The sequence below is a fragment of the Simochromis diagramma genome, unplaced genomic scaffold, assembly GCF_900408965.1.
Source record: "Simochromis diagramma unplaced genomic scaffold, fSimDia1.1 OVJJ01000661.1, whole genome shotgun sequence".
Taxonomy (NCBI): domain Eukaryota; kingdom Metazoa; phylum Chordata; class Actinopteri; order Cichliformes; family Cichlidae; genus Simochromis; species Simochromis diagramma.
In genome coordinates, this window is record NW_024387100.1 from 1 (window position 1) to 65,677 (window position 65,677).

The following is a 65,677-nucleotide window of genomic DNA, read 5'->3' on the forward strand; positions in this document are numbered from 1 at the left end:
CTTTTTGGCTCAGCAGGACTAAACATATATCCTGCTGCTTTTACACACGCACTCACATAAGCTCAGCGATTCTCTGCGCGATCAACCTCTGACTGGTTAAACTTGCTGCGGGAGATTTCACTTGTCATGTTTGCATAGTAAGCTAACGATTGATAAGACGATGTCAGAGGAATTGGTGCGCAAATTATCATCACTCACCAATCAGTACTGTCGCTCTCTATACACAGTTCGCGCGATTGCAAAGTAAAAGCAAAAAACAAGCGCAAATTTCCATTCATTCAAACGCGATTTCCATTCATTCAAATGCGCGATTTCAATATGTCACATATTGACAGTGGCTCACCGATGCCAAAGACATAATTACCCAGCTACATTTCCAAAAGAATGTAAAAGCATTGACATTATTTTTCCTTCCTATGATAGCCCGACGGGCAGGGCAGAGAGAGATTTTGGTAGCCCGACTGGAAAAATCGCTAGCCCCGGGACGTCGGGCTAGCGATTTTGCGAGCCCTGCTAGTTTTAAACCTGAAGGTGGAGTGTGGCACCAAACACCTTAAAGGTCCCCTATCCCCACCTACTGGTAGTAGTACACATTACATCCAACCTGGTGTTAAAGATAATTAATCATTGTTCAAACACTCTAAAATCATTCCCATCCCTCCTACTTGTACACAAATATTAATGCTAACACTCAGAATAGTAATAAATGTTGTGGCAGGTAATTTCAAATGCAGCGATTCTATCAGCCCAACAAACATCAGTAAACACACAAACTGTTTGTGTGTAGTTTGTCTCACAATGTGATTTAAAGACTGCAGTAAAATCCTCTGCAGGTTAGTGCAGGATAAGCAGGCAAGTTTACTGTAATGTGATGGATTTAAAGTAAAGAACAGTGTGTGACTGGTGCACAGTGACTGTGGTGCTCATGGCAGAGTTAGATTACATCAAGTGTAGCAGAGATTAACTTAAACTTAAGCTCATGATGCTGACATTCATTCACTGAGCTCCACCCACATACCAACAGTTTAGTGTATAATATAAAGACAGTGTACTGTCAGTGAGAGAAAGGAAATCAGCCAGGACCAACTCGTGAAACATTCTGCTGACATCTGGTTGAATTCACAGAGAGCAGCAGGTCAGCTGATCACAGCCTGTACATTAAAAAATCTACTGGAGCTCTCAATAGAAATGATTGTGAGCTGTGACCCTTTTCCCCACACTGAGCCACTACAGCTGATTTTAGGGGTGAATCCTGCTGAATCCCACTTTAACATCTTCCTGCTCATTTTGATGTTTAGAGGCAACGTCACCGTATAAGATGTAGGCATTGTATACATTATTTCTACATTACATTAATATTGCACAAGGTTCTCTTAGTTTAGCATAAAATATGTATCAGTACTTCAGCTTTTAACGGAGTATTTCTTAACACTAGTATCTGTCACCTTCTGTGTTGAGCTCATTGTTTTTCTCTGCAATTGCTGAGCTGAGTCCAAGTAGCTGAAATTTCCTCTGCATGCTCCGTCAGACTTTTCTCTCCTGCTGATCAGTGGGACAGAAAAACAGAACTTTTTTAGGCTCCACACTGCACTGAAGAGTCAAAGTGTCTCATATGTTCATCTGAGAACACACAGAAACAAAATTTTTAGCTTCCTTGGCGTGGACAACTTGTTTGAAACAAACACAAAAGTTTTGAGCACCGATACCAAGCAGTATGGCACACCAGTACCAGGAGAGCAATTGACTATCGTGCACGTTAGCATACGCTACTTCCGGTGCGGAAACTCCTGTGGGGAGCTTTGTTTCCGGTTGTCCTATTCGCGCCTTGTTTACGGTCCAAAACAAGTTAAACAAATGAATGAAATCAAGTGGCGATTTACATTTCTATAGATGTCTTGGGCATTTACCCAATATATCTGTAAATGATGTTCATCAACTTGTCGATATTTTTCCCCCGCGCCTCAGAGCAAACAGAGAGAAAAGGGATTCAAATGTTATATTTCTCAGCTGTCCCTCGTTTATTGCGGGTGTTATGTTCTAAAAATAACCAGCAATAGGTGAAATCAAGTAGCCAATTTTATTTTTTGACGGTTGCAAACGTTTGGTGGACATCGTGGACATACAGTACTGCACTTCAGAGTCACACTGCTAGCGATCGATGCAGCGATTCTGTACTGTACAGGAGAGACGTCACGGAGGAGATCGTCTGCAGCGATCAGGACGCAGGACACAATGTGACGTAAAAAAAAAAGCATGCAAACTTGCACTAAAAAATCCGTGAAACAGCGAGGTGAGAAGGTGAACCGCGTTATAGCGAGGGACCGCTTGTAATTTTTAAGGTAAGTCACAACATACCCTTCGTAAATACTAATGTATAGAAACCCTTACCAGCAATCATTCATTTTTGTGTGGCTTTTTTCACGGTTTGTTAACATGCTGTGTAGGTGTGTACTTGACTAGCTGATATCGACATAACGGGGGAAACATCTGGTTTGACTATTCTTCACCTGTAGTTTGAATGCTGAACATTTGCCTGTTTAAATCATAAGACCAGTCACTATACAGAGATGTGCTTCTGAATGTGGACGATGTGTCTTCTGCTGCAGCAATGCAGTTCTGCTTGTGTTGAGTGATGTAAACAACTGATCGATCTAAACGCTTTAAACGTCAAAATTGATCATTAGATTTTTTTTATGACACAACAGCGGTGAGTGTTCCCACCTTCTGCTCTTTGTAACTTAACGCAATCTTTCCGTTTTCGAGTTTTGGACATGATTTTGGAGTATATCTTCGCAGTAGCGATTGACAGCAAAGTAAAGCTACCGGAAATGCACAACCCCACATCCGGTCTCAAACCAGGAAGTTAGCATTGTCTCGTGCACATAGTCAATTTCTCTTTGAAAAAGGCCCTGGCAAAGAACGAAAACAGAACAATCAATGGGTACAGTGTTTCCCAACCACTGTGCCGCGGCATATACGTGTGCCGTGAGAAATGATCAGGTGTGCCGTGGAAGATTATCCTATCTGGTCAGCAAAGAGGCACAGAAAAGAAGATCAGACACCAGCGAGGGAGGATAAGAAAGACAGACGCAATAACATTGTCATCCCCTATGTAGCCGGTGTATCAGAAAAACTTCAAGCAACTTAAAGAAGTCCAGACGCTTTTCTTTGCAAGCTCCTTTGACAACATGTTGGGACTTTTGGAGCCGGAAGTGACCTTATATGGATGAACGGTGGCGCTAGCTAGCTTGGTTAGCAAGCTGCATTCATAAACTGTGCAGGTGCCACAGAGATGCTAAGTAGCCTTAATAACAGACTAATAAAATAACAGAAACTCTGATTACAATGAGCTCATATAAAAGCTTTCTTCTAATAAAATTATTTTTTCTCTGTTTCACAAATTTTTTGCTGATATCTTTCTGTGAACTAGTTTATAGCAGCTTGATTTAATTTAGTCAGATTTTTTTCAACTGGTTCACAAAAACTTGAGAACAGACACCGAGGAGAGCAACAGAAAGACTCATTCAGGAGCTAAACTCAAGATTAACTAAACTCGGATTAACATTAGCTCGGTGCTTACCTTTAAATCAGTCTTGATAATAATCTGAGAGAAAAACGCCATAAAGCGGGAACTCGGCTTCTTCTTCTTCTGCTCTTGTATTTTTTGGCGGTTAAAGCTTTAAGGCGCATTACCGCCACCTGCTGGACTGGACTTTTCATATCCTAAACATCATCAATTGGCCACAAATTTGTTGGAGTTTCTGTTAATAGAAAAGATGGAATTCAAGGGTCTTGTGATTTGGTTTCTTTGTTTTCACCATTTACTCTACAATTTTCTGCCAGTGTATAGCAAACCCCACAGCTCAAATCAATGAAGAATATAGTATTTTTAAAATATTGCTTAAGCTGGAACCAGCAGCTATATAGGCCTAATGTATATTCCAAACATGTGATAGAGGTTTACCACCAGGAGAAGCAGACTGTAAATAAAAGACTGTGCTACTGAAAACCGTTAGTCTGACTTTGGATTGTAAATATGTTTCCATTTGTCACTTTTGTATTTGTATATGCAGTAGCGTTTTTTGATACGGGCGACACGGGCGGTTTGCCCGGGGCGGCATAGTGGTGGGGGGCGGCATCACGGGCATCGGCAAAAAAATAAATAAAATAAAAAATAGCTCGTAGCTGAGAACTCCCGTGGCAGACAGTAGGGGCGGCATTTCAACATTAAAAACTCCAAAGAAATCCAGTGTCTTTCGTGTGTTGAAAATCCCTCACTCTGTTAAAAAATTGACAGATTGTGCATCCAAGTTGTGTGCTAAGAAAACACATACAGATCATTCAGTTGGCTCTTACTTGCAAGACAGTTTGGACATCATTCATTTGCTATCTGATCCTCTGCTGGACGACACGAGAGGCTGAGTCCACTGAAGACTGTCATCAGAACTGTCTAAATTATCTGAATGGAAAGAAAAAGGTTTGAAAAGGGTTTATTTGTACCATCAACTACTTACAGACTAACAAAGAGCATCAGGGGAAGAAAACATGGAGTAATAACATGAGCAGCAACCAGCAGAGGGTGCACTATCCTTCAGGTGAGCTGCTGAGCAAGGTGAGCTGTAACGTCCTGTAAATATTTGAGCAGAAATGCTGCAGCATTCACAGGTTTCCTTCTTGAAGACATGTGATCTGACAGGCTGAAAGTTTCCTTGGTCCAAAAGAAGAAAAATCTGATTGAAAGTTTTAACCCTCTCAAGGCAGGCGTTGCAGATTTGCAACAGTTAAAAGCTAACAACCTGATTACCCCACATACATATTTTATGAGTTTTTTTTTACTCAGAAGTACCACTGCACTTATTCTTTTGTGCATTAGCAACAAAAACTTAATTTGAGCCTGAGAGGCTTAACAGGGAGAACAGCTGGACAACATATGGAAACACAAAGAAATGAGAGGTTAGGGATTAGCCAGCAATGGAAGGTAAAGGTGATTGCGAGAACTGTTTGAAAAAGGCTTCGGAGACACAGGTGAGAATGAAACGGTTTCAGGTGACAGAGAGGCAGGATTTCAGGGGCCACATAGAAACTGTTGAACCTGTTACCCCATAAGTCTTTGTCTGTGGAGGTTCTCAGTCATCCAGGTCATGGTAGGCTAAGGAGCTTGGAAAGAAAAGAGACTGGACTTCTTTAAGTTCCTTGAAGATGTTTCAAACCCCCTTCTGAGAAGCTTCTTCAGTTTTAAAACCCAATGGTGGAGAGTCCCAGGTATTAATCAGAATTTTCTTCAAACACGACCTCCCGGTCCACTTCAGACCCAGCCACACACTCGGACACAAACTACTTGATCCCAACAACAAAACTCCCAAACACAAACTAAACAATATAGTGTTTGGTGTGCAGTACAGCGAGGAGTGCTCAGACCTATACATGGGAGAAACCAAACAGCCATATAATTTGGTCCAAGAACGATTTCAGCTGTCAAATATTTGTCATTTTTTCTCACATTTTTAAAACATTTTTTTCCCTTTCCAATTTTCAAAAATACACAATGGCAGTAAAACAATATCAACATCCATTGTGTGTGTGTGTGTGTGTGTGTGTGTGTGTGTGTGTGTGTGTGTGTGTGTGTGTGTGTGTGTGTGTTTTCTTGCCTTGTCTCCTCACCATATAGAGTTGTGACAGACTTCCTGTTTCTGGCTTTAATCCCTCCACATAGCTACATTGCATTTTGCACACCCACTGCTGACTTTACCATCTTCATTACTTCAAACTGAAATCAATCTTCTTCTTTGTGCTTTGTCCAGGCTGCTTTTTTCCTCTGGCTGAGTTGTGTCTTTTGTCACCGCACACCTTCCCATTGCTTCAGCGATCGGGGTTTACAGTTGGGGATGACCTTCCAGCCGATTTCTCAAATGTGTTGCTACGAGCTCCTTTGAGAGCTCAGTAAGAAAGAGCCATCATGCACTGCTGATGTAAAAATGGCCATTCTTGAATTCAAGGTGCTGAGCAGTTGAAAAGGTGTAGTGTGGCAATGTAAACTTGTACCACAGCACCATGGGCCACCTCTACAGCAGCCACTCCTTTCTTGTTGACATAGCTGACTATGGTAAGGCTGCCATTGAATCCAAACTCTGTGCTGTAAACCTCGCAGGACTCAGAAGCCTTCATCAGAGGAAGGATGTCTGCCTTGTTCTATTGTAGAGTCCCCACAATAGTGTCTTCAGGGAACACCGTGGAAGAGGCACATTGGAAAAACGTAATCTGTGGTGATGTTGGTCTTGTGTTTCTGAGTCTACTACACAACGTGAATAACACAACATGTGTGATCTCAGGCTCAAAGAATGAGCAGCATAGTTTTTCCAACCTGTTTCTCCATCTTCTACAACACCTGATTCATCTTCTCAGTCATGTGACCTGGCTCCGTCATCCAAAGGTTCCCCTGAGTGGGTCCTGCAGGTTCAGGGATGGACTGGAAGGAGACAGCATGGGGAGGGCCTGAGAGAAGTCCACGCACAAGCAGCAGTGTAATGCTGTGATTTTACTATTGGTTCTTACAGCTGCGTTATTGAACATGGAGTTTCCTCTCAGTGTGTCATGTTTTTATTAGACCTGAAACTCATTCGGAATATTTGGCCTCGTGGATATCATCTTGCTCTCTACATAATTTGGACTGTTTGAAGCTCGAGCAGCTCATAAAATTGAAGGTTTTTAATTTGATTAAGAGTGAGTCAGAAGCTTCATTGAAGCCAGTGTTATTAATGATTTTTATTGCTCTTTGTTGTAATATATATATTGGTTAGAAATGCTCTTCATTAAGGACACCACCTGCCACTGGTTTAATATCATGCAGTTCCTCACTGTGACCACCTGAGGGCAGTAACATGTCATCAGTCAGTAAATTTCTGCTGACCGTGTCAGTGATTCTATCAGTTTAATAATATCTGTGTTCACATATAAAGCATCATTATCACACTAATGAACATTAGTGCTGAAACACTGCAGTGAATGTGTCCTAATGCCAGTATTATTGTATGTGAAGAGTAGTGGTCACTGACAGTGACCACTGGAGGGCAGTGATCCTGATAGTTTCTCTGAAACAGTCCAGAAGCCTGTCAGTGAAGCAGGATTGGACGCTCAGCCACGTAACTTCAGCTATAACTGTGTGTTTTCACTGTGATGAAGGTGCTTCATTACCATGGAAACCTCACATTCACTAAATACTCTTTATACAAGTTATACACTCTTAGTTTAATACTAGATAGATTCAGACATTTCCCCCAATTCAATCAAATGTTTTTACAGCTTTTCTGTTTCTTATCGTGGCTTTTATTGTGAAACATCAGCAGCAAGAAGTGTGTTTTTTCTCTGTGAAGACAAACGAAGTGTAAATTTGTGTGTTGGTGAGCTCACAATCACTGATTGTGCTTCTCTTTTCTTTCCAAGGCCTCAGAAATGCTCACGCTGTTTGTACATCACTTATTGTCAGCAACAGAGCTCATTCTGCTTTGTGGACATAAACACATCTGTCATCACTTCCTCTTTGTTTTTCATGCAGCATTTTATCAAAGTTAAAAACAAAAAAGCAATAAATCGAATGTCTGTCAGAAAATTTCAGCAGATATTTCACCAGGACTCTTTGTGATAGTTTTCATATTTCATACAAACTAAAGTGATACACAACATATGCAGTGCGATACACACATATTTACATATTTCATGTGTTTGATAACCAAGCTGGTACCAACATCCTGCACCATGTTCTTGTTCAACATTGGAAAAACACAAGACTACTTTCAAATCAGGATTGAAGCCTTTGCTGTTTATTAGATAAGCCATATGCATTATGATCTCTCAAAACAATCATATTCTGGTTTATAACTGCATTTAAAACTATTGGGCCAATATTTTCAGCTTATATGGCTGAAACATTTTCAAATTATGAGCTTCCAACAATGAGTGAAACAGTAAGAGCATGTGGAGACTTTGGAAAAAATCCCATTAAGAAAGAGAAATCAAACATTTGGATTCATTTTAATGAGCTCAGGCTTGATGAAAATGCAGAGGAGCTGGTTGTGAACTGAGCTTCAGGCCTGAAGATGAAGAAATTTACAAGGAATCAGTCACATCATCAATCAACAGTTTAAAACATCAACTGAATCCATGAATCTGAAAACATGTTTCTGAGTGAAAGAGACAGACATGTACAGACTGAACTATCTGTTCAACAGTCAGTGTTTCTCTAACAGGAGGACACTCTTTACACTCAACTCAGCACAGACACACTGAGGCACCCATAAAGACTTTTAATCCAGGATAAAGAGGTTCAGTGAATGTGGTGTTGAAGGTGTGGAGATGGATCAGAGTGTCAGAGGAGACTCTGTAGAAGGACAGAGTGCCAGCAGGAAAGTCCACGTACACTGCAATTCTGTTAGAGACGGAGGAGGAGGAGGTGGTGGTGGATACGAATTTGGTATTCGTGACAAACATAAATAGGACCAGCATCAGAGCAATACAACCTCCAGGAATGATCATTCTCTCCAAAATAACAGTCACTGCTGACACCTTTCCTTCTTATTCTTCTGTAACTCACTGTCATCCAAACCTCTCCTTTCCACTCGACCTCCCAGTAACAACGACCAGTCAGACCATCTCTACACAGCAGCTGATGAACATCAAATCTGTGTGGATGATCAGGATACAACTGAACCTCATGCACATGTGTCACCTTCCTGTTGTTGTCAGACAGTTTGAGGTTTCTGTGTACTGTGTTTGTGTCAATTGTGGGTTGACAGGAATCTGGTGGAGAGAACAAATACAATCCAGCTGCAGTTATTGATCCATCATCTGTTCATTGATTGACACTTTGATGCCTCCTGACATCAGAGATGTGAATGAGTGATGTGACAGTTTGAAGATGGTTGAATGTGTGCTGCTTTGTTTTCATGCATCACATTAAAAACACACTTACACTTCCTCAGACCTGGTCTCAACCATTGTTCTCCAGCAGGCTCCACCCTGAAAGGAGGAGGGGAGTCAGACCAGCACAGTCTCTTTCAGCATGCACACATGGACATTACATGGCTGTCATACACATAATGTTAGACACTAATAATGGAACAGTCCAACAGTTTTCACAAATACACTTCAGTCCCAACAGGTTCTCCCTCCCGAAGCATAACATTTTACGCTAGGTGAAAAATTGTCAATATGTTAGGTTTCCGGGCACCCAACACGTCCCCATGTTAGGAGATCGGAAAAATGAGGAAACATGAGAGCTGTTTGGAATTAATCTACAGATAAGGTATTGGTAAATACCGGAATTGATGGCAGCAGCCAAGTCTCTGTGAGTAGTACAATGCTGCTGTCCTGTACATACTTGTTGACTGCAGTTTGTAATCTCAGTTTGTCATTTTGTTGGTTATGGACCTGACGTTGAAGAGGAAGATACTCGGAAGCTGTGGCTTAAATGGTTGTTTCTTTAGCTTTGCTAGTGCAGCCACGCTTTTGCCTCCTTTGTTTATGTTTCCTCTTTGGCTTACCGCTGGGAAGAACCAACCATGGAGACCCTGGAGTTCTTATTATGTCCTCCGGAATGCCATGGAAGTGGTGATAGTCTGACATAATGTTCTTTGCACAGTGTAAACTCAAAAGATCGACTGTAAGTGGACTCCACTTGATGTATAGTAATAGAAAACGCATACACCCACACATATACACATGGAAAAAGTAAAAAACAAAGCACCGAACGTGAGGAGAAGTGAGCCGCTGCGTCTGTGTGTGTCAGCATCTTTAAATTTTCTGTTAAGTAGACTGAACTCAGTTTTTATCAACTTGTTATTAGAACTCAGTTTAAGTAGGTTACCAGTACTTTTCATCCAAAAAGTCGATCAACCCAGTTTATTTGAGTTGTCTTAAATTAGAAAAACTAAGTAAGATGGAAATTTTGCTTCTCGGTTTGAATATGGTTTGAATATGGTTTGAAAATTCCATGTCACTGCTTTCCTCCTCTCTGGCATAGATCAGTTCACATATTCATGGTGCACAGGTTTTTTTTTCTGAAATATGAACTTTTATAACGTTACATATTCTTAAACTCCGTATTTCTTTTAAGGCTTTTTTTGTTGCTTTTGAACATCTGTAGCATCTCTTAATGTCAAATCTAGCCTTTCTTTAACAACATAAGCAAACTGCTTTTATATTTAAAGAACATTTCTGTTTAATTACATGTTAAATAACAGTAATAATAATAATATCAATAGTATTTTTTTTATTAAAACAATGTGTTTAGATACATGTTTGGTTGTGAAAGTGCAAAGCCATAAACTAGATTAGTGGCCTGTTAAATAGTTAAAATGTAGGTTGGCCTTAAAGTTGAAAATAAAGTAATTTAGCCTGTCCTTCTAAAGAATTCAGTTAAATCCCACAGTTGAATCATAAGAAAGATTTTAAGGTTGCCTATGTTACATATAAACACTGCCATATGTTTCATCTGGTTATTGTGCTTATGGAAGTTAGCTTTTAACAAGCATGTAATGTATACATTTAAATTAGGTGGTCTTTTTTTTAAAACTCATATCTCTTTAGGCCTAAATTGGCAGTGCCAATACCACACATTCAGACACAGTAATAGATGGTGTTATTTGTACTATACAGGGAGTGCGGAATTATTAGGCAAATGAGTATTTTGTCCACATCATCCTCTTCATGCATGTTGTCTTACTCCAAGCTGTATAGGCTCGAAAGCCTACTACCAATTAAGCATATTAGGTGATGTGCATCTCTGTAATGAGAAGGGGTGTGGTCTAATGACATCAACACCCTATATCAGGTGTGCATAATTATTAGGCAACTTCCTTTCCTTTGGCAAAACGGGTCAAAAGAAGGACTTGACAGGCTCAGAAAAGTCAAAAATAGTGAGATATTTTGCAGAGGGATGCAGCAGTCTCAAAATTGCAAAGCTTCTGAAGCGTGATCATCGAACAATCAAGCGTTTCATTCAAAATAGTCAACAGGGTCGCAAGAAGCGTGTGGAAAAACCAAGGCACAAAATAACTGCCCATGAACTGAGAAAAGTCAAGCGTGCAGCTGCCAAGATGCCACTTGCCACCAGTTTGGCCATATTTCAGAGCTGCAACATCACTGGAGTGCCCAAAAGCACAAGGTGTGCAATACTCAGAGACATGGCCAAGGTAAGAAAGGCTGAAAGACGACCACCACTGAACAAGACACACAAGCTGAAACGTCAAGACTGGGCCAAGAAATATCTCAAGACTGGCTTTTCTAAGGTTTTATGGACTGATGAAATGAGAGTGAGTCTTGATGGGCCAGATGGATGGGCCCGTGGCTGGATTGGTAAAGGGCAGAGAGCTCCAGTCCGACTCAGACGCCAGCAAGGTGGAGGTGGAGTACTGGTTTGGGTTGGTATCATCAAAGATGAGCTTGTGGGGCCTTTTCGGGTTGAGGATGGAGTCAAGCTCAACTCCCAGTCCTACTGCCAGTTTCTGGAAGACACCTTCTTCAAGCAGTGGTACAGGAAGAAGTCTGCATCCTTCAAGAAAAACATGATTTTCATGCAGGACAATGCTCCATCACACACGTCCAAGTACTCCACAGCGTGGCTGGCAAGAAAGGGTATAAAAGAAGAAAAACTAATGACATGGCCTCCTTGTTCACCTGATCTGAACCCCATTGAGAACCTGTGGTCCATCATCAAATGTGAGATTTACAAGGAGGGAAAACAGTACACCTCTCTGAACAGTGTCTGGGAGGCTGTGGTTGCTGCTGCACGCAATGTTGATGGTGAACAGATCAAAACACTGACAGAATCCATGGATGGCAGGCTTTTGAGTGTCCTTGCAAAGAAAGGTGGCTATATTGGTCGCTGATTTGTTTTTGTTTTGTTTTTGAATGTCAGAAATGTATATTTGTGAATGTGGAGATGTTATATTGGTTTCACTGGTAAAAATAAATAATTGAAATGGGTATATATTTGTTTTTTGTTAAGTTGCCTAATAATTATGCACAGTAATAGTCACCTGCACACACAGATATCCCCCTAAAATAGCTAAAACTAAAAACCAACTAAAAACTACTTCCAAAAACATTCAGCTTTGATATTAATGAGTTTTTTGGGTTCATTGAGAACATGGTTGTTGTTCAATAATAAAATTATTCTTCAAAAATACAACTTGCCTAATAATTCTGCACTCCCTGTAGGTGCTAGTCTAATTTGCTAGTATGAGGTCTACATTGACCTTGTGTGTTGTAAGTTATAACGACTGACACAGTCATTAAGGATCAAAACAGCTTCCCGTCTTCTGTTATTAGACTTGAGATATGACTGCTGTCTGCTGTTTTTGATGACTCCAGTAAATTGTACAGACATGCTGTGTAAGTGAATACAAACAGCTGCAGTTTGGTCTGCATTTTTGAAAGATCTTATCCCACAAACTTAGTTTAGAGCAGTGGTTCCTAAACCTTTTCCAGCCACGTAGCCCCTGAGACATGTCACAAGGAGTGGATGCATAAAAAGAAATACTGCACAGTCGATTATTTCTCACAACCAAATAAATGTATTACTATATTTTAGTAATGACACAATTTTAATCACAAATGCTACTACTTAATACTAGAAGTGTATCAAAAGATCTATTAGAATGAACCATTTTCTTGAGAACATAAAGACCAGATGTGAACTTTCATTAAAACAAAACTTTATTTAATGTGAATGGATGTGCTTGGGCAGAGGCACACAGCTCTTCAATGTTTGGCTCATTTTAGGAAAGGCTTAGTCCTAATTTGTTTTCCACACAAAGTCTTGCTGTGTATCTTGTTTTCCTGTTTGGTAAAGCAGAAAACCATCAGTGGTGGTGAAAGGCATCAGAGTCTTGACAGAGTGCTTAGCCAATGCAGACTGTTCAGTGTGCAGTCCTATCCAGAAATCCACCAGGGTTTTTTGAGCATATTCAACTTTTAGAGCTCTGTCTGTGGTGATCTCAGTCAGGCTCTCCTGGTCAGATGCTGATAACAAAGTAGGCACGGTGGTAAATGGGTGTGTCTATGCAGTTCTTCCAGAGGTTTAACTTCTTTATCATGGCCTCAATTTTATCTTGAACATGAAAGAGAAAATATATCACACAGATAAGTCAGGCACATAAACATGTTTCAGGCTGACAGGTTTTCCCTTTGCAGGAAGATCCTCTCGGTAGATGCTGCAGTGTACCCAAGAGCCATCTGGTGCAATTGCTTGCCCACACGAAACCACACCTCCATGTCTCCCAGTCATGGTCCGTGTGCCATCAGTGCAGATGCCAACACATCTGTCCCACATGAGTCCATGTGTGTTCATGAATGTGTCCAGCTTTTGAAAAATATCTACTGCAGTTGTCCTTTCTTCCAGTGGTTTACAGAAAAGTATGTCCTTGATAGTTCCTTCATGAATGTGGCGCTCATATACATCTCCACATATACGAGGAAATGCGCCAGGCCAGACACATCCGTGAGCTAATACAGTTGTATTGCGTAAAATTCAATGTGGCGTACGTGCTGAAGTAGCTGCTTCTCTTGGTTTATTTTTCAAATGGGGAAAAATGTCTGCCCAATAGTTAAGGTTTCATTGAGATGTGAGACGATAACTTTGCACAATTATCACATTGTGGCAGGGAAAATCCACCAGTTAATACATGTGAACCCAAGCAAAATATAATTGTCATCATATTTGCACTTGATGAGATTGTGTTACAGTGCGAGGTGACATGCTTTCTCCCAATTTGAGGCTCTGCATCAGACCCTTCATCACTTTCCACATTACTGTCTCCAGAAGTTCAGAATCCATCTGCAGATGGGTGTTTCTAGCTCAAGGTCAAGCGAGGAGCAGATGTGACCTTTGACCAGCCGCTCAAGACACTTCACGATGACGGATGTGAGTGCAACAGTACGGTAGTTATTCAGACAGGAGACCACTGATTTCTTTGGTACAGAAATGATGGTGGATGTTTTGAGAGATGTGGGGACCACTGACTGCCTCAGGGAGAGGTTGAAGATATCGGTGAACACCCCTGCAAACTGGTCATCGCACGCTCTGAGAACCCGGCCTGGGATGCCATCTGGTCCAGGAGCTTTGTGAGGACTGACCTTTTTGAAAGACCATCTCATATCTTTTGAGTTACAGCCTCACTGTCTTCTTGAGGGTAGAGGATCTGATCTTTGTTGTCTGCATCAAAACGAGCATAGAATCTCGTCTACACGAGATGCAGTGGGGTGAACGCTGCCTGTGTTTTCCTTCTTGTAGTCAGCAATGCAGCGCAGTCCATTCCACAATCGCCTGGCTTCAAAGCTGTGGTAACTAGACTTTACTTTGTCCCTGTAGTCCTTTCTGGCCCTTTTTTTTTTAAACTTTCGTAGGTTCACACCTTGAACTTAGCATGAATGTCTTTATTTACCCAGAGTTTCTGATTTGGATATTTGCAGACGGGGGTTTTAGTGATGATATCGTCATTTCCCAATGTATTTTCCAACATATCCAATGACAGAGTCTGTGAGTTCATTGATGTTGCCATTTGCTGCATCCTCATATATCTGCCAGTCAGATGTCTCAAAGCAGTCCTGTAAAACCTCCTCAGCCTCATTGTCCCATTTGTAGATGTCTCTAGAGACAGTTTTTTTTTTCCTGTTTAAGCCTTTGTCTGTATGCAGGCAGCAGCAGTATGGAACAATGTTCTGCCTTGCCAAAAGCTGGGCAAGGGAGGGGTTTGTAGCAGTCCTTGAATGGAGTGTAGCAATGATCCATTGTTTGATCACCTCTTGTAGGGAAGAAGATGTGTTGGTAGTATTTAGGGAGAACTTTCTTCATGTTGGCTCTGTTGAAGTCTCCCAGCACAATAAAGGCAGCTTCAGGATTTTTGTTCTCAAGTTCAATAATTACATCATACAGTTCGTCCATAGCCGTAGCTTTACTGAACTCACTCGGGAGCTAAAAAGGTCTAACTTTGATGGTCAGCAGCTCGAGGGTCTGAGAGCAGTATGTTTTTAAGATATTCACATCTCTAGCTCACAAAGAGTTAGCCACAAAGCACAGACCTCCTCCCCTTTTCTTGCCCGAGTCCTGTGTTCAGTCTCCCCAGTAAACAGTGAACCCATTCAACATGACGGCGCAGTCGGGGATGCTGGACCTCAGCCATGTCTCTGTGAATGCCAAAACACAGCAGTTCCTGATGTCTTTTAGATGTTTAAATGTACACGCAGCTCATCGAGAGACTGAACATTTGCAAGTAGGATGTTGGGCAGAGGTGGTTTGTTGTTTCTGTCAGGTTCAGCTCAAAACTCCGGGACTTTTCCACCTCTTTGTCTTCCCTCGGTGTCGAATAGACAAAGGTAGACAAAAGATCCCAGGCAGCAGAGCATCCACGATGTTGAAACCTGGTGTAAAGTCCAAACTGGCTGACGAACATAACTCCAAAGTGTTTGTCTGTCATACAGAGTATATGATTGCGCTGTGCACACAGAAATAGCAAGTAGTACGAAATAAATAATAAAAGTGTTGCTGAGATGACTCAGAGCTCTCGTCGATGCGGCCATCTTACGGCGCAACCGGAAGTTTAAAAAGATATTGTAATAATGCAGCTAGATTGTCTAACTTGAGGTCTGTTACAGTGCAAATGCAGAAAAAATTGTTTTAAGAAAGCAAATATAAGTTGGTGTTCTAAAGAATATGATTGTCTGTGAAAGTTCTTAGTCTAAGGAGCTTGGAAAGAAAAGCATCTGGACTTCTGTAAGTTTCTTCAAGACACTTCTTCAGTTCTAAGAGCAATTGGTGGAGAGTCCCAGATTTTTTAGCCCTATGGGGTCATGAGGGTTATGGACCCCCTATTGATCCTCTATCTAATCAGGCCAAGGAGTGAAAATGGGTGTGGGTCACAATCAGCCAACGTTTTGAGTGAACGCATTGTGAAACCTAGCCCCACCCCATCATGTGAGGTCGAATAGCCCAGGATGTGAGTGGGTGTTAAGGCGTCTGTGAAGGATCTCAAAACTGGATTCTGGATGGTAGACAGTTGGTGTCGTAAACCACTGCCTCTGTTCAAAAATGGTCATTCACAGTAGACACAGATGGCTTCTTTGACTCCTCTTTCAAACTATCTGTCCTCACTGTCCAAAATGTGGACATTGGCATCCTCGAAAGAGTGACCTTTGTCCTTTAGATGCAGATGGACCACAGAGTCTTGTCCCATGGAGGTGGCTCTCCTATGTTGTGCCATGCGCTTGTGAAGTGGCTGTTTGGTCTCTCTAATGTAGAGGTCTGAGCATTCCTTACTACACTGTAAAGCATACACTACGTTGTTAAATTTGTGGTTGGTAGTTTGTTCTTTGGGAGGAACCGAAGCCAAAACTCAATTTATTCTAATTATATAAGTAATGTAACGGAGATTAATTCCAATGTACCCCAAGGCTCTGTCCCGAGTCCTTTGCTTTTTATCATTTATCTCCTACCCCTAGGTAATATTTTCAGGAAGCCAACATCCAGTTTCACTGCTACGCAGATAACACCCAGCTCTACATAGCCTCCAAACCCACGGCGACTCTCCCACCCACTTCAATTTCTGACTGTTCAGGTGAAATTAAGGTCTGGTTTTCTCACAACTTTCTTTAACTTAATGGCAGTAAGTAACAGAATTCATTCTGATAGGTACCAAATCAAAACTGACCAAAGTCCCAACCAGAAGTCTTTCATTATCCATTGATAACTCTGTTGTCAAAACCTCCCCCCAGGTTAAGAGTCTTGGTGACATCCTCGATAGCACTTTCCTTCACAGCACATATAAATAATATCACTCGCTCTTCCTATTTTCATCTCCGTAATATTAACCGCCTTCGTCCTTAACTCACTCCAAACAGTACCACCATACTTGTCAATGATCTTGTCACATCTGTTTTAGATTACTGTAATTCTCTTCTCTGTGGTCTACCTCATTAATCTCTTTTACAAGGCGTGGGGGCAATTCCTGAAATACTTTTTCAGCCTTCAGGTTGAGAACCTGACTTCCAGCATTACTCAGTAAAGCTCCCCCCCCCCCCCTTTTTTTTTGTCTTTTTTTTTTTAAGTTATTTGTGTGTTTGTTTTATATTGTTTTGTCCTGTTGTATTTGCAATGATTTTTTTTGTTTTTTGTTTCTGTTTTTTGCTTCTTCGTTTTTTTTACCTGGCCTGAAGGATAGGGCTACTGTGTGGTATGGCTAGGGGATAAACTGGTAAAAGCTAGTGATGGCCAAATGAAGCTTTCGGAAGCACTAAAGCTTGTATTGAAAAACTGTTCATTACTCGAAGCTTTTCAACACAGTCCTCTCTGGTGACATCTGGTGGCCAAAAATATGAAGAGCAGCTTGAATCCACAAAATAAAACCAACTGCTTCATTAAGATTGCGCACTCTACAGAGTGGAATTCTGTCTGATATTGGGCTGCCGTTGTGTTGCTTTGAACCTGTATTTTTTTTTTTTTTTTTTTTTTGGTGGTTAAAAAAAATGTGGTTTATTTGTTTAATAAATTTTGACCAGTAAACTCTCCTTGTTTAAACATGCACCATGGTTTGGTCTTTCTTTGCTTGTGACTTCTTGATGTTGGTAAATACAATAATTGAAAAATACCACATCATATAATAATGTACAACACATTATGGAGTATGCTTCTGCTGTGAGGTCCTGCCTCCATGCACTTATGCAATTAACCGCTAGACGGGTATATTTATAAATAATATATTAGGGAAATTTTCCCAGACACATTTTTGACCTGTGGGTAGAATTGATTGTGAAATGGAAAGGGAAAATGCTTATGAACTTGCAAATTAAAAACATGATGCATTTAAAGTTGCCCTTTTTTCATTTTTATTTAAGAAGAAAATTTGTTCTAGTGTGCGTTGGCTGAACCTGTTCCTCTTTGTGGAGATAATTTCTCTTGCCTTAAGGAAAATCCCTTCACATGGCACAGAAGAGGCTGGAGTGCACAGAAACTGGTAGAGATGCAGTTATACAGTCTACCTGGGCCCCACAAACTATCAGATAAAGAGAATAAATAAATTCAATTGCTGCACATTTGGAAGACTAACATTTTCAGATTAATTAAACAATAAAATATATATTTTTACAACATCACATGTAAAGAGTCAAGTGGAAGTTTTTCTAAAGTTATTTAATGATATTATTATGAAGCAGATTTTTGACATTTACTTTTTTCCCGTTTTCAGATATAATAAACACGCACCAAAACAAAAGCAAACGGCCAGAACACAAAGCTGCAAAACCCCACCCGATTGAGCAAAATCTACTCAAAAATTCTCCCACAAAACAGAACCCCCTCTATTCCTCGCTGGCTCCAAATCTCTCAGTGAATGATCAGTGGTTGGCTATCTGTCACCATCAAAACGCTCCACCAATCCCGCAAATGATTCATTCCTTATAAACCATTGAATCAGATACCGAAGCAGTTAGGTTCTAAATGAAGCTTCGGACGTCACTGATCACGTGACTCTGGCCAAATGAATCAAGCTTCGAACAGTGCTTCTGAAGCAGTGTGTTGATTTTTTTTGAGCACACACACAGGAGCTTCAGCTTCAAGAGGGCCATCACTAGCGGTAGACTGGACTCGCTTTACCCACTCACACAGGCTTTCTTTCTAAATGAGCTTCATCTTCACCCCCCGCTGCTACCGCTTACCTATCCAGCTCGGCAAAGGATGCACTGCCCAGCATCCTTTGGAGTGTTAAAACAGCCAGCTGTAGTGAGTGAAAAGTATACTTTTTCTGTTTCTTCAGACTTTGTGACTATTTATTCTGGGCCTATTTTTTTTGCGCAGCAAGTGAGGACAGCGGCTGTCATTAAGATTGCTTTTCCTGAGACTGCTCTCACTCATCTTATAGCTCAGTCAGCTGCCCAGTTATCAGCCCGGCCCCCTGCTCAGCTCGGCCCCCTGCTCAGCCGCCCTCAGCTCGGCCCCCTGCTCAGCCCGGCCCCCTGCTCAGCTCGGCCCCCTGCTCAGCAGCCCTTAGCGCAGCCTGCAGTTCATTTATCGGCTCAGCTTGCAGCTCCAAGGTAAGGACAACCAGCTTAGTCTGTGCCAGAGGTCTCCGTGCCTGCCGGTTCTGTCTCGTCCCCGCCAGAGGTGTCTGCACCTGCTGGTTCCGTCTCATCTCCATCAGAGGTTTATCAATAATTTCATTTAATTCTTGTTTTGTTTTGCGTAGGCTTCTTCTAAGGATTTGATGTGGGGTTTTTTTTTCTAGTTCCTGAATTGTTTTCCTCTTTCTTTTTCTGTGATGAGAAAGAAATTATTTGACCTCTCATCACAGCTTTCCCTGCTTCCCAGAGAACAGATGCTGATGTTCCAGGAGTGTCATTATAGTCTAAACATAGAGTCCACTCCACGCCTGACTCACCAGCCTAACACGAGCCTTTGCTGCCCTCTGCATGTACTACTGTTTGGCTGGTCACTGCATTCAAGTATCTGCCTTCTCAAGATGCCAACGGTGTGCACAGTGCCAGGCAGGTAATCACAGCTACTTTTCTGGCACTGGGCTGTAATTTGTGGCCCTGTGGCATGCTGGCTAACATGGTTTAACCTGTTGTGTGAATAAATGAAGAAACTATGATTCCCCTTTTAACTATCTGCTACAATATGCCTACCATTGCAAATCTAGAGGTGACAGGGCTTTCTCCATTGCTGCCATGAGACTTTGGAACAGTCTTTCATCTTTTATAAAATCCTCTTCCTCCTTGGAAATCTTAAAATCAAATCTGATTCCCTACCTATTTTCCAAGGCTTTCGGATCTCTCTGACACCACTTTTATTCTGTTTTAGCTATTCTAGTTTTTTGTCTCATTGGATGATGTACACGTATACACTTATTTTATGGTCACGTATTTGTGCTAGTGTGTGTGATTGTGTACACTTTTGTATATGTATGTGCATATTTGCATCTACACATATATTTTTACAAACATATATTGATGTGTCACAATGTTTTCTATAATGTTTTCATCTTATCTATTTTAATTTTTTTTTTTTTTTTTGGATTATACCATCCTTCTCTTCAGTGCTTTGGCGGACACTTGACAAAATATGATGTGATTCTAGTTTGATCAAACTCAGGGCATGAGGAAACCCGCCTCCATATCCCTGCAGTCATGTGACGGACATGGAGAGGTGGACAAGGCCCAAGACATGTCCTCACCCCAACACTCCAGAATAAAATTATTAGGTCATTAGCAATACTACAGTACTTGACTGGATGCTGATGTAGCAATTCAGCCATTTAATTCATGTGTGTTGGACTAGGGAATCAAAAAGTTGACCCTCGAGGAATCGAGCTCAACACAGCTGCTGTAACATAAGACTGACATCGACCAAACCACAGCTAAAAAGGAATTGAGAGTAAACTTACAGCAACGTGTTTCCTCAGGTTAGATGAGTTGAGTTTTCTTCACGCTGAAATGTTGGTTTGTTTTGGCTCACACTGAAGACACTGCGTTATTTAGCTGTTCTTTTGTATTCCCATATGGAAAAGAAATAGAAAAAAAAACTTATAAAAGACTTGCATCAGATGTGGCCTGCTTCATATAGTGAATCATATAAGGCTTATATGATTTACTCATGAAAGTGGCCACTTTCATATATTGTTTTAGTAAGTATCCAAAACAGTTAAAGTTTCATTTATATAATTCTAGAGATCTTATATCTGTTTCTAGTCTTGTTTCACACAAGACAGATACAAACTTTATAAGATTTATATATATCTTTCTATATCGGTTGCTTTTAAGTGAAACATTCTTTGTATATGAGGCCAAGGGTGCTCATCCTGTCCACTTCTAGCAGAAACAGTTTTCATATTTCTTCTTTCCGTGTGTTCGCTAGTTTGGAAGGCTTGGGTGTCAACACGTTAATGAGCTAACTGCACTAACGCACTAGTTCCCACCAATGTAATTGAGCATTGCGTGGCACATCCGACATACTGTTTTACTTTTGTCCATGGCGCGCTTACCTTCAGGGTCATGCTTCACATGAAAACCAAAATAGTACCAAACGCCAGATCTGAATGAGGGTGGGGGAGGTTCAATTTCGGCTAGCGTTGAGGCAGCTGCCATGTTGCAACGAGCTTAACTTCTGTGACTAGCTTGCACTGTGCTCAGTGGATCTGCGCTCGACAGTGCGGCCTAGACGGAGTAGTCGAACGCAGATCCACTGAGCTCTCAACACAGACAGCATCGTCAAAAGAAAAGTTGATAAAATAAATTAAAAATTTTGTATTGTTCGATACATGTGCGTACCGAACCGAAAGCACTGTATTCAACGGTTCAATACCGATACGAGTATTGTTGCACCCCTAGTAGGTAGATAGAATTTTTTTTTTCGAACATGCTAATATAATTGAAATGATGAGGAAAAAACACAATACTTAAAAATCATCAAGTTTTCATGTATATATCTGTCTCCAGAATGTGTGTGCTCGTAAAGGAGCAGGATGAAGTTTATACTTTTCCTGTTCCTACCCCCTTATTTCAAATTTTTATTGCTTACCAATCCATATCCAGAATTCAACATTATTTGATCCATATATGTTTAACTGTGTACAAGTCTAACACATTAAACGTACACAAATAAAACCATTTTCAGCTTTTTTTTAAACACATGAAGAATTCTTATTCGCAACATCCACAAACCTCTCACATCCATTCAACCTAGCCATTAAACCAGTGGTTGTATCTCAAAACAAGGAGCTTCTCAAATTTCTCATCAGAGTCTGTTCCTCTTTGGAGAAAAGATGAGCTTTCCAAGGCTAAACAGTCTTTCTACTGGGGCACTGGATGGAGTAGCTGCATTGTATCTGAGTGAAATATTCTTTATCAGTGTGAATCTATTCAGAGAGTCCATTCCATGTGATCTTGATTTGAAATAATCTATGACTTGAATTAATCTTCAAAGGAAAAAAAGTCATCCTCTGTGGCTGAGTCCGTGCTAAGTTGGCATGTTGGCGTCCTGGTACCTGCTCGCTGGTCTTTGTTAAGGACAATTTTCTGGCACTCTCCCAGCAGACTTGCCTTGGCCTTGTCCTTCCTTTCCTGTGTCCACCCATAGGTATAAAATGCAATTGTTGGGTAATTGGTTAAAAACACAAGTTCTTACTGTGACAACTGCCTCTGGAAGATTTTCAAGAATTTGCAGGCCACTGCTCAACTCCAGGGACTTAAATATCAATGTCTCCAGTGTGGGTAGGAGTATCCCATAAAAAGTGTTGTCTTCTCCTTGAAGAATGTCCAGGGCCACCTCATGACAGTACAGGTGTGGACGTAGCGTAAAAGAGTTGTTTACTAAATGTTTGAGGTGTGAAATTAACCGCAATGGAGCAAATTATGGGTGTGTGGCTGAACATGGTGTACAGTCGAGTCTTAATAGCTTACCTACAACTGGGCTCGTCAGGCACTCTTCTTGGCTGCAGTGGTTATTATTATATTTACATGCTTCCAGCTCCCGTTTCTGCTCGGTGACAACTCGTACTTTTCCACTCTCCTTTTTCTCCCTCCCTCGCTCACAGAAACATAACTGGTATAGCAGTCCATTCTCCCTGCAGCACGGACTACACTGCCCATGAGGCTACATTCTTTGGGGCTATGCCTGTAGCATTCTGCCTGTTAGCTTAGCACAACAGCAACAACAAAAAGGCGCTCTCTCATGCAGGAAACACACAGTTGCAGAGAGAGCGCGTCACCTGTAACCATGGCAACCGTAACGCTGCCGCCTGGAACAACAGGACAAACAAAACCCAAACAGTCCTGACCTGTGACAATATGAAACAGGAAAATACTGCAGTGTAACCCATTTATTTCAACAAAGTAACTGTATTCTAATTACCACCTTTTTAAACTGTAACTGTAACGGAATACAGTTACTCATATTTTGTATTTTAAATACGTAACGGCGGTACATGTATTCCGTTACTCCCCAACACTGGACATGTTGTACAGAGCACTTTGAGTAATCTGGGAGAGTAGAAAAGTGCTACACAACAATCACTCCATTCACTGTCTCCACAGAGTTTTGTCATCTTACTTTTGCAATATTATGTTCCGGCACATGTTGTTATTACATGGCTTGATTAAGGTACATATTAGACTGACATCTGGGGCCAGAGCTGAAACTGTTCTGGGTCAGCACAGGGCCAGCAGTGTGTCTGCAACTGGCCCGTGGCTACACACCACTTACACATACCACAAAGAATGACGGCCCTTTGCTGGCCCAGATCAGGTTTGCCAGAGGTAATCCACACATAGGCCAGCACAGGACCACCAGTGTGTCTGCAACTGGCCTTGTGCTGGCCCATGTGTGGGCCACCTCTGGCAAACCAGGTCTGGGCCACCAGAGGACCATCATTCTCTGCGGTATGTTGGCCATATGTAAGCACATTGTGTGGGCCAGATCTGGGCCATACCTGCTATCTGGGACCGCATTTTCTTGTTAGTAACAGTAACGCTGTTGTAACGATAGAAATAGTAATTAGTTAGATTACGTTGTTACTGAAAAAAGTGTTAGTAACGCTGTTACTTGTAACGCCGTTATTCCCATCACTGGTAAAGACAAAGTCACAGAAGCTTCCAGTTTTGTTTGACAGTGTGTCGAACAAACCTGATGACACCAACTCACAGAAAGCTTCAAGTCAACCAAACACATCCAATCTCTGAGGGGTTTTTTCCAAGGCTGGAAGAAAACTAATGCCAAAATGAATTTTTGAGAAGCTGAAACAGTTTCATGTCTGTAATCATAAGGTAGAAATAGTATTTTCTGAAACACATTTTTTTCCTCCCCGGAGTGAGCTGTGAGCAATAAAGTCTCCACATCTTCTTGTTTTCTCATTTCCTTTATCTTCCAGACTTTCCAAAGATTGAAGTTGGGACCTTTTACAAGAACTATATTAGTTTATTCTGGTGCAAACTTCCTCAGTGATCTGTATTTCTACAGCCACATATTCCAGCTCAGCATCTTTAGTTAATTCTTTGTGTGTTCTACTTTGTTAAATGAGTGCTGCACAGCCACCAGCAGAAGCATGAAGCCTATCATGTCACAGTGACGCGTACCCATGAATAACAGGATCAAGTTTCATATTCAGCCATATTTCCTGCATAAATCAACTTTAATTAGCTTAGGTTATATACCCATTCAAATTTGATTCGAACCTGTTTCAATGATAACAAACAATATTACTTACAACTTGTGATGGCAACAGATTAACACAGGTGAAACGGCCCCAGGCTAGATCTGGAATAATAATATACACAAAACAACCACTAGACAGCTTCAGAACAGAAAATGCCTAATTCCATCACAAGGCTTTTTGCTGTGATTTTCCTTTGAGCACACAAACACATCTGTCTTCACTTTCTCTGTTTTTGATGCAGCACTTTTTAAAATCATATGAATGAAACAGCTTCTAAAAAAAAAAAATATCCATCCTCAAATTCCAGCAGATTCTTCACCAGGACACTTTGTGATAGTTTTCATATTTCATACAAACTAAAGTGATACACAACATATGCAGTGCGATACACACATATTTACATATTTCATGTGTTTGATAACCAAGCTGGTACCAACATCCTGCACCATGTTCTTGTTCAACATTGGAAAAACACAAGACTACTTTCAAATCAGGATTGAAGCCTTTGCTGTTTATTAGATAAGCCATATGCATTATGATCCCTCAAAACAATGATATTCTGGTTATAACTGCATTTAAAATTATTGAGCCAATATTTTCAGCTTCTACAAAACATTTTCAAATTATGAGCTTCCAACAATGAGTGAAACAGTAAGAGCATGTGGAGACTTTGGAAAAACCCCATTAAGAAAGAGAAATCAAACATTTGGATTCATTTTAATGAAAATGCAGAGGAGCTGGTTGTGAACTGAGCTTCAGAAAAACACAACTAACCAAAAACCAAGGCAGAAAAAAAACATATGGATCATGGAATAATAGTATCTTCCATCTTTAAATGACTGAAGAGGAAGAAATTTACAAGAAATCATTTAGAACAGTTTAAAACATCAACTGAATCCATGAATCTGAAAACATGTTTCTGAGTGAAAGAGACAGACATGTACAGACTGAACTATCTGTTCAACAGTCAGTGTTTCTCTAACAGGAGGACACTCCTTACACTCAACTCAGCACAGACACACTGAGGCACCCATAAAGACTTTTAATCCAGGATAAAGCGGTTCAGTGAATGTGGTGTTGATTGTGTGGAGATGGATCAGAGTGTCAGAGGAGACTCTGTAGAAGGACAGAGTGCCAGCAGGAAAGTCCACGTACACTGCAATTCTGTTAGAGACGGAGGAGGAGGAGGTGGTGGTGGATACGAATTTGGTATCGTGACAAACATAAATAGGACCATCATTAGTGCAGTACAACCTCCAGGAATGATCATTCTCTCCAAACAAACAGTCATTGCTGACTCCTTTCCTTCTTATTCTTCTGTAACTCACTGTCATCCAAACCTCTCCTTTCCACTCCACCTCCCAGTAACAACGACCAGTCAGACCATCTCTACACAGCAGCTGATGAACATCAAATCTGTCTGGGTGATCAGGATACGACTGAACCTCCATCACACATGTCACCTTCCTGTTGTTGTCAGACAGTTTGAGGTTTCTGTGTACTGTGTTTGTGTCAATTGTGGGTTGACAGGAATCTGGTGGAGAGAACAAACACAATCCAGCTGCAGTTATTGATCCATCATCTGTTCACTGATTGACACTTTGATGCCTCCTGACATCAGAGATGTGAATGAGTGATGTGACAGTTTGAAGATGGTTGAATGTGTGCTGCTTTGTTTTCATGCATCACATTAAAAACACACTTACACTTCCTCAGACCTGGTCTCAACCATTGTTCTCCAGCAGGCTCCACCCTGAAAGGAGGAGGGGAGTCAGACCAGCACAGTCTCTTTCAGCATGCACACATGGACATTACATGGCTTTCATACACATACTGTTAGACACTGATAAAAGAACAGTCCAGCATTTTCACAAATGCACTTCAGTCCATAGGTGGATCAAACTGCCGATGATTTGGACTGATCCTGGATCTGTCAGCACATCAATGTATTGAAAGAAATATGACTGATTCAAACAGTGACCTTCATTATTGTTTAGCTGGAAAGGACACCTCCCTGTCTTTGGTGTCTTTATTGAGATTGTACATGTAAAACAAAATCATGGGTGAGCTCGCTCCAAGTCCTCCAAGTACTATTAATAGTAGACAGCAGGCATAAACACCAAACTGGAGAAATATATACAAAACAAGAAAAGGCACACATTGGGAATCTGTAATTTACTGTGTAATATGTCACTGTACTGAATGCTTGTTGTTTTGACGCAGGGTGATTATTTAAAAAAATGCATTTGTCTTCAACCAAACTGTGCTACAATCAGTTTTTCTTGTTGCAATGGTTTATAGTCAAGGTATAAATATTACTTTTATTTTTAATCGCACAAAAGGACACAAGTATGATGATGAAATACACACTACATCCAGGACAAGTTCTGCTAACAGAACTTTAGCTCTGTTAGACTCAAAAAAACTTTTCTACCTGTTCATTTTTTTTATATTAGAATCACTATGAAGTAGTGCTGTCAGCGTTAATCTCATTAAAATGACAGTAATGCCATAACCGTATTAACGCAGCAAATCTCTGTTAGCGAGTTAATGAAGATCGCCCGTGCTTGGGGCTGCACGGCGCTGGCGCGTTAATGAGCCAACAGAGAGTTAATGCGGTTATGGCGTTAAAGAAATCGGGGCAGAATAACCCCCTGATCTGTGCAACGACTAAAGGGTGGTCTAACCCCGGAGGTCGAAGAAAGAAGAATCACCCGACTGGAAGACACTGATAGCTGCAGCAACAAAATAAAAGTTAAAAGTTCTTTAGACAGAGATTCGAGTCGGAGTAAAATTGAAACCTAAAAGGGGACATTAAAATGGGGGTGGGAAACTGGAGCACCAAAATAAAGCTGTGGGAGAACTGGAGAGTGATGGGAGTGTCATCTGTACTTTGTTGTTGTAATCATAGTTTTTCTTGAATCTGAACTGCACAAACACAGAGGTCATCCCACATATGGTCCACCCGTTAAAGGGGGACAGAGGGCCTCAGGACCAAGAAGAACTGGACCTTGCAATGCTGGAGTGTATGTTATAAGTGATCTCTTTTTAAGAGATCAAAGGGGGAATTGTGAGATTATTCTGTTATCATATGTTATCTTATATCTGTAGTTAAAGTAGTTGAATTATGTTAACTGCTGTAGGTCATATAATTTCCTTTAGTCTAGATTGTGTGCTGTGTATGTAGCTTAGTTTCCATTATATTTTTGGGTTAAAAGAATGTGACCATTTTTGGATTTATTAGATAAGTGTGCATCACTCTGTATTCTTGATCTGCTGTGAATGTCTCACACTGTGTTCTTGACATGTTTTACGGCTGAATCATGAAAAGAAAGGTTGTATGCAGGAGACTCTGTGTCTAGGACAGGGGAGACAGACCACATTCCATACCCCCACCTTTACAGAGAGCAGAAAGACAGGGAGCCAAGGTCATAACTTAGGCGCCGTAACAGAGAAAGAATGTGAATGTTTAGGCTTTTACGACTAGGTGGGGGCCACTAGAGGCTATAAGAGCTTGAGTAACCCTCCACCATGTGGAGACATGCGGTAACCCTCTGCAAGCATCTCTCCCGTCCGGACGTTCTAATGCTCTTAAGTGTTGAATTGTATGGAAATAAATGATTGTTGATTGAGCATTTATACACCGAGTATTGTCCTTCCTTCAGCCCAAAGATTAAAAGAATTGGGAGATTTCAACAAAACCCAGGAGGACATGGAGCTACCTGCCAGAGAGCAGCAGGTAAGCGCATAGCCCCCCCTGATAGCCCTCAATATCTACATGTATTTAAAAAAAACTGAGAGGTGGGCAACAACGCCAGGGGTGAGGTTGTACACCCTGATGGTCTTTTGGATTCTGTGCAGGCCACTGAATGGCCTGCACAGTTTATTAGTTCCATTCCTGCAGCAATGCCCCAGCTCCGTCTACATGCAGCTCCAACCTTGTGTATGTTTTCATTTATTTTTCTGGGGTTTTTTGCAGCATGTTCATATTTCTAACTTGCATAATTTTGACAGGATTAATTTTTATGAAGATCAAAACATTTAAAGTTAAAGTTGATTATTTTTTAAGTTTATTTATTCTGGAATAAAATTCCTGTCTGTTTTTATTCATATTTATGTTTAAAAAACATGGTTTTAGTGTGTTCAATAAATGTTTATCTTGTTTGGCCCGCGACCTAAAGTGTGCTTTGAGTTTTGCTCCCTGTGCAGTTGAGTTTGACACCCCTGGTGTAGAGGATGGAAATCAGCCAGGACAACTCATGAAACATCTGCAGACATCTGGTTGAATTCAGTTGTGTACATCCACAGAGAGCAGCAGGTCAGCTGATCACAGCCTGTACATTAAGAACATCGACTGGAGCTCTCAACAGAAATGATTGTGAGCTGTGACTCTTTTCCCCACACTGAGCCACTACAGCTGATTTTAGGGTTGAATCCTGCTGAATCCCACTTTAACCTCTTCCCTGCCCATTTTCCTCTTTAGAGGCAAAGTCACCCTCTACAATGTAGGCATTGTATTATTACATGAATATTACATTACATTAATAAGATAAGATAGGATAAAACTTTATTAATCCCTCGGGTGGGTTCCTCTGGGAAATTCGGTTTCCAAAAGCACAGCACCGACAGAAGTTACAGAATATTATACACACACACACACACACACACACACACACACACACACACACACACACATATATAAATACAGAGACAAATATAAATAAAATATACGAAGGGGATAAATAGAATAAATAGGAATAAAAATAAAAATACAAGTGAATTGCACATTTCAAGTATTGAGGTCTATTGCACCATTGACTATTAACAAAAGTATTGCACAGTGAAGTGAAGAGGCACTACAGCTTAGTTGTTCCCCCCTCCTTTGTCCTCCTGTCTCCCCTCCCTCTCCCCTCCAGAGAGGAGTTAAACAGTCTGATGGCGTGTGGGACAAAGGAGTTTTTAAGTCTGTTAGTTCTTGTCTTGGGGAGAAGCAACCTGTCACTCAACAGACTCTTCTGGTTGTTTATGGCCGTGTGCAGAGGATGCCCAGCATTGTTCATAATGTCCAGCAGTTTTTTTAGTGTCCTTTTCTCTGCCACTGTCACCAGAGTGTCCAGCTTCATGCCGACCACAGAGCCAGCCTTCCTGATCAGTTTCTCCAGCCTGGATGAGTCCTTCTTTGCTGTGCTGCTCCCCCAGCACACCACAGCATAGAAAAGTACTCCAGCAACCACCGACTGGTAAAACATCCTCAGGAGCTTCCTGCAGATGTTAAAAGACCTCAGCCTCCTGAGGAAGTACAGTCGGCTTTGGGCTTTTTTATACAGGTGCTCTGTGTTGCATGACCAGTCCAGTTTATTGTCCACCCACAGCCCGAGGTACTTGTTGACCACCTCCACCTCCTCCCCCTCTATCTGAACCGGCAGTGGACCTTCTCTGGACCTCCCGAAGTCCACAACCAGTTCCTTAGTCTTTGAAGTGTTGAGTTGCAGGTGGTTTGTGTGACTCCATGCGACAATATATAGCAATAATATAGCACAAGGTTCAGTTAGTTTTGCATAAAATATATATCAGTACTTCAGCTTTTAACCCTTTAAGACCTACCATAGAACCAAGTTTGTCAGAACTGATCTTTATATTTTTACATGCCCTTAATGCCATTTTTGGGAGCATTTCAAGTTGCTATACATCAATATGACCATTATATCCCAAATTTTAATATTATGTATGCATTGAGTTCATAGTAACTACATAAAGTGCAAAAAACCAAAAAGAAAATAGTTTCTTTTGTTCTGTTTCTACACATATTTCTAGTTAGAGAAATTTCAGAGGTTTATCCCTCAAAACTGTAAATGCAAAAATGATTGCACATTGTTTCCAACCACAGGAAATTTGTTTTGAGTATTTTTGAGATTTTTATATACTGCAGGAAAAACAAAAATAAAAATATTATAATGCAAATTTGCAAAACAAACAGCATGTGCATCAAAATAAACTATTGCCAACAATGCAATTTGAGTTCTAAGCATCCCAGAAACAGTACAGAAAAGAATAAAGTCAAACATGACTTTTAAAAACACCAGTATAGGTATCGCTGAAGGCAGGTTGATGAACAGCTGATCGGATCGGCAAAGCGTGTTTCTGGTATGTTATGTTTTTTTGCTGCAAGTGCTTTTTATGCAATTTTAGTTTAAGTGCGGTTCTACCGAGATTTTAAAATTGTTACGCAAAACGGAGCATTCCTGCTCCAATAGGCCTTAAAGGGTTAATGGAGTATTTCTTAACACTAGTATCTGTCACCTTCTTTGTCGAACTCATTGTTTTCTCTGCAGTGGCTGAGCTGAGTCCAAGTAGCTTAAATGTTCCCCTGCTGCTCCGTCAGACTCTTCTCCTCCTGCTGCTCAGCTGGGACACAAAACAGAACTTTGTTAAGCTCCACACTGCACTGAAGAGTCAAAGTGTCTCATATGTTCATCTGAGAGCACAAACAACAAATTTTAGCTTCCCTGGGTGAGCAACTTGTTTAAAACATACAAAGGTTTGAGCACCGATACCAAATTCAGCAGTATGGCACACCAGTACCAGGAGAGCAATTCCTCTTTAAAAAAAGCCCTGGCAAAGAACGAAAACAGAACAATCAATGGATTACAATGGAGAGTACAATGTTTCCCAACCACTGTGCCGCGGCATATATACGTGTGCCGTGAGAAATGATCAGGTGTGCCGTGGAAGATTAAACTATCTGAGTGGGTGTAGAAATCTGAGCCATGATCTGAGTAACCCTCATCACTCAGTCACACTCAGATTCTCTACTTGGATCAAGTCCACTGCACTACTTTCAAGCATTCTGCAACCTGTTCTCTAATGTGTGCCTTCCTCCTCTTTGTATATACTCCTCTTATATGTTATTTATTCTTACTGTCTTACTATTTATATTGTTTTCCATGCACGGTTGGTGTGGAGCACCCACAATTTAGTTGAATATGTACAAAGACAATAAAAGACTATTCTATTCTATTTTAAAAACTCTGCAGTACTTTTAAAACACAGATCCCCTCTTGGGGTTCGAGGCTGTATTTGTTTTAAAAATGAATCTCTGGTATCTCTGGCCTATCATTATTATTTTGCTAACAGTTAATCAGGCTCATTTACTGAATACTGATCAGAATTTATCAAATTATCTTTGAAATGATTCTAACAACAGGCCTCTCAGAGTGAGGCCAGTTTTTACAATCACATGCCCTGTGGGCCGACATAACTTTGCGCTGATAAGACAAAGGCAGGTGTGTTTTAGCCTGGAATACATTTATTTTTACCTTTCTTTTAAATTGATTTCATTTTAGCACTTTTACCGCCAACATATTTGGATTTTTTGGCGCTGGAAGTGACCTTATATTGATGATGGCTGGCGTTAGCTAGCTAGCTAGCTTGGATAGCACGCTGCATTCAAAAACTATGCAGGTGCCACACAGTGACACAGAGATGCTAACTAGCGCTTAGTAACAGACTAATAAAATAATAGAAACTCTGATTACACTTAGCTAATTTAAAAGCTTTCTTCTAATAATAACACTGTTTTCTTCTCTGTGTTTCATTAGCATTTGTTAATATTTTCTTGTAAATTAGTTTATAGCAGCTTGACTTGATGTAGAGGCTTTTTCTTTCAACTGGTTCACAAATAACTGACAACAGAGACCGAGGAGAGCAACAGAAAACTTCATTCAGGAGCTAAATTCAAGATTGACTGAACTCAGATCAAAGTTACCTTAGTGCTTCACTTTAGATGAGGAAGAAAAATAAACTAAAACACAAACGCAATGAAGCGGGAACTCTGCGGCTTCTTCTTCTTTTGGGTTTTTCTTTGGCGGTTAGAGCTTTAAGGTGCATTACCGCCACCTGCTGGACTAGATGGTTCTTAAACTAAACTAGACATTTAAAAGTATTTTAACAAACAATAAAAACAAAGACAAAATGTGTCAGTGTGTTATATTCATGAACATAAACATCAGATGGCTTCAGCTTACCCTTACTCCCATTTATTTAAGAGGGTTTGCTCTCTGCAGGCCGCCACAGTAAATAAGTATTTGTAGTTTTGCCTGATTTAATAAAGGTTACACTGACTCACTTCTCTATCAGCAGATCCAAGTGTAGCCATAATTTCCCAGGAGGGTACTTGGGTTTGGAGTCACAGCACAGTTTTCAGATTTAATTAATGGGCTGGAGTACAGCCTGATAATTACAGGCATTCAAACTGCCTGTAATTCTATGGCATTCTGTCTCTATGAAGACATTAGATCTTACATATTTCTTGGTTAAAACCACATTCAACTACTTAACAATAAGCCTGCAGCTGCAATGTGGAGGCAACTAACAGTTTTGATAAATTTTCCAAAAATCTCATCCAATTAATTCTCCTTTACAGATTGTATAACTTTCACTTTTTACAATAAGAATTCTCCAACAAATGTTTAGAAGAAAATGATTTTTCTTTCATTTGTTTTGATACTAACTGAAACCACAAAGCTCCAGTTTCACACCCCAAACTAACCAACTGTAATGATTCTTTTCATCAGCACAATAGTTTTCAATTTCATTTACACTTGTAATCCCCAAGGCTTCTGTTGTGAAAGACATGAATATCACAGAATAGAATGTTCAATGGGGTTTATTGCAGATGTTGAGTTTACAACATTGGTAATTGCCGGGTTCCCCAATAGAAATAAAGTGCTATGTAAAAGAAAGAATGTGCATGAGATATACGAGATCTTACATGAGACCTTGTTGGGAATCAGAGAAATGAATATAATCAATTCATTAATTGAATTCCACGCTTGTGTTCATCCACAGCAGCTGGACAATAAAGTTTATTGTGACCCTGATACTGCAGCAGAAAAGACTTTTCTGCTCCAACTTTCTGCGAGCAAACGCTCAACTTCTCCCAGCGTGTTGAGCTAATGATTAGTTGGTGTTTTTCTCCAAACACTCGCTCACTCCTCTCTCAATGTGTTCACAATAAACTGTGAACAAATACCGAGGAGAGCAGCAGGAGACCTCATTCAGGAGCTAAACTCAAGATAAACTGAACTCACATTAAAGTTTGCTCGGTGCTTACCTTTAGATGAGCCCACAAACCACGAGACACTCTACTGTGGCAACACCACCAGTTTATAAAGAAAAAGAGACGACAAAGAAAAGTTGTTTTGAATGACTAGCCTGTGTGTGATTGTGCATGGCCTGGGTCCTGTGGGACATGGTCATGGAGGCAGGTGTTCTTGGGCGCCTGGGGCAGGCTCGTACAAAGGGGTGGTCGGCCACTAGTGGAGTCAGCTGCCCCTGGCCTGTGGTTCTCCGTGATTCTCAGCCTTCATCTGGGGGAGCCCCATCTGGGCTTCTGGGGGCCATTATTGCAGCTTCCCGCCCTCATCATCAAATACAATTGTGACAAAGACACACACTCATACTCTCTCTCTCTAACAGACAGGCCACAAGATGCTTGATGATTTATGTATCTGTGGATTTATCTCACGTACAGCGGTTGTCGATACATTGAGTTTTTCTATTTGTAAAACATATTCGTAAAAAATAAATCAAGAGACACAGTGAGACGTAGACTGTGACAACACGAGCTTGACACGGGGTCTCATATTTTGACTGTGAGTATAGAGGATTGTAGCTCCAGTTAACATGGAAAGATAAGAGGTCTAAAGTCTCTAAAACCTTTGGACGTTCAGTCTCTGACAGAAGGTTTGGAGACAAAGTTAGTTTTGAATTTGTGAAACAAATATTTTATGTACAGTTTCTCATACACAAGGCAGATAATATTCTTCATGTACATTATTTTTTACAAATACTGGAAGTACAACAAACTGAAACAAAACACATTTTCATGAATTCATCTCTTAATGTTTTATACAAAACTTCTGAATGTGTTCTCTCTGATTTCCCAGTATGTGTTTTGGATCGACTAAAATGTATTTACAATAGCCAGAGTCGACTGAATCCAAATATTTCTTAAATCCAAATTCACCCCCCATTTACTGGAAGAGATCAGGGTAATTTGAATTCTCCAAAGCCTCTCACATTATAAACCTTTTCTCGAATTTCAAATCTAGTTTGTAAATTTGCCAGTAAAAGTTTAGTAAAAGCTTTATACAAAATTATGGATGTATTGTAATTAACCAGATTCTGGAATTTAAGTAACTTTGCCTGAAGAAAGAATTTGTGAGTATGATCTAGATAACCAGCCTTGTGAATAATACGCAGTGCTCGTTTCTGTACTGTGACTAATGGATTAGTTGTATTTTTATATGTATTTCCCCACACTTCCACACAATATGTAAGATATGGAAGAACCAGGGTACAGTACAGAGTACGAAGTGCATCTTTATCAAGGAATTGTTTCACTTTGTTCAAAACTGCGAGGCTTCTGGAAATTTTGGTTTTTAGGTGTCTGACGTGGGGTTTCCATGAAATTTTATTATCAATTACGACTCCCAAAAATTTGTTTTCACTCACATTATCAATTGGTACACCTTCAATGATAATTGGTAATTCTATATTATATTTTAAATTACCAAAAAACATTGCTTTAGTTTTATTTATATTTAATGATAATTTATTTATATCCATCCATTTTTTTAAAATTAATTTTAGCTCCCTGTTTACGGTCATTACAAGATCAGTATAATCATCGCTACTGAAAAATATGTTGGTGTCATCTGCGAACAGTATGAGTTTAAGTACTTGAGAAACATCAAAAATATCATTTATGTATACATTGAAAAGTTTTGGTCCCAACACTGACCCTTGGGGAACACCACATGTAATACCAAGTTTCTCTGAATGGTAATGCCCTATGCTAACATATTGTTCCCGACCCGTTAGGTAACTTTTTAACCAGTTACCAGCTTTCCCTCAAATACCATATCTTTCCAATTTATCCAATAAAATTGATAAATTGGTAATAATAACTAACTGAGGAAATAAAAGTAAAACCTTTCAAAGTGCTGCAGAGAAAGAAAAGATTTCACTCTTGTCAGTCACCTTAAATGATAAAAACTGGACTTCACCACAGGCTCTAACTTGGCTGTCCAATTTAAAATCACTGTCCAACTTAAAACCAAGGTCAGTAATAACAGGTTTAAGATAAACTTCCAGGGGTCCCAAATCAACAGAGGAGAACTCACAAGGACCACTAGTTCAAAACACCAACACCTCTGTTTTCTTATCATTAGAATTTAAGAAGTTTAAAGCCAACCAAGCTTTAATGTCATTTAGACATGTCAAGAGAGGTTTTATGGAGATGCCATCCTTCTGCTTTAGTGGCAAATACATTTAACAGTCATCAGTGGAACAATGAAAAGAGATCCCATGCCTTTTAAGGATGAAACCCAAAGGCAATATATACAGTAAAAAGAGCCCTAAACTTGACCCCTGTGGGACGCCACATGACAGAGAAGCAGACGATGATTTGGAACCGAGAAGCTGACAGAGAAAGGTCTGTTTGCCAAATAAGACTAAACCAATTACGTGCAGTGCCACCAATAACCACTAGATCATTTAATCGAGATATTAGAATTTTGTCGTCTATTGTGTCAAAGGCAGCAGTCAGGTCAAGCAAGACCAGAACAACGTGGTTACCAGAATAAAGACCTTTAAGAATGCAGATTCTGTGCTATAAAGGGTTTTAAATCCTGATTGAAAAACCTCAAGGATGCCATTACATCTATAAAATATTTCAGTTGACACAAAACAATTTTCTCTAACACTTGGAAAGAAAATACAGCTTGGAAATCGGCCTATAATTAGCTAAAACTGTGTGATCAAGGCCAGGTTTCCTAAGCAGTGGCTGCACTTCTGCATATTTGAAAATTGCAGGAACCACACCAGAGGACAGACTGCTGTTAATAATGTCAAGGACAGACTGCCCTATATTAGGAAAGATTTCTTTTAAAAATTGTGGAGGGAAAGGATCCTTGGGGGAACCTGCGGGGTTAATATGACACCCCGCATCCTCTGAAATGGAGAGAATCACAAACTCAAACTGAGTGAAATCAGCAGTGCAAGGGACAGAGACAGAGGGGTCAGAGTCAGGAGCTGTGATAAGAGCCCTGGTGCTGCCGACCTTTTCAATAAAAGGTGATCGTCATGTCTGGCGATTATACCTCAGCAGAGACTTTGTTTGGTGAATGACACAGGTCAGAAATAATAGAAACAGAAACAAACTTGGGAGTGACAGACGAGCAACCACACACACCAGCGCCATCTTGTTACCAGTCAGGTTTGTTTCTCTGCAGCTTTACATGCAAAAGGGCAAAAAGGTTGACAGGTTTAGAGTTGTGCACTGCTTTATGGTTATGTGTGGTTGTGAGAGTAGCAGTGACATTAAAGACAAGTGTCTTGCAGGTGACAGAAATGTCATCGTAGTCTGCAGCAGTAAAACATCTACCTCGTGTGGAACTAACAGTGTCAAAGGGTGAATAAAACTATTTCCCCTGGAACATTGTACAGCTTGAGCCGCTGCATACTGACCTCACACGCGGAGGCAAAATACAAGCAACTGGATCGAATCTTTTAGGATACATAAAAATAGACTCCAAAAAATAGAGTGCTTGAAATGTACAAATGTACAAAATATTGTGTTCTAGAATGCCTGTAAACAGGCATTCAAGCCTTTGGCTTTTGTTACTGTTACAGGAGGGGTAAATCTGGGATGTTCTTTGGGAACATGGTGGGGTTTCCTTATCCTCACACTCTCTCCTGGTAGAAAAGAAGGTTTCCGTGCGTGACGCCTACCATCAGTGTAACGTTGCATTTTCAACTGATATTTCTGAACTGAGTGACGTGCAACGCCATCCAGTGGAGACACAGCAGGAGGCAAAGGGAGTACATCCAGTATAGTATGCATCTTCCTGCCATACAGGAGTTCATAGGGAGAGAGGGAAGTAGTTGCATGCGGTGTTGCACAGTAAACTTGAAGCCAGTCCAGCACAGTTGCCTTCGATGGTTTCGACTGCTGGGTTATGAATTCTGGATACAGGTGCGGAGGGCACGATGAAACCGTTCGATTGCTCCGTTTACATCATCAGTAGTAGCATAAGGTGAAAAGGCAAGCTCAGGCCATTTGGAGTAGTAGTCAGTCAATGTTATGACGTATCTACAAGCAGGTATTGCAGTATCAAAAGGCCCAACAATGTCAAGACCAAGTTTTTTCCACGGTCCATCAGGCAGTGGGACGGGTTGGAGAGGAGCAGGATTAGTATGTGCAGTTTTGTCATTGGACTGGCAAAGGAGGCATGAGGTTATGGCAGACTGAACTTGTGAGTCCATTTTTGGCCACCAGTAGAGACCTCTTGATCTTTGTTTTGTGCGCACAATGGTGACTTTCATGTGCCAGTGCAATCAGTTTAGGTCTCACTGAAAGTGGTGCAATGAGCCTCGAGCCTCTGAGAACATAATCACTTAGGGTTGAGAGTTCATTACGGATTTTGTAGTAAGGTGCAAGCGTGACATCAAGTGCTTTGATTGAGGCAGGCCAGCCACTTTGTATTTGTGAACGCAAAGCAACCAGTTCAGGGCAAGTTGAACATGCAGAGTCAAAGTCCGCAACTGGAAGTGAGGACATGGCAGCAGAAACTTGGGCTACCATTTCATGATCTGAATCTGATGTGGGATGGGAAGAAACAGGCAGGGGCAGGCGAGAGAGACAGTCAGCTGTATAGTTCTGAGAACCTGGGCGGTAAATAACATCATAGTCAAAACACAGGAGGTGGGCAGACCAGCGGGAGATGCGCATGACAGCCCTATTAAACCCTTTGGTGCTCAGCAGTGTTGTCAGAGCTTGGTGGTCTGTCCGCAGAGTGAAACGTCGGCCACACAAATACGTTCTCCATTTCTCTGCAGCCCACACACAAGCATAAGCTTCTTTTTCAACAGTTGAGTACTTTTGTTCTGTTGCAGACAGTGTGCGGGAAGCAAACGCCACAGGTTTTTCTGTGCCATCAGGTTGCACTTGAGCAAATACAGCACCAAGCCCATAGTCACTTGCATCAGTAGAGATCACAACACGCAAGGCAGGGTCAAACAGTGCCAGTGCAGGACTATTCACCAGGAGTTTTTTTTCTTCTTCAAAGCTCGCTTGTGCATCTGAAGTCCATGTGAAAGTGTTGTTGTTGTTAGCACAGCCACACATAGGGGCTACAACAGTTGCAAAGTTTGGCAAGAACTTGGAGTACCATGACACCAAGCCCAGGAAGGATCTCAAACTGAGGGAACTGAGGAGGATTAAAGGGGCAGCACAGCAGCGTTTTGGAAAATAGTGTAAAGGCTTTTCAGGAAGCTTTTAGGACACTGTGAAAATACTGAATTTGAATAGTGGAGGCTAGAAGTAGTGAATGTATCCTTCCTCTCTATCATTAGATGGAGAGAGTGTACAAAGGCCGGCATAGTGGGTCTGTGGCCACTCTTGCTTGCGCTTTTGCGTGTCCGTCAGCCAGCTGTGGAGAAGAGCAAAGTTTTTACATGCAAAGAGCTGTAGTGAAAAGCAGTGTTCCAAACAATGAATGTGCTTTTCATGCAGTAATGTGTGATGTTTGAAGCTATTTCTGCTGTTGTCCCATTCCCGGTGAAATCCGCTGTCCCTCCAATCCCGATCCCAGTCCTCTTGCAAAGCAATCAGCATTTGTCAGACGCATCAGTCATTGGAGGTACTCAGACAGGATCCTGGACGACTACACGGGGGCACGTCTGGGGTGGCTAAGAGACCAATTGAAGGATGCCATGTTTACTGAATATGTGCCTAATTTTGTCAGGACATAGCTGGGTCCATTGCTTCTGTGTGCTCTATTTTCAAAAGCAAAGGCCTGGCTCTTTCTCCTGGCACCTTCTCAGGTGATCTCCATGACTTCTTCTCAAATCTGCCGCAAAACAGCTGACCGTTGTCGACAGGATTCGAACCTGTGCGGGGAGACCCCAATGGATTTCGAGTCCATTGCCTTGACCGCTCGGCCACAACAACCACATTTGGCCGTTGAACTACATACTTGAAAGACATACGTCTTCCAAGTCCTACACCACACGTCTTTCAAGTAGGATGTGCACAACAACGGCCACGCTGGATTGTAAATGCGGTAGCTGCATGACTTTGGTGAGAAAGCTTGTGGTTTTTTAGTTCCGTGAGATCGGTGCAGCACAGCTGCGGTTGAAGCTAGCTGGCTGACATTAGTTTGCTTGTTTGCATGAACAGTAACACACACAGCTGATGATTTTGCCACCGCAAAGAGCTGATCAGTACATGGTTAGTAAAATGTTATCTTCATTCCAAACATTCAGCACAATATTTAAAGTGGGACTGGGTGTCTTTATGAAGAAGTAGCGTGTCCAATCCCAGTTTCATGTAAGAAGGTATAGGTATGAAGTGATGAGAACTCAAAGCCTGTGTGAACAGTGTCTTTCCACAGCAAACGGTAGCAGCGAGGCCGATGAAGAATGCACCTGGCCTGACATTGTAAGCATTTGCAGAAACAGCGGAGAACATTTCTAGTGTAAAACAGTACGCAGCCCACATGCGTGAACAGCACTGGGAGTGGCAACTGCGATGGCCGGGATTCGAACCCGGGTCAACTGCTTGGAAGGCAGCTATGCTCGCCACTATACCACCATCGCTGTGAAAAACTGCAACATCACTGATTCATTGTCCGGCTTATAAAACTTTTCAGGACAATTAACAAGGTGGGCATTGTGATTACTCGCTTGTCAGGTTCTAAACTGGTCAAAAGGTGGATCACTAGGCAAGGCAAGGCAAATTTATTTGTATAGCACAATTTAACAACAAGGTGATTCAAAGTGCTTTACAGAGACATTAGAAACAAAAACAAATAAAAAGCATGATTTAAAATTGATTAAAACAAGCAAACAAACAAACTAACTAAATACACACATCTCTAAATACACACTAAAAAGACTAGTGCTTTCATGCAACTGCACATTTAATCTCATCAGCTAAGCTTCTTTGCTACTCAAGTGTGGCCTCTCACGCATTTAAACTCTTGCGTGATTTTTAGCACCTTGACAGTTGCAATGGTCACGCGAGTTCTTCACGTCACAGCAGACAAGGTGCGAATAGGTGTGAATCTATCTTGGGACGAGGACGTCTTTGGCTCCTCTTTTAAGTTATTGGACTTTGCACAGTTCAGTTCTTTGTACAGGGTACAGTTCTGCAGCGCTATGTACATATGGACAGTATTAACAAAGGGAAAAACATATATATATATATATAAAATGTACAATATACAAGACGTAAGTAATATGTAATAAATAGTGTTATGTATATACAGTTGAGTTATTGCACATAGAATTGGTATAAATAGTGTTATGTATATACAGTTGAGTTATTGCACATAGAATTGGTATTGCACAGTGGTGGTCCATAGAGGAAGTGGGAAGTGGGGGGGCTGTGTTATCTGTGCATGTGTGAGTTCAGGGTGGTTATCGCTTTGGGGAAGAAACTGTTTTTGAGTCTGTGGGTTTTTGTGTTGATGCACCCGTAGCGCTTCCCTGAGGGAAGCAGGCTGAACATGTTGAAACCAGGGTGGGAGCTGTCCTTGATAATGTTTGCTGCTCTAGTGAGGCAGCGGGAGGAATAAATGTCCATCAGGGAGGGGAGAGGGCAGCCGATGATCTTTTGTGCTGTCTTGACCACACTCTGAAGCCTCACTCTATCTGCTTTGGTGCAGCTGCCGTACCATACCGTGATGCAGTAGGTTAGCAGGCTCTCAATGGACGAGCGGTAGAAGGTCAGCAGCAGGTCGGCGTTCAGCTTGTACTTCCTGAGGACTCTCAGGAAGTGCAGCCGCTGTTGGGCCTTCTTGATGACCGCTGAGATGTTTCCTGTCCAGGAGATGTCAGCAGAGATGAGGACACCAAGGAACCGGAAGGTGTGGAGCCTCTCCACACACTCCCCGTTGATGTAGAGGGGGGCCAAGTCAGTGCTGTGTCTCCTGAAGTCAACAATGAGCTCTTTGGTTTTCTTAGTGTTCAGTGCCAGGTTGTTTTCTGAACACCATGCTGCCAGCTTCAGGACTTCCTCTCTGTACTCTGCCTCGTCTCCCTTCGAGATGAGTCCGACTACCGTGGTGTCATCAGCAAACTTGATGATGAGAGTGTTGTTGTGGGTCGAACTGCAGTCGTGGGTGTAGAGAGAATACAAGAGGGGGCTCAGCACACAGCCCTGTGGGGAGCCGGTGCTCAGTGTGCGAGTGGAGGAGAGATGAGGGCCGAGTCTTACAGTCTGGGGCCGGTTTGTGAGGAAATCCTTTATCCAGGCACATGTGAGAGGAGGGAGGCCAAGAGTGACCAGTTTGGTGATGAGGATGTCCGGGATGATTGTATTAAAGGCTGAGCTGTAGTCCACGAAGAGCATTCGGACGTAGCTTTGCCGCTGCTCTAGGTGACTCAGCACAGCGTGGAGGGCTGTGGCGATGGCGTCTTCTGTGGATCTGTTTGCACGGTATGCAAACTGGTGGGGGTCGAATTCTGGGGGGAGGTAATCCTTGATGTGCTGAAGGACTAGTCTCTCAAAGCATTTCATGATTACCGGTGTGAGGGCCACAGGGCGGTAATCATTCAGGCTGGAGATGGGAGACTTCTTCGGCACTGGGATGATTGTGGCTGATTTTAGACAGGATGGGATGGCTGCCTGATCCAGTGAGAGGTTGAAGAGTCTGGTGAAGATGAGGGTGAGCTGGTGTGCGCATGCTCTTAGTACCTTGCCAGGTACTCCATCTGGACCGGCCGCCTTCCTGGGGTTCACTGCTAGGAGGACACGTCTGACCTCGTGCTCTGTTACAGTGAGTGGAGCGGTGCAGGAACCAGGTGAGGATGGGAGCAGGGCTGAAGCAAATGAGTGTTGCTGTTGTGGTGTTTCAAAGCAGGCGAAGAAGCTGTTTATTTCCTCTGTCAGCTGCCCACTCTGGTTTTCTGTTTTCGCAGTGCTGCCTCTGTGGTTGGTGATGTCTTGCATTCCCTGCCACACCTCTCGTGTGTTGTTGCTGGACAGGTGGGACTCGATGTTCCTTTTGTGGTCTGACTTGGCTTTTTTAATCCCCCTTTTCAGGTCAGCTCGAGCAGCCCTGTACAGAACTCTGTCACCTGACCTGAAGGCGGCATCACAGGCTTTGAGGAGTGAGCGGACCTCGCTGGTCATCCAGGGTTTTTGATTTGGGAAAACCCGAATGCTTTTGTCCACTGTCACATTTGCAGTACAGAACTTGATGTAGTCCAGTACTGATCCTGTGAATGTTTCTAGGTCCTGGGCCCTATTTCAGGAAGCCGGTTTAGAAAACTCAGAGTGAAAAACGATACTCAGGGTTGAGTAACCCCGAACTGTCCAACTCGGAATATTCGGTTTCAGAAAGGCTGATAACAATTAGTTCAATCAACGCGGAGTTGCTTTAACCCCAAGTTAAGCGCGCGCACGAGGATACATAAAGCCCTGATCAGTGGAGCACAGATTAAGCGAGTCACCATGGAGACGGAGGGAAAGAAGGCGCGGTCAATGTATTTTACAGCGCTTGAGGCCGAAATTCTGATGGCAGCATATGCCGACAGCATGCAAATTTTGCGGAAAAAAAGTAACACAGCCGCAGCTGCAAAAGAAAGGGAGCATGCATGGCAAAACAAAGCCGACAGAGTCAATGCGTGAGTGTTAATTTAAACATTGAGCTAGGGATTTCCACCCATTTAACACGTTATTTTATTATATTTTATTTTTTATTTTATACATTTGATTTTGTGATGTGATTTGAGCGCAGGTGCAACCCAACAGGCCCCAAACGTTCCTGGCAGCAAGTAAAAATGAAACATAAAAATATAGTCCAAACAGGTAAGGTGTAATTGTATTATGAGCCATGGTGCTTGGTCTGTTTGTCCGATGTAAATCAATTGCAGTTAGAGGCTACATTAATTTTCCTTCTGTAAGCACTTATTGAAATTATCTGAGCACATTACAAGTACATATTTGCTTACTCTGTATGCTCAAATGTGACCCGTTATAGCCAACAGAAAAAAAGCGGAGGCCCGAAAAACAGGTGGGGGTCCTCCACCACCACCACTCACAGAGGCTGAGCAGTTGGCTTCCACATTTGTGATAATGTTGGCAGCATCACATATGATCTTCACAGTGCAGAGAACACAAGTTAGCATCCATTACTATAATGAAATAATTTGTTAGTTTGAAATGCTACAGGGAACTATGTACCTGTACATTAATGCTGTGGAAAGACTTCCTGTTCACATAGTCTCCTTCATTTACTGAAGGAGCAATGATTGGAATGTGAGTGCCATCTATACAGCCAATCACGCCTGGGAACCGTGAAAATAAATGTAAAATTTAAGTAGTAGTTCAAGTATCACCACATCATGGATTAAGTTTCGTTCATCCTGATACCTGCAATTTTGTGGAATCCCTCTTTGATAAATCTTGTGGGTCTATGACCGGGGAACACCACAAACGAGTACAGGAGACGTTCCAGTGCAACTGTAACATTCCTGACTGCCCGACAGACGGTAGCCTTGGAAACGTGCTCAGCGTCACCAATATTATACAGAAAGCTTGCAAAAAACCGAAGTGCAATACAAAGAATATGTACAGAACTGAGAGAATGTCCGCGATGTGTCACATGAGCAATATTAGGCCTGAGGATGTTATTCAAAAAAATTATAGATTGTGCTGAAAAACGGTGACGTTCACACAGGAAATCATCAGGAAATGATAAAATGTCCAAACGCGCTCTAATCACTCTCTCCTGGCGGAGAGCTCTGCGGAGAATTTGGGCTTCAAGATCTACTGGCTCTTCGAGGTAGGGGCACGCCATGTCCGACACTTCCTACAGTCAGGTTTCCGACAAAGAGGCGGAGACAGTCAGGGTTAGTTGTAGTAAACCTGCTAGGGGGCAGGTTAGCTTCACAGAGTGTGTCGTCATGGTAACTCACTCAGGCTTCATCTGAACTCGCTTTGTGAAACCGAAAACCCAGAGTTTTCGTTAACTCAGGGTGTACTTACTCAGTTTTTCCACTAAACCGGCTTCCTGAAACAGGGCCCTGGTGTTCAAATATGTCCCAGTCTGTCTCTGTGAAGCAGTCCTGTAGTTTGGAGAACGTTTTTAGTGTAAAACAGTACGCAGCCCACATGCGTGAACAGCACTGCGAGTGGCAACTGCGATGGCCGGGAATCAAACCCGGGTCAACTGCTTGGAAGGCAGCTATGCTCGCCTCTATACCACCATCGCTGTGAAAGACTGCAACATCACTGATTCATTGTCCGGCTTATACAGATTTTCAGGACAATTAACAAGGTGGGCATTGTGATTACTCGCTTGTCAGGTTCTAAACTGGTCAAAAGGTGGATCACTAAAAAGACTAGTGCTTTCATGCAACTGCACATTTAATCTCATCAGCTAAGCTTCTTTGCTACTCAAGTGTGGCCTCTCACGCATTTAAACTCTTGCGTGATTTTTAGCACCTTGAGAGTCGCAATGGTCACGCGAGTTCTTCACGTCACGGCAGACAAGGTGCGAATAGGTGTGAATCTGTCTTGGGACGAATCTGGGACGAGGACGTCTTTGGCTCCTCTTTCAAGTTATTGGACTTTGGCAAAAAGGTTTCATGCTTAATTAAAAAATGAGAGCAAGTGTCTGTGTCCCGAATACAAAGTGGGAGCTGGTTCCACAGAGAGGGGCCTGAAAAGTGATGGCTCTGCCTTCCATTGCACTTTTAAATCCCCTCGGAAGCCAGCAGTCTGAGAGCAAAGCACTCTGTTGGGATGATATGGCACTGTGAGATCTTGTAGACAAAATTGGTGGTGATTATTCAAGACCTTGTGTGTGAGGGAAAGTATTTGGATTTTGATTTAATTGGGAGCCAATGAAGAGAGAAGTCCATATGGGGGAAATCTACTCTCTCCTTCCAGTCCCTGACTGTGCTCTGGATGCAGCGTTTTGGAAAATAGTGTAAAGGCTTTTCAGGAAGCTTTTAGGACACTGTGAAAATACTGAATTTGAATAGTGGAGGCTAGAAGTAGTGAATGTATCCTTCCTCTCTATCATTAGATGGAGAGAGTGTACAAAGGCCGGCATAGTGGGTCTGTGGCCACTCTTGCTTGCGCTTTTACGTGTCCGTTGATGTTTGAAGCTATTTCTGCTGTTGTCCCATTCCCGGTGAAATCCGCTGTCCCTCCAATCCCGATCCCAGTCCTCTTGCAAAGCAATCAGCATTTGTCAGACGCATCATTCATTGGTGATACTCAGACAGGATCCTGGACGACTACATGGGGGCACGTCTGGGGTGGCTAAGAGAGCAATTGAAGGATGCCATGTTTACTGAATATGTGCCTAATTTTGTTACTAATTTATTACTGTAAAAACAGAAATTCAATCATCAATCCTTCTCCCATTTTCACATAAGTAGCACATAATTTATAAGTGTTGGTTCCTTCCTCAGCAGTAGTTAACAACATATGCTGGCTTATTTTTCCTTTCATTGAGTGACAGCCACTTTTGCTGCTTTCACGCTTAAAGATAGAAAGAAAGCAAAGTTATCAAAAGACTGATCTGCAGATTGCAGCTACTTAGACAACTGACAATCTGTTTGTGCCTGTTTGCTTCCTTCATTGATACATGTGTAACTGACACATGTGATGTGTTACTGACACATGTGATGTGTAAATGAGAATCTATGTTAATTAAAGTATTAAAGTACTTACACACTGTAAATGGCATAAAATCAAGTGATGGTGTAGCTTAATAAAATAGTGATGGGTATAGATAACGTTGCATCAGAACCTTTGTGGATATTTAAACGTTAGTAATCTGGGCAGAAATGATCACATTTTACTTTAGTTTGTTTAAAGGTTTAAGTAATGTTTTAAATATTGTATTGGATGTGTAGCTACTTTTTGTTGCTCCCTTGTGACAAAGGATCGCTCTGCGTGTTTAATTCGGGACCTTTTTACACTGGATGCTCTTCCTGTGGGCAGTTGTGTTCCTGACTGGGATCAGACCAGTGACCTTTTGCTTAAATGTGGTAACCAGTATGCTGTTGATGAAGGAAAATGGAAATAACTGAGACAGTCTCTGAATAATTAAATGTTGTTGATCTATTGCTGAATGGTGTTTAAATGGCCATTACAAATCAGTTTAAGCTGAAAGTGTTGTAGTGTGTCTTATGGTCGTTGTTACATACCCATCTTTATACAAATACATTGAAACATTATTAATAAAAAAAAGTTACTTAAATGAACACAGTCAGTAGCTGTTGTGAGATGAACTGGCATTTATAGTACATCTGTTCCAACACAGTGAAGTCACATGCAATTTAGATAGTCATCATGAGACGTTTTACCAAAAGCTTTTGTAATTCTTTTCAGTCTGTCAGTGTGGCATCTGTGTCTACACTTGGATCTGAAGTTTATAGAGGTTAAAGAGCACATTGTACACGGGCCTTGAAGAAAAGGTATGTAGTCTTAAGCTCGATGTTTTGGTGGAGTCAGGGGTCTGTAGCATTTTGCACTTCCAGCAGACTGACGTTTGGTCATCATCATCATCATCATCATCACTGAATCACAACATCTTCTCCTTCACCCTCACACTCTAACTCCACTCTGTTCCCTTTCATACATCATATATACTTAGTCTGCTACAAACCAGGAGGCGTAAAGCAGGATAAAGTTAAAAGTTTGATCCATTGTTTAAACTAACTTGAATGATCAACAACCAGGAGGAGGCAACGATTATGGAGGCACGGGAGGTGAGGACCACGCAGGTGGAGGAAGTGAGGAACGTGATGGAGAAGATTGAGCTCAACAAGGGACAGGATGACCCACTGAGCACTTCAGAGGGGCAAGTGGAGCACGCAGGCAACAAGACCAGCAAAGGTGATTTGTATGTTTGTATAGATTGTATGCTTTATATTTGGAGTCCAGGCTGAATTTTAGAGGAGTACCCTGATGGCTGAAACAACAGATATTTATGTTCCCTGACCAAGGATCAAGGAACATGTATTTTACACCAGCTGATACATGTACAGTCAAATCTATTGAATGTTGATATTATTACATTTAATGTAACCATTTAAAGTGATTTTGTTTTTGTCTTTCTCCCAAAATCACGTATGTCAACACAGGATCCACCAGGGGGAGAGTTTTTGGTGAAAGCCACAAAAAGACAAAGATGGGTATGTCATTGTTTGTGGAAGTATTTAGACTAGTTTGATACACTGTAGTAGAGTGTGTATGGAAGATTTGATTCAAGGAACATTATCATATGAAGATGAAAACCAAAGTTGTGCGATCTCTGAAAGTGTTTTGTTTATTTGCTTTTTGTTTGTTTGTTGTTTATGAAACTGGTGACTTGGCTGTGATCTTCAGTCCCAGAGGCATCAAGATCCAGACCTAAGAAGAAAAGGCCACTAGTAAGTATGCTTTTGCTAATGCTTTTAATCACCACAGCTCATTCCATTCAGTACAAATACCTGTAGATATGTGATGATTCCAAGTTTACATTACACTAATGGCAGGAAACTGCATACATGTGTCACCTTATACACATACCACATACTATAGAATTCAGTCCCCTTTGCTTTTTGCAGTCTTATTGCAATATATAAGTACTTTTAACAGATGATGCAAGTACAGTTAAATGCATTCACTCCAGTAAAAATGCTTCTAACACAATGCTGTTGCAAGCAGCAGGTTTTCTTTTTCTGTTGTCGATGTAGATTAGATAGAACTTTATTAATCCCTCGGGTCACTTGGCGCTCCTGCTGGATGCTCTGCAGCCATCAGTCGTCAGCGAGCTCCGTCTTTGCAGCTGCGAGCTCACCACTGATGACATGCAACATCTGGGTAACTAACACACAATGACATTATACTTTTTCTTTTTTGGTCTGTAGTGGATCATTAGGCTGCATAAATGTATATTAAGACAAGTAAAGCCTGAAGGAAATTGATATTTCTTTCATTTATTTCATGCTGCCAGCATCTATAGCTGTCGTATAAAACAAAACAATGAAACTATTCGGTGTTATTTTTGTCTCCATCAGAAACATTGTGAACAAAACAGTAAAGTGAACAGGCATAAAGTGATCAGTTATCAATGGGTCCTCTTCCTCTGTGCAGCTGCCGTGTGCAGACGGGGCTGTCTCTCCTCACTCCGTGCACTGGATCTGTCCTACAACAGCTTGGTGGGAGACAACGGTTGGTGCAGTCTGTTTGCAGCAGGAGGTCTGGGCTCTCTGGAAGACGTGGATGTCAGTTTGCGACCTTCAACCTCTGCTCCGTGCTCAGCCTGGCTGCCCGCTCTGCTGGCTCGACTGGCCATGCAGAGGTGGACAGCTGACTGTCAGGAGAGAGAGCAGCTGAGGTACTGTCTGAAAAAGAGGAGCGTCCTGCTGGAAAGGGATCCAGATTTACAAGACACATCATCAGCATGTAAAGGGAACAGTCAGGAGAGCCTAGAAGAGAGTCAGCCTGAGGAGTAGGGAGCAGAAAGCCTGAGTTATCTGATCTCAAATTACAAATCATCACAGAGAGATTTCAAAAGAGAACTAGGGAAGAAAAGCGCAATCAGGTCTGAAAAACCTTCTGATTACAAGTAAATTTGTCCAAACATTTGTACAATGTGACCAGCTGGGACGGGTCCTCTGGGACTAGGGATGGGTATCGAAAACCGGTTCTTGTTGAGAACCGGTTCCCACTGTTTCAATTCCTTGGAATCGTTTGCCACTTTTAAAAACGATTCCCTTATCGATTCCAGTCGCCCCGAATGACGTCATCACGTTGAGTAGCGTCTTTTACCCAGTAGGAAACACGGCGCCTGAGCGGCACAAACGCTCAAAAGTTTGGTTACACTTTATGAGAAAGGATGACAACAGGGCAACGTGCAATACTTGCAAAGTAGAGATTTCATCAAAGGGAGGAAACACTACGAATATGCAAAAGCATTTGCTCAAAAAACACGCGATTGCTTTCAACGAATGTCGTGTTTTTGATCCGCTCCGGACTAGCGAAGCTCAACCCAGCAGCAGCGGTAGCGTTTCCACGTCCTCTCCCGTTAATACTGCAGGTAACTAATCACTATTATGTTAGCGCGATTTACCTTATTACAAAACCTGCTATTACTGTGCGTTGCATTTAGATAACCATGATGAGAGAGACAGAGTCTGGCTGGCTCAGATGCTGGCAGTTCTCGCTGCAGTCTACCGGTAGCGTCTCCTTTCAGGCCAGGATAGACGAATGTCACCCAGCAGTGTCTAAGTTTGTGGTCAAAGGCTTGCACCCATTTGCCACAGCAGATGCCCCCGATTTCACTTTGGTAAGTGAATGTGTTTAACTGTAGGCAGGACATTACTGGATATTCTTGTGTAATTGCTACAGAATAATTTATGTTAAACTTTGTTATTGCTACAGAAGAATATTTATTTTATTATTTTACATATACATTTTTTGTTCCTGGGGACCCTGTGACACCCCATTGAAGAGCCGTAGGCTGTGGATCTCTTAAGATCTCACTGTTGGGTTTGTAAGGCCATGTTACTCCTAAATTTCTATCTTGTTCAAAGAGAAGATATAAAACACAGTTCTAAGCTAATCGACTTTAGTGTTCTCCTTTTTTAAAAAAAAGAATTGATAAGAGAATCGATAAGGAATCGAATCGTTAAACAGAATCGAAAATGGAATCGGAATCGTTAAAATCTTATCAATACCCATCCCTATCTGGGACTGACCTTGAGTTTTACAATGTTGAACTCTTTGTTAGGTGTTTACGGTATCGTTTAATACTCTTCTTTTGTTCTTGAGCATGTTTGGAGTCTTTATTCCGTGGGGTTTATCCCTGTGTCTGTTTCCCTGTTGAGTTCGATATTCACACCGGATATGTCCTGATTTATTTTGGCGGTCAACTGTCAGAAACATTTCATGTTTAGTTTTACGTCCCTCTCCTCTCTCATTGTCATTGATCATCTTCACCTGTTTTGTTGGCTTTCTGTGTTTAAATGGTGGCGTCTTCAGTTTATGAAGGACAGTGGAATTAATTTGCTTTTTAATCTAATGAACTTTATCATTCTGCACTTGGACTTTGTAATTCTGCAGTCAGACAACAGCCTAAATAAAGATTCACCTTTGTTACATCTCCCACTCGTTTTCAATTGTGCAAAAACTGCGTTCAGCCATTACAAAAATACTTAAAAGACTTTGTTGCTACAATTTTTCAACAATTCATGATGAACATTCATGCCACAACAACTCAGCTGACAGACGGTTTAATGCTTTTTGTTGCAGTTTGATTAAAATCGGGACATGGGAACAGAATCAGAGACACTGATTAGATACAATGTAGCTTGCTTCAACACAATGCTCAGGCTCTGGAACCAGTTTCCCAGATAGGGTCTGTGCAGCGGGGACTGGTTTGTGGCGCAGCTGCAAGGGAGGCTGACAGACTGCAGCTCCATCAGTTCATCACTGCTGCTTCTTCGTCAGACTCATCTCTGACTGCCAATCACCTGTGACACCAAACACACCTTTATTTTTCCATTATTACTGATAATAACCAATATAAATAAGTGATTCGTGTTGATTCAATGTTTTTTTGTCTGATATGTGGTTTTGTATTTGACTGATGTCATTTAACTGCACCGTACATTGGTCAAGTATGTTTAATAATAAACATACAACATACAATAAACAAAGAGGGATCAAATTTAAATCTCACTGACTAGGAAGCACACAGTGTTTGTCATTTTATATTAACTTTACTCTGAAATAATTTTAGCATTTTTTTCAAGTCCCCAGTGTTTCCTGATCCTTGGAGCACTCCTGGTTATCTGCTATGGTGGAGGTGGCCAATGTCTGGAGACAAATCGTTGTTCTGGGGAGCTGCTTTCCTCCAGTTACTTTACATCAGAATGGAAAGCATGAGAACGACCCTGATGGAAAACAGAAACAGCATCCAGGAAGGGAAATAAAGATTAAGCTGGGGGCGACCGTGGCTCAGGGGGTTGGAAATCGCATCGCCAGTTCGATCCCTGGGCTCTCTGTCCTGGTCGTTGTGTCCTTGGGCAAGACACTTTACCCTACTTGCCTACTGGTGTTGGCCAGAGGGGCTGGATGGCGCGATATGGCAGCCTCGCCTCTGTCAGTCTGCCCCAGGGCAGCTGTGGCTACAACTGTAGCTGCCTCCACCAGTGTGTGAGAGTGAATGAATAGTGGTATTTTAATGCACTTTGGGTGCCTTAAAAAGCGCTATATAAATCCAATCCATTATTATTATTTAGCAGCCAAATTCTAGCTCTGGTTTGATGCTTACATTTGGAGGACTCTAGACCACAAACTAAGAGAAACTCTGTCAAGATGCAGAAACACATCAAGTTTTGCAAACAAGCATACTATTTTTATAGTTAACTAAACTTATAGTTTATTAGAGTTGAGTTCCTACTCACAGACAACTGAAACATTCACATTTGGAAAGCTGATTGTATAAATTTTCATTTGATTAATCTAAAATTGTTCTTCTGTGTCTGAAAACACCCACTCCCACTTAGTCAACCTGTGTTGTCGTCTGCTGCTGTGGCAGAAGACAACACTGCAACTGTAACTAAACTGATTACAGCATTATTTTTAAAACCTTCAGTGAATTCAACGTTCTTCAAGATTTTGTGTATGCTACTGTTGTACATACTGTTGTACATACAGCCGATGTTTTACCTGATGGGTACAATGTTGCTGTTGAGGGGTTGCTGTGGATAGTGCTGGAGGGCAGGGCTGTGTTGATCTGAGACTTGCATTTCCACAACACTCTATCCATAGTCACATACTGTGTATGCTACTGTTGTATATAGTGTATTATGTTATTTATTTTGTAGTTGTTTATATTTTATTTCTATTATTGGATTTTCTTCTGCTATCTCTACCTGAGCTGAGGTAACGCACAAATTTTCCTGCCGTCGATCAGTAAAGTGTTATCTCCTCATTGACTGCATTTCTGATGAAGATGAGACAGAGGTGAGAGGTGAGGACAGAGGTGAGAGGCGTGACATCACGGTGCCGTGACAACAACCTGGTGCTTAACATCAGCAAAACCAAGGAGCTCATCGTGGGTTACAGGAGAGCAGCAGTAGCAGAGGTGGAGAGAGTCAGCTGCTTCAGATTCCTAGGCATCAACATCAGCGAGGGTGTCGTGCCATATTATACCATTATACACCTCAATAGTAAAATAAAAAATGTGTTTAAATTGCATGAATTAATATTTATTAACGTCTCTTTGTGACGTCATACTGTGATAATGACTGCCACAAACAGCGTCCTCCTGTAACCATGGTTACGGGAGTTTGTTGCAAGAAGTGTTGTGAATCTCGCTGAGACAGGGAACCACTGAGAGCCTCAGATGAACCAATCAGTCAGATCGCTGTCTCCATTTCTCCTCCTCCTCCTTCGTCCCCTTTGTTTTTTAAGTACCTCATATTGTTAGGATTCTTTAGCTAGTTAGCCATCACATTAGCTAGTTAGCATCACATTAGCTAGTTAGCATCACATTAGCAAACTGCTTCGGAGCACAGCTGCCGGAGTCGCGGGTTTTGTTGAATCAGGCGTTGGACCTGCTGGAGGAATGCTCTACGATGATGGTGGAAAACAGCCGCCATTCAACCCATTTGAGAGCTTCAAAGAACTGGCTGCAGGTACGATTGAAAGCTTGACAACACCGACTTCAACGCCGGCGCTGAAGCTAAAACACTGTTGATGCGTCTGTGATTTATTAGTGATCGCTCACTTGTGTGCACGTGCATGTAGGTGAACGCTCGCGGCATGACGTCACACAGCTCAGTTCCTTTCTGCTTTGATGTCACAGTACGTGCCTTTGATCTTGCAGCACGTGACCTCCACTCGAGTCCATAAATAGGGGTGAAACAGCGGGACCTTGCATTTTGCATTTTTAGTTGTCGTGCGTTAAATGTACAGACCACGATCTTCCCTTTCTGAAAGCTTTCTGAAAACGGATTTCCAAAGTAATTGTAGCGAAACTAAGTCGTTGACAAGGACAGAGTTCTTAAATATACCCCCTCTCTCTGTATCACTAAACAATTTTCAAAGCTATCTTTAACTAAGACAGAGCAAAGAGACGCATATTGAAAAACAATGACCAATCAAGCAAGTAGGAGTGATCCGGGAATCCTAATAGACGAGGAAGAAAACAGAAATGTACACAGAATTTGGTTCGAAATCTGTATGGAAAAACTGGTTAAGTGAGTGGTAAGAAAATCAGGCGAAATCATCAGTGGGGAAAAAATTGAAACCATCTACAAGAAACTTACCAATAGAATCTGGGCTAAAGTCAAGGATAAATGTGAGGAAATTCCCTTAAAAAACATCCAAAAATGCCACAAGATGATTTTCAAAGCCTTCTGCAAAGAGTTTGAAGATGCAGAATCAGTTCTGCAAGCCTTGGACTTAAATCAGCCAATTGTAGACCACATGATTGCTCAAGTTTTCATAGAGGAAGCAGCCAAACTATCCAAGAGACCATGTTGCATAAGTCGATTTTTCTCATTTGTAGGTCGACTTTTTTCGCTCCTTTCTGTGCTGCATGCAGAGTTCCAACACAGAAGACTGCGACGTGGGAGAACAAACCATTGTGTTTCAGAGCCTGATAGTGCCTGAAAACAAGCCTGAAAACGAGAAAAGAAATAGCAGTCATGCGACTTTGTGTTCTTGCTGTAACTTTAAGAACTGTAACTGCTCTGTCAAAATTAATATCAAGTTGAGGATCCCGAAACTATTCACTTTAACGTAATGCAGAGAAAGACAAATAGACTTATGTATAGACATATTTCCACTGATGACAATTTAGTCATCAGCTGCTGCTTTAAAGGCAGTACCCAGCCAACATTTATATGTGGTGCCCATGTGGTTTGGAAATGGGCTGAAAAATGGGCCCCATATAGGATTGTCCGCGGGTTCTGTAATGGCCCCATATTAAATGCCCATATAGGTGTTATGTTAGGAAAATCTGGGAACTAAAACGCCCCAACTGGGAAAAGTACAGAGAAACCCACCCGGGCCCCATCTTTCAAGTTTTTTGTGGGTACCATGTGGGCACCACATAGGCTAAAAAGTGGGTTTTAAGTGGGATTGTCCGCGGGTTCCATAATGGCCCCATTTTATAAGCCCATCTCGGTGTTATATTGGTAAAATCTGGGAACTAAATGTGCCCCAACTGGGCAAAGTACATTGAAACCCACCTAGGCCCCATTTTTCAAGTTCTTAGTGGGTACAACATGAGGAAAACATGAGCTAAAAAGTTGGAATGGCATTAGCAGTGGGTTCTGTATTTGCATCTTACTTCTAGTTTGAATTGACTAAGTTCTGGCACTGAGTGGGCCCCATGTAGTAAAACACAAAGTCACAAAATCAGTTTTTCAGACGGCTAATACGGGTTCTGTGACACAAAGACACCAAATATATTAAAGCTGACCGCAAACAAAATCTAGTTTGTAAATAAAACCACTTCAAAAATCACGAAGGTACACAAAACAACATTTTTCACATTTATTTTGTCCAACAACACTGTATTCCAAAGTGCGTAAACGTTAAAAAACTAGAAATGTCAAACTACAGAAAAATTCCTTAGATATTTGGAACTGTAGCTACATGGGGAAAAAGTCAGATGGAAAACTCAAAAGCTTATCTTGAATCAGCAGGGTTTCTTTTTTTGGTTTTTTACAGAGCCGTAAGTCTATTTTGTACCCTTGCAGCCCTCGGTCCTCCTCTGTCTTTAGCTCCAGTGAACCACTTGGACAGAGCCTTCTCTGCTTCTTGCAAGTTGACTTTTGATGTTAAATAATTCTTCAGTGCCTCTGCAAATGAAGAAGAAAAATGGGCAAGCCAAAGTAAAGTTAATCTTAGCTTACTTCATTTGGTGATGACTTGCAAAGAACAATGTTTATTTCACTTTATTGCCTCAAAAAATATATACAAATTGCATGATAACCAATCTCAGTTACACTTTCAAACAGTTTATTAAAAAAGTTTAGTTTTCTAAAGTTCAAATGTCTCAAGTGAAACTAACTTACCATACACAACATTAAAAAGACGCAAATCTCTGAACTTTTTTTCCCCATGTCGGCCAAGCATGTTGTACTCCACAGCCAGCTCAGGTGATATGAGGAATTTCATCATCCTTCTTGCGGCATCGTCTACACTTGTTTCCCCTGTATCTGCTACCATGGCAACCTGAGGGGAACATACAAAAAGGACAGATTAGATACTGGCATCTGGTTAGGATGCCTCCCTGGTGAGGTGTTTCGGGCACGTCCCACCAGGAAGAGACCCAGAACACCCAGGACATGCTGGAGGGACTATGTTTTTTGGCTGGCCTGGGAATGCCTTGGGATTCCCCCGGAAGAGCTGGGCCAAGTGCCTGGAAGGAGCGAAGTCTGGGCCTCTCTACTTAGTACCGGATTGGGTCGAGGGGCAGCAGCCTAAGCTTAAGATAATGGACCGGAATGGAGGATAAATGGACGCTTTACATATTACTTAATGTTTACTGTGTGGTGATTAAAAAAAAAAAAAAAATGGTATTAAACACAAGCTAAACTAAAAAAATTAATTGCGGTTCCTTAACCCTTTATCCCCAATAATGTTACGCAGCATAACTGGTAGGTCTGGTAGGTTTTTTCCTCTACTGTATACTATATGAATGTAATCAAGGATTAATGACAGAAAAAAAAAAGAAGTTGAAATTTTGCCATTTTTACTAAAGGCAATCAAAATGTACATGAATAAAATATTTAAATTAGTCAATTCAAATTAATAACTCTAAAACACTGAACAAAATCAAATATTTGACCCTGTGGTTTATTTTCGGACATCTCTTTTCTTCTAAAAGTCCAGGCGTGTTGGGCCCCTGGCAGAGCTCAGGTTTGGAAAAACCTGTCGCTGGCGACTTTTTGGGGGCTAAAGGGTTAAAATAAATAGGAATTGGCCAAAATTTGTATAAACTATGAAATAGCAGAACAAAAGTAAAAAAAAATCTTTATCTGTTATCAGAATCAAATATTTGATTAGAATAAAAAATTTAACTTTCTGGAAGATTTCTCGTTACATCTGTCATAAAAGTAATAACATCTCAGAACAGAAACATGATAGCAACAGAAAAATATGATAGCAGTGTGATGTGATGGTCCCTGGCCAGATTTTTACACATATTATAAGCCCTGTGACACAAAAACCACTGAACTCTGACACGCACAGACTGTTTTCCTTCGTGCTAATGAAGAAAAATGCTGGTCGGTCTGGTATATAAAAGGGAATTTATTCTTCCAGGACCTGAAGCTCCGTAATGCAGCCCTCCAACAGCCAAACCTATCTGTTCTCTGATTGTCTTGATGCATGCTCAATCATCCAGGTAAGTAAATCTCCAAAAGTTGATTCTGTTCATCTGCAATATTTTCTCCTACTAGAGCTGGGCGATAGAACGATAACGATATGTATCCCGATATAACTTTTACTCGATAGAGAAATTAAGCTATCGCGATAGACCTCGCCGCTCTTGTCCTCTTAAAAAAAAAAAAAAAAAAAAAAAAAGGTCAGCCCATCCAAATTAAGTAGCGCAGAACCGAACCAATCACAGCCGCAGCGTCACGTCGCGTGACTTGTTACGTACAGCACAAGTGCCAAGCCGCACGTGTGTTTGTTTGGGAAGCAGCCAGCGGGTAATGGAGCCAACGCGTAATGGAGGAAATGAGTGTGCCGACTAGAAAAATCAACCGAGCGTGACCGAAGAGAAAACAGATGATGGTTCCAATGCCGGAGAGATTGTCGAACGGAAGAGCCATAGAAGTTCCGTAGTGTGAAGGTATTTCGGCTATTTCAAGTCTGACAAAAAACAGAGTAGCGTGCACTGTAAATTGTGCCGAAAGCAAGTCTGGAAATACAATAAACTGGTGCATGCGTCACACTGTGCGCCACGTTATTGTTTCGGTGAAATGAATTTCTACAATACTGTTACTGTTAATTGTACTCTCTGCAGTGTTTAAATGCTTACATATACACACAGTTACTGTCCGTCCACACATACGACTCTGTTCTGCTTCTATGCCCCAGCTTTGTTTACTTTTTCCCACCGAGGCTTCTAGACTTCTGATTGGCCAACATTTCTGCATGGTTTTTCAAAAATACCCGTGTACGTGTGGACGTAGCCTCAGTGTCTGACTGGAAGCGCTAATTCGTCATTCGGCTTTTGTTAGACTAAAGTAACTGTTAAAACTGTTTGAAAAGCTCAGCTATACAACAAGGAGAGATTGAGAATTTCCTTTTAGTTCTCAGTTTATTTGATATTGACAAAAGTTAGTCAGTTTTGTCTGTTCTTCTGTAAAACAAACTAAGATTTATTTTTAGAATTAATATTTTGTTTCTAAGTGGAATTGACAATTTAGTCTGTTTCGTTTGTTCTATTTTGAAACTTAAACGCTTTAGCGGCTGCCTTTTGTGTAGTTTGCAATATTTGCCTTTATTTATCTGAAAAAGTCTCATGTTCCTTAAGTACATCTACCCTGTTGAACTTATTATGGGAAATAAATATTTAAATAAAAACAAGCTGCTGATTATTTCACATTTTACTTGTGAGCAACGGCACATCTAAATCTTACAAATATAGTTATTTGGCTTATATCGTGATAGATATCGTTATCACCTGAAATGAAAAAAACATATCGTGATATGAAAAAATCTCATATCGCCCAGCTCTATCTCCCACTGAAAATGCTACGTCCAGATGAACAGAATCAGCTTCTGGAGATGTTCTCTGATTGGATTGTTTAATTGGTGATTGACATGAAATTGACCAATCAGCTGAAAGGAAGAAAAATAGGGTCAAAATCTGGATGTGTAAGTATAAATCCACACACAGCGTGGAAAGCCGAGTGCAGAGTTGTTTGTAGCACCAATTCAGCCAGAGTGTAGCCAGATGGGTTTTCCATCCATCCACACTGTAAAGTCTATAGACCAGCAAGTGATAAATTAACAGTGTTGTTGATATTTTCTAAAACAGTTGTATGCAATAGGAATTGCTGTTTATAGTCCTCCTGTATATCTGCATGTTGCCTCCCAATTAAAACCTGTGATAATGGAGATTCAAATTCATGTCATACCTATACCAACAGTTATCAAGTATCCGGATCGACCTTTACTGATGTGCTTAAAGGAAAATTGTTATTTCCATGTATTTTCCTGTTCTGCCTTCAATTTTGAGGACTTCCCCCCACATTTCTAGTTGTGACAGTGCACCTACAACAAAAAAAAAAATCTGTTGAAAGAGCAATTTTGTAAAATAGTCTATTTTTGTATGCACAGTTTACAAATCTGTCCTGTACAGCATGGACTGATTGCATGCTAAAAAGTTGTTGCTTAAAAATAAAACAATAAATTTTTAATTAATAACATCAGCAGAAAACCTTGTTATTAATTAGATGTACAATTTCTATAGAATACGAAACAACTCAGTTCATTTTTGATCATATCAATACCAGCAATTACACAACTAGTGATGGGATTTTCGTCTCTTTTTAGAAAGCTCCCAACCAGCTCTTCAGGTTGTTTTGTTGCTTTAAGTTATTTATTATTAACAACAATATAAAATTATGCACAAAAGGAATTACTAATGTAAAAAAAAGAAACGTGGTTTTATTTATATATGTTTGTATATAAATATATATGGTGGCCCCTAGAGACAAAGCATGTACAAACTCCAAAACCCATTTCTAGCATTAACTGAACTTCCAAAACAGAGCTATCTAGATCACTTAATTTACACAATTGAAATCATATGTGTATTGTTTGTGTATTTATACACAAGCACTCATATATATATTCATAAAAAATTCCAAAAATTGTTCATTTACCTGTTATTACCACACACCAAATCCGGTCGTTGGTACTTCCTGGCTTGTGTAGTCACTAGGTAACAAAAGCTCAGTACTGTGCCTAGCATCCTGGAGCACTTCTGTTGTGTTTTGTACGTGCTTTGGAGTTTGTACGTGCTATGGAGTTTTTACGTGTTTTGGGGTTTGTACGTGCTTTGTCTCTAGCGGGCACCGTAAATATACTTTTATTTATTCACTCCACATAAAATGTAATAAATAAATCATATAATACAAAAAACAACTATTTACATTTCAACTTTTAACTATTTACATTTTCAGATTTTTCCTTTTAAACAAATTTAAAGTGAAACAACACAAAACACTGCAAACCACAACACAAATATAAAGTAAAATATGAAAACAAAAAGAAGATGCATATTCTCTGTCATATGGGCCTGCATGAATAAACTTTCTGAATCCTTTATCATCCGCAATTGAAAATAGTTGTGGATGATTACTATACCTTTCTAATGTAACATTGTTGTCCCTGGCTCTCTCTCTCTCTCCCTCCTGCTCTATTATTGTGCTACTGCGAGTGTAACTACCGCCCCTCTCCCTCTTCCCTAGTGCAAAGCGGAAAAAAAGTGCGAGAGAGAGAAAGGGTGAGAGAAAAAAAAAAAACACGTTTGTGTCATTCACTTCAAAGAGTCGGCGCTAAGAGCCATTTCGTTTTGACCAACACATCACTAACAACCATGATGAAAAACGCTCATCTGCTTCCATCACCATCAGCTGATTAACATTGAGCTGCTGCAGTCAACACCATCAAACTAATTTAGTGTTTAATGTTATGTTATTGAATGCTTTTATTTTTTAGATCTTTACCAGTGCTTAAAAAGACTGTAGATGTTCACACCTGGTGTTAGAAAACCGAGTTCACAGCAGTATTATTTTTTATAACAGGAAATTTAAATTTTTATTGGTTACCACTTTTATCAGTAACGTACTTCCTATAAAATATGGATTTGATAAGTTACCGGTTTATTGAAATCAGCTAGTGAACACATCGATCACTTTATTGAACTACACGCCTTACACTCTTGTGAGCTCTGGTTACTAACAGCAGGTGTGAATGTTTGGAGTCCAAAACGCAGATAAAGATTACAATAACAAGGCAATGTAAAATCAGTTTAATGCAGTTGACAGTAGCAGCTCAGATGGAAATCAGCCAATTGTGAGGAGAGCAGAGGACCAAAACTGTCAGAGTTGTGGGACAAGTGAAGAGAACACTGTTGGCATTATTGTTAGCATAAAAGATGGAAATTTAAATAAATGTTAAATTTTAAAATTGATCATTGCCTCCTGTGCCTATATATATATATATATATATATACACACATATATATATATATATATATACATACATACATATATATATATATATATACACACACTGAATACCAGTAAAAAAAAAAAAAAGGATGCCCCAAAGACCATCACTGATAGACCATAGAACTGGGTTAATTTACTGTATTGTCTTTGGCAAACATAATTTAAAGTTAATTACAAAACTCTTACTGCCTATATTCTACTCAATAAAGTTCATCTTATCTTATTCTGTTTTCATTGCACCATTCTCTCTTTACAGTTTTTGAATTTACACACTATAACGTTCACAGCAGTTTTTTTTCTGTGCTTCTGCAACTGTTTCTTAGGTTTTCCTATAAGGTTTTTGTAATTAAAAAATTTATATTATTTTTTTGGCTTTAGTGGATTCCTGCTCAGCTAACTCGGCCATTATGCACTACCCAGTAAACAAAATGGACTGAACGGTATCTTAAATGTCTGAACATGAGCTAGTCATACCATGTTACGAAATATTCATGTGCAGTGTAGCAAGCTCACCTTATAGGGGTGTAAAACATGAGGCGTATGAGGTGATTGTTTAAATTACAGGAGTAGATGCCTGCAGCTGAAACGCTTTTCTGATCTGAACGTGAACCTACTGGTCACGTTTACGGTAATGTTACCAGATATGCATTGTACTATAGGAAAACGGTGGTGGATCAGTGTGCAAAAAGCCCCCAAAAGAAACACACAGCGTCTTTAGCTCAAACACTGTCTGATCTCTTAGATACTGTGCTGTTCCATCTAGTCTGAAGACTCACCTATTCTCAGCTGCATTTGAATAAAGCACCAAATCCACACTTTTAAGCTTAAATTTCAAAACTTACACTAACTACTGATCTTATCTATTTCTGATTTTATCTGTTTTGATTTTATATACTGTTTTGTTTGTTTGTTAATTAGTTAAGCTTAAATTTCAAAACTTACATTAACTACTGATTTTATCTACTGTTCTGATTTTATCTGTTTTGATTTTATATACTGTTTTGTTTGTTTGTTAAGTGGGTTTAGAGCTCTGGGTAGCTCCCAGCTGGGTCTAGACTGGGTCTAGAGAGTATTTTAAATTCAGCGAATTTAAAATAGAAAGTAGCTCGTCCACAGAAGGACTGGTAGCTCCCCTTACGATAAGGGTTCAGATCGCGCGAACAGGTGTGAAATGTGTGTGTTTAGTTAGTTAGTTTGTTTGCTTGTTTTAATCAATTTTAAATCATGCTTTTTATTTGTTTTTGTTTCTAATGTCTCTGTAAACCACTTTGAATCACCTTGTTGTTGAATTGTGCTATACAAATGAATTTGCCTTGCCTTGCCTAGTTATTGGTTACTGAGAAATATTAGGTCATTAATTAATTAAGAGAGTGCAGCTGTTCAGATCAGATGGTGAAGTAGGAAAATGCAGAACATGTTACTATAGCTGAATGCTGTGTAAAATACTAATAAATGTAACTCCCATTTATGGCTTTTACTACTGTGGGGCTAAATAAAAAATTACAGACATAATGAAATCTGCTACAATTACAAAGCTTAAGTTTAAAACAATTATTATATATTAAGCATTTTTTTGCTCTTTTTATATTCTTTTTACTAGTAATGGACTCAATTTTATTATCAACTTCAAAGACCTATTAAACTTTTAAACCATTAAATCCAGGAAATTACGGTAGATGCCCGTAAATGTACGAGACCCTCTTTATGGCTAGTATCCCCAAATATTTAATAATCCTTTCTAAAAGTACACAAATTTTGTTCTTTTCAATTAAATAGCGCATGTTTAATGCATTCTTGAGCAGGTAAAAATTCCACTATTTTGCATATTTTTAAGTATAATCAAATTTTTATAGTTTGCGAGTACCAGCTTGACTTGCTGATCTTTATCTCAGGAGGCAGTGGGTTTTTACCCTCTCCCCCTTTGGTCCTGTGCGTTATCGTTTAAAACTCGCTATCTGCATCTTTTGGCTCCAGCATGTCTTTATTGTTAGAGTTGTTGCTTGCTGTGTTCTTCTGCGGGGTGCTGGTGATTCATTGTTCTGCTTCTTCTGATGGTAAACGCCTCTGGAAAGCCTGAATATGTGAGCGCGTCTGATTCATACAGAGTTCTGCTCTGCCCCCCCGGGCTGATATATGCAGCCAGTGTGAATGTGTGTTATGTATCACTCACATGTTAGGTTCATTAGACTGACACAAGGGTGATGCACGGATGTTGGTGTTTTTAGGGCCAAGTGTGAAAGTGGAATAAAGACAATTTGCAGGTTTATTTTGACATGTTAAAAGAATGTTGGAAATTTGATCAGAATACAGTGAAAATGAGAGAAACAGATATTTTTCTCAGATCATTGTGTTAAATTGTCATAATCCCCGTGTTCTTTAAGACTATCAGCTCTACTCTAAACAACCCTGAAAGCCTCTGCTGACACATGTCATCAGTTCCTTTCTTTCTTTGTAAACAAGGTCGAGTCTGTCAGGTCAGCAATAGTACTTCCTACAGACGACCCATCAGTGTTTATTCCATGACTGTAAACATGTTTCCATTTGTCACTTCAGTCTTTACTCTGAAATACAGGAAATGACATCATGGCTCAAACTCTTTGTCGTTCAAACAATTCTTTATTTAACATCATTTTTTAACTTTATTTAACAAAATACATTCAATGAAAACTTGAACAACAGGAAACTGATTTTTCATCCAACCACTGAAAAAAAAGGTAACGACTGAACAAAAACACTACAGAGGAACAATTTATAAAGATTAACATTGAACTACAGGAAGTTTGATTCATAGCCTCATTTGAACTTTAAGGAGAGCCGATCTGAACTCTGTGGAACCTGATCTCCAGGGTTTAATATTTTAATTTATATTTAATTGTGTTGTGGTTTGCAGTGTTTTGTGTTGTTTCACTTTAAATTTGTAAAAGGAAAAAGATGAAAATTTAAATAGTTAAAAGTTGAAATGTGAATAGTTGATTTTTGTATTATATGATTTATTTATTACATTTTATGTGGAGTGAATAAATAAAAGTATATTTGCAGTGGCCCCTAGAGACAAAGCACATACAAACTTCAAATCACGTACTAACTCTGAAGCATGTACAAACTCCAACACACGTACAAACTCCAAAACACGTAAAAACATGTACAAACTCCAAAACACGTAAAAAGACGTACAAACTCCAAAACACGTAAAAAGACGTACAAACTCCAAAACACGTAAAAACTCCAAAACACGTACAAACTCCAAAACACGTAAAAACTCAGAAGAACATAAAAACTCAAAAAGGATCATCCGGTCGCTGTTACCCACCCAACATTTTGGGAGCGGATACAAGAGCAACTGCGTCCAGAAAGAATCCGTAAGAAATCCCCAAAGATCTGTATGAAAGATTTCTCAATGTGAAGATATTTTCTATTTTATAATTATTTTTTTGTTTTTCTTTTGCTCTGCACTTCACAGGTTGTCTCAAGACAGTCAAACTTCCCAATTCAAAGGTAACATTAAAAAACACTTCAATTATACCTGTAAGAAAAACATGCTTTATCAAAGTGGTTAGTTTGATCTGAAATAGTTCAATTTGTTTTACAAGTTTGTAGTTGGGTTATATCTCATTGTCAGGTGACGCTCAAGTAGGTGTAAATGTAGAAAAATGTTAAAAATTCACTAGGGGTGTCGCAATACCAGAGATTTTGTAGTCAGTATAGACACCAATAGAATTGCACTATTCTTGGTTACCAATTTAGTATTGTAATAAAACAATTATCTCATGTACTAACACATACTAAAAGTCCTTTATTGAAAAGCTAGTTTAACATGTTCAAATTATATGCACAGTCATCCAGGACATGGTGGTTTTGAGTGCTTAAAAAGGTTTTTCCTTCCCAAGTTTGACATGTGCAATAGTGCTGTTTACACATTGCCTTTTGTGAATCAGTTATCACTGTTTATGGATTGAGTTGAGTTGAGGGAATGTGTCACAATGATTTAACAATAAATCATTGTGACACATTCCCTCAACTTTTATCCACTAACACTGTGATTCTGGTTCCCACAAATCCTTTGATGCTCATTTGCCTTATTATCTCTCTGACCTCTTTTCTGGCCCCTCCAGAAATCTTTGCTCCATCAGTGGTCAATTTCCTTCTGCTTGTCTCTGCCCCAGACACATGAACCAGAGCCATTACTTAAACTGCACTTTTTCAGTCTGGCATTTGATCTAACCCACTAATCATTGTTTTTCTGATGTCTATGATACCTTGGGTATCTGTAAAGGTGCTTAAGGTAATCCCTGGCGAAATCGCAGCACGCATCCCAGCTGTTAAAAAACACAAAGGCCTGGAGGGGAAAAATGATGCAGAGGAAACATTCAATATTAATCATTAAATTGAATTCAATTTGCAAATGCAAATTTCTCTGTATCAGCCTGCTGGGTCTACTCCTCACCCTCCTCAGTGATAAAACGATTATTTTGTAGTACAGAGTCTGAACAGTCTGATCAGGGACGTAACGCCACACCAGCTTGGTGACATCCTCCTGTCTGTATAGGATATGAAAAGTCCAGTCCAGCAGGTGGCGGTAATGCGCCTTAAAGCTTTAACCGCCAAAAAATCCAAAAGCTGAAGAAGAAGAAGCCGAGTTCCCGCTTTATGGCGTTTTTCTCTCAGTTTATTGTCAAGACTGATTTGAAGGTAAGCACCGAGCTAATATTAATTCGAGTTTAGTTAATCTTGAGTTTAGCTCCTGAATGAGTCTTTCTGTTGCTCTCCTCGGTGTCTCTTCTCAAGTTTTTGTGAACCAGTTGGGAAAAAAATCTGACTAAATTGACTCAAGCTGCTCTAAACTAATTCACAGAAAGATATCAGCAAAAGGTTGTGAAACAGAGAAGAAAATAATTTTATTAGACGAAAGCTTTTAAATGAGCTCATTGTAATCAGAGATTGTGTTATTTTATTAATCTGTTATTAAAGCGCTAATTAGCATCTCTGTGGCACCTGCACAGTTTATGAATGCAGCCTGCTAACCAAGCTAGCTAGCGCCACGTTCATCAATATAAGGTCACTTCCGGCTCCAAAAGACCCAACATGTTGGCGGTAAAAGTGCTATAATGAAATCCATTTAAAAGAAAGGTAAAAATAAATGTATTCCAGGCTAAAACACAGCTGCCTTTGTCTTATCAGCGCAAAGTTGTGTC

The 65,677-nt window shown here is 40.7% G+C and overlaps 1 protein-coding gene, 3 long non-coding RNA genes and 3 other non-coding genes across 7 annotated transcripts in view; 2 read left to right on the forward strand and 5 right to left on the reverse strand.

The window, feature by feature from the left end:
* Window positions 1-7,630: 7,630 nt before the first annotated feature.
* LOC120743031 lies at window positions 7,631-9,015 on the reverse strand. Its single transcript, XR_005698026.1, has 2 exons — window positions 8,966-9,015; window positions 7,631-8,793 (listed from the first exon to the last, which is right to left on the reverse strand). It is a non-coding gene; the product is annotated as an uncharacterized LOC120743031 (long non-coding RNA).
* A 16,384-nt stretch (window positions 9,016-25,399) lies between these two features.
* Window positions 25,400-26,389, reverse strand: LOC120743039. The gene is made up of 2 exons (XR_005698033.1): window positions 25,898-26,389; window positions 25,400-25,725 (listed from the first exon to the last, which is right to left on the reverse strand). It is a non-coding gene; the product is annotated as an uncharacterized LOC120743039 (long non-coding RNA).
* A 12,736-nt stretch (window positions 26,390-39,125) lies between these two features.
* On the reverse strand, window positions 39,126-39,207 carry trnas-cga. Its single transcript has one exon. It is a non-coding gene; the product is annotated as a tRNA-Ser (tRNA).
* Window positions 39,208-39,782: 575 nt separating this feature from the next.
* On the reverse strand, window positions 39,783-39,854 carry trnag-ucc. Its single transcript has one exon. It is a non-coding gene; the product is annotated as a tRNA-Gly (tRNA).
* A 4,550-nt stretch (window positions 39,855-44,404) lies between these two features.
* On the reverse strand, window positions 44,405-44,476 carry trnag-ucc. The gene has a single exon. It is a non-coding gene; the product is annotated as a tRNA-Gly (tRNA).
* Window positions 44,477-47,990: 3,514 nt separating this feature from the next.
* Window positions 47,991-48,755, forward strand: LOC120743042 (leucine-rich repeat-containing protein 31-like). The gene is made up of 2 exons (XM_040046587.1): window positions 47,991-48,087; window positions 48,361-48,755. Exons 1-2 carry the CDS (start codon window positions 48,075-48,077, stop codon window positions 48,720-48,722), a joined length of 375 nt encoding a protein of 124 aa, XP_039902521.1. The 5' UTR covers window positions 47,991-48,074; the 3' UTR covers window positions 48,723-48,755.
* Window positions 48,756-61,783: 13,028 nt separating this feature from the next.
* LOC120743037 overlaps window positions 61,784-65,677 on the forward strand; it is an 18,164-nt gene continuing 14,270 nt past the window's right edge. Inside the window, exon 1 of the long non-coding RNA XR_005698032.1 lies at window positions 61,784-62,746. This is a non-coding gene — a long non-coding RNA (uncharacterized LOC120743037). The remainder of the gene's footprint in view (window positions 62,747-65,677) is intronic.